Source organism: Microcebus murinus, chromosome 12, assembly GCF_040939455.1.
Source record: "Microcebus murinus isolate Inina chromosome 12, M.murinus_Inina_mat1.0, whole genome shotgun sequence".
In the NCBI taxonomy this organism is placed as follows: domain Eukaryota; kingdom Metazoa; phylum Chordata; class Mammalia; order Primates; family Cheirogaleidae; genus Microcebus; species Microcebus murinus.
This window is the reverse complement of record NC_134115.1, coordinates 36,154,979-36,227,067: the sequence shown is the minus strand read 5'-3', so window position 1 is coordinate 36,227,067 and position 72,089 is coordinate 36,154,979.

Genomic DNA, 72,089 nt, shown 5'->3' with positions numbered 1-72,089 from the left:
ACCATTATCATGAATAGATTTGATCAATGAATTTTTATATGAAAAGTTTTATGACTCTTCCTTAAAAGGAGTCTTGGAAAAGTCTAATTGTCCTTGAGATTTGAACCTTCCATAATCTTGTGCCTCCCACATTTCTTGCTTTATTGATGTTCCCCCATCCTCTTCCCTGAACCAATCTTTGCCCTAAATTCCAATTATGCCTACATTTCTCAAGTATGCTATGCCCATAACGTTTCTGTTTTTTTTCCAATCTTTATTTTTTTATATTTCTAGTCAGCCTTCATGAAACTGTGCCTAATTTCCACAACTAAAATGAATACCTAGCCCCTCTGCATAGCTTTAATACTTTTTTGAGAAGCACCCATGAACCTGTCTTGCTCCATACTGTACTGAGGTGTTTATGTCCTTACCCTACATTCCAGACTTTAAAGTCATAAAACACAGGACTGCCTTGCTCATCTTAAGGTTTCCTGCAATGCTTGTCATAGTGCCTTATACACAGATATATTTAATACATGTTTATTCTATTAAATTAAAGTCTTATTGTTGGTTCCTTTAAAATATGTATTGGATTTACTGGGCTTCCTTTTTTCCAATAATGCTACCCCCAGTGCAGGCCCAAGTCACTACCCATATTGTTTATTATCTTCATTGACTTTCCCTTTCACCCTACCTCATGTAAATCACCACTGTCATCATGTTATTCCCCACTCCTAATCCCAAAATAAACTTGATTGGCTTTTGTGCCAAATCCAGACTCCTCTGCCCATATCTCCAGGTCATCTGAGATCCCCATTCTCTCTCTCTCCAACCCAAACTTACTTTCTACCACTCCATAAACTGCATTCTTCATACCAGTCTTACCTAATCCCCTCCTAAATTTCATATGTGCCATGCTATTTCCACCTTCCTGCCTTTGCTCACCCTGTATCTTCTAACCTACAATATCCAGCTTTCAAATCATGCAAAGCCTAGCTCAAATTTCACATTGTTTTTGAGGCAATTCCTCACTACTATTCTATCGATGACTATGGTACTTAAAATCAATATCTTAGATGAACAATCGTTTTCTCATTGCCATAGGTTGGTTAGTTTTTTTTCTCTCCAACAAGATTATGGGCTCTATGAGGCTGGGTACTAGCATACATATGCTTTTATATCTCTGCCAGCACTTCTGAGCACATTGCAGGTCACATAATGCTTATTATTTGACCAAGAACATTCAGGGATGGAGGCTCAATTTCCTAATAAAATGGGACAATGTATCTCATGGGCTACCATACTGTGGACTGGGATGCCCAGCCCAAGAACTCAGGTGGTCACAATGCCGGGCCAGAAGAATGTCCAGCAGAGTCTGCCTAACTCAGTGAGATGTTGTATGTGCCAGCATTGTCTGCCAGTCCCATCATCCCTAATTATAATCAACTAATTCTATTAGCTTCTTAGACCTACTTTGAGAGAGAGTGCATTATACTGAGCAACCATCATCGAGTAATAGAGTTATGCTCTTTCTACATGAGGCTCCATTCTAGCCAGCCAAGCAGAAAGAACATTTTGCACTAATGTTCTCATAGAAGTATACAGTTTTCACTTTTTTCACTTTTTAAAACTTTGTTTTTTAGTCAATTATTTTGGTCTATTAGAGCCCTAAACCATTGTGATATTTATTAATATCTGCTGTGTGTTTTTTTTTAAAGAGAGATGGACAGAACCACATAAAAGAGGAACATTTTATTTTAAGCTGTTCAGGAAGAACTAACCTTGATTCTGCAAAGCTTATTAGCTGGAGGTAATAGAGAAAGAAAGGTGTCGAAATTCTGTAATTGCTGCCTTTATGCTGTTATGTAGAACATTGTGCCTTTGGGCTATTTAAAAATATTTCCCCAATCCAGAAAGACGCTATTATTTTCCACTCCCCAGAGCTCTGAAGCGGGCTAACACAAAACTTAATATGATTATTGGAATGAAATTAAGCTGTAGAAATAAGATAGGCAAATATACTTTCTGTTTATCTTCACCTTGGCAGGTGCAGGTGACATTGGTGACAGGGATACCTGCCAGATGTGAATCCCTAACCTGCACGCTAGAAGAAAGTGTTAAAAGATAATTTTCAAAAAAAGACAAAAACATGATTCTTGCATAGATACAAAATAAACATATGTAAAAGATTTTACTTAACTCCTTAATGAGGGAACTGGTCAGGTGTTACAACAAGTTGGAAGGAAAATCCAAAGAACAGGTACATTTGTAGATCAGGAATAGTGAAAGGAAAGTGCAAATAGGGGGGCGAAACTAGCTCTTTCTCAATGGGGGAGAAAAGTCAGTTGAACTTCCACTGGATAGAATTTGCTTGTCTATAGTCAAGACCGGTTTTTCATTTCTCTCAGCTGTCTACAGCTTGCAAAGTTGTGACATGGCTACTCTAGCATCAGCATCACACAGCCCCAAATGGCGTGATCTAGAAAACGCACAGTTTTCCGTGGAAGCACTGATTTTTCCCTATGGAAGACTTCTAGGGCAAGATGTGAAATATAATGTGCTCTTTCTGAATTGAGAAGTGGGGGTTTCTCTGATAAATTCAGCAAGGAGACAGCATTAAAAATGGTTCTGGGTGAGCATTATATGCACACCTAAATGTCCAGATCCTGGTTTGAAGTTTATCACTAAAGTTAACCCCTGGCTGTGCATCTAAACCTGAACCACATCTAAAGGAAACTTCTCAATGGATGGGGGTGACTTAAAATGCTTCCTGTGTCTCAGTTCCTTTTCTATTTTATTACTTTGGTTGATGTTTTCCTTATATTTTTCCAACTGAAAAGAAAAGAGAGGCTGCTCTCTTAGAACAATGGTTAAAATGACCAGTTACCAGCAGGCTGTTGAAGAAAGAAGTGGATGAGGACAGGAGAGAGCCCGGCTGGTAGTTCAGCTACTCTTAACCGGATAAAACAGGCTTGATTTTTGCCCATGGAATTAATCAACCTTCTGTACTTTGTTGAGATCTTAATTTCAGACAAAGACAGAACCCTCTAACAGGATTTCAACATTTGTTCCAATCTGCACTAGAAAAAGGGAACTACAGACCTGATTTTTAGAAAAATTCTTGAAATTGTGAGCTGTTTGAGAACAAAAATCCCTCTCCATATAGTACACAAACTGATCATAACACTTAATGCCTGATGTATGGACTCCACAAATGTCTCTTTGATAGTTAGCAGAATGCTTATGTTGATAGTGCATCAATAAAAACAATGGATGCATAGACTTCCTGCTTGTCTTTTTCTTTATTGCTGGTAAACTGCTTATTCAGGCCTGAAATCTGTCTCCTGTCCCTCCTTTCTCACTCCCAGCCCCTGCAGTACAAGGTCAGGCTAAGTTGTGCTGCTTACCATAGCTGCAAAGCTTCCTACCTCACAAAACTAGATGTAGCTTTACATGGGCTCTCAGACACTGACTTTGGTTCCTCACCATATGCTTTTGAAATGATGGTTCTTTCTGTCTTTCTCCTTGGGTCCCATCACTCTTTCCCAGAGTTCCTCCCTCAGAAATGGGTTATTCCCCCCTACCACCTGGTTCCTTCCTGTTCCTCAATAGTCAATTTCTGCACCTACTAGGCCCCTGTGGACAGGGAGAAAGGCTACATTAATAACAGGGAACAGTAGACAATGGCCTGAACATCAAGCACAACCCATTGCCCATTGTTGTGTGGCATCCAAGCTAACGGTTGGGGAAAAAAGTCAGAAGAAGATTATTTTATGACATGTAAAAATATGTGAAAGGCCAGTGTTGGTGTTCATAAATAAACTTTATTGGAATACAACTATGCTCATTTGTTTCTGTATTGTTGATAGATGCTTTCATACAACAAGGGCAGAGTGGAGTCACTGCACTGGCAGCAAAGCCTAAAACACACACTATCTGGTTCTTTGCAAAGAAGGCTTGCTGATCCCTAGTTTAGAATCTTGTCCCTGCCACTTTGTCATCCCAGTGTCTTTGGGCAAGTTATCCTCCCAGTGCCTCTGTTCCCTCATTTGTAGAAGGGAAATAATAACGATAATAGAACTCCCTCACGACTTTCTTGTCAAGATTAAAAAGTGAAAATGCGGAGTGCCTGGAGTGCAGCAAACACTATGTGAACTATTACCATTATTGTTATTTCTATTATTATCTTTATTACTGATGCTGCTTCCATTATCGATCTGATCCCTATTTATGGGGTGCCTTCAATGTGTCAGATACTGTGCTAATAGTTTCACATGGGATTTCTGCCCTCTCTGTTTTTGAAAATGAGGAAGCAAAGGCCTGGTGAGATTAAATAACTTGGCTCAGGGCAGGAACCCCTCTTGCTCTGGCCTAAGAGTGGTGCTATTTATCAGTATATTGAAGATAATAATGGAGTATCTATCCGCTGCTGGGAGAATTAATAAGTTAATATGTTTTAGAGTGCTTAGAACAATGTACCATATATATAATTGTTTGATATTATCATTAATTTTAACCTGACCATCAGTGACTAGAAATCTATGCTTTTGCAAATAACTAATGAAGAATGTGACTGGTCTGAAATAGGTCTAGGAGCAAATGCCAATCTGAAAAAAATCACCTAAGATGAAATGAGCTTATATAGTCAGTGTAGATGTTTGGCCAAGCCTTCTTCTTGAAACAACAATGGCTGAAAGATGATAGATACTATAGGAACAAGTGCCCAGTACTATAGAACAGGAAATATCTGCTGTGAGAGTTGAGAGTCTGGAGAGTCACCCCAGAGTGGCAATGAACCAAGGACAATCAACTGAATTGCACATCATACTTTTCCAACCAAGGAACTACAAACTGGCACATTTTGTGATTTTCTACCAATATCCCTAATAAAGAGAGAGGCCATTTCTTGATCCTTTTCTCTATTACCAATCCTGTTAGAGCAGATCTAAAAGCAAAAGGCTAACCTTTTGGAATTGTATATAGAATAAGTGACCTGAGAAATAAGCACTGTGAACAACAGAAAGTAATGCTAATAGAACCAATATATAGTCTTTTTAGAGTTGAATAATAGTGGCAATCATGACTGCCATGTATCAAGTGCTTCATATGCTGACAAATTAGTACCATTATTACTGTCATTTCACAGGCGAAGAAGCCATGGTTCATCAATGTTAAATGAATCTTCCAAGGTCATGTAGTTTGTGTGCAGCATAGTTGGGATTTGATTCCAGAACCAACTCATGCCTAAGCTGAGATAGCTCTATTTTTTGACCTCAAAATACAGCTTCTTAATGCACAAAGCACTTGAAGAGTGCGTGTTGTTGTATGTACACCATGCCGCCTAATGACTGTCACCCCTGCACTGATCTCTGTGTCGCAGTAAACTTCAATTCTGTTTTATGTGCTCTCCACATGTGGTGGTTTCCCTTTTGGTTAAGCCCCCAGATTGTCAAACTCTTGACTAATGCATCCATCATGGTCCCTGGATTAAATTGTTCCACTAAATTTTCATACAAGTGGCACTTTTATGAACATCAAAGATGCCCATTAACAAGCATCAAAAAAAAAGAAACCCTAGTAGAAACCACATTGCTGACTCTATCCATTCTACAGTGTTTCTCTGCCACTGTTCTGGCAAGCAAAGTTGGTTATTTTATTTCAGTTCTGGGAAAGGATGGCCAGACTGATGCCCTGGACTTGACAGTCTTCACACAGACCCTTTCCTCCTCAGCAAAAGCTGTGTCCTCTTTCATCCCAAGTTTGCATTGTCTCTGCCACCTGGCTGCTCGCGGAAAAGGAACAGATTCTAGAACATCACTTCCCAAGGTGAAGTATATCCATTTCAATCTCTAAATGAGGAAACTGCTGGTGCAGAAAATCACTAAACAAAAAAGCATCTCCTTCAAATGCCCTCACGAAAGGACACATTCCCTGGCAGTGGAATGAGGACACGAGCAACCATTAGAAAGGGGCACCAACACAAGGAGAACCTGCTCATTCCAAAGTTCTGTTCCAGTCTCCCAGATCTATTAGCCTTTGGGTAGGATGCCAGCAGGGAGGTGCTGGCAGAGGAGAACCATCCCGGGATTTATTACAGGGTCTCAGAATTTGCACCAAGAAAAGTCCTTGCTGTTAGCAGCCATAAACCCTGAGATTGAAAAATCACTTCTTTACAAAAACCAAAGGCCCCTCACCCACTTCACAGACACATCCCAGTCTACCCTGGCATGATTGCCCAGAGAGGACGTTTTAAAAATACAGAGCTCTGTTTTCCGGAAGGAAGCTATGCTATGATGGAAAGAGTATTCTAACTTGATGTATTATATGCATTTAATTTCCAACTTTTGCTTCTTAATATTTTCATAAATGGTGCTAAACTCTGTGAGTTCATTCCCCCATTGACCTAAGGTAATAATTATATCTTCTTTTTGGTATTCTTGTGAGAATCAAATGGGTACAGTATATGAAACGTCTTTGTAGAACTTATAATGTTACCCAAGTCTTTGCTGGCATAGTCTAGTTCCTCTTGTTTTACAAGTTTGCCCCATTTTATATTGGCCTTTCAGTTTAGAAAGGAAACAATTACCAAGAGCTGTGGAGAGTGAAGAAGTCTGGGCCTCAAATCTCATTTCTTCTCTCTTAATCTTCTAGCAGTGTTTCATAATAAAATGGTTGTCACCAACCCTTTCTTAAATGACAGAGATCCTCACGTGTAAGAGTTGTGTTAAGTGATGATGAAATACGGGTAGGGCTTGTTAAAAAGAAAGGAGAAGCTCCTTGCATATCTGACTTCTGTGGTTAAAATTATGACTTGTCTTGGGTCTTCAGTATTGTCAAGTGGTTTAGCTGTTACCCATCCACCGTTTGCTCCAGATCTGTTTTTAGGACTGCTGGCAGAGCGGTTACCGACCGGCAAGTGAGTCTGAATATTGAGGCTGGTGAGTGATTGACATTCTTAAACATGGTAAACATGAAGACTTTTCATCCAGAAGATGCTGATTTCGCTTCTGGCAGTGATGAGGGATGGGCCACGTCAAAACCAAATGAGAATCTACAGTTCTGTGAAAAAAGACAGACGCTCGAGAAAGGGAAACGGGAAACAGAATCTGACTTAATCAGCCTTCTCCCAAAATCTGTTTTCTCTCATTTTCCTCTTCCTTTGTCTTTTCCTTTAGAGGATGTCCTGTAACTGTCCCTCTCCTCCCTTCTCTCACAATCCATAGTAGAAGGTACAACATGCAGTCAGCACATCATATCCTAACTGGCTTCTCTTTAAAGTATCTCTTGAGCACTTGAGTCATTTAAATCTCAGCTCAGTCACTGATGCTAGTTGTATGTCCCTGTAAAAACTGATTTTATCATTCTCTGATATAGTGTTGGTCATGCCATAGGCTTCCCCTGCCCGATCCTCATACAACATTGGGGCAAACTTAAGAAATATCAAATTAAAAATTGATTATACTGAAGATGGAACTAGAATCTTGTGTCTTCCAAATCAACGGGAAATAGCTGACCAAATCTAATTAGCTTTGAGCTCAACAAAAGCAACAGAACTACACAAGCAAGGACAAGGATGAATGACTTTGAAAAGAAAAAGAAAATAGCTTGAATTGAAGAAATCTCTTTGGTATTTATTTGTTTGCTTTCAAATTTGCAGATTTTTGCAAATACTAAGCACATTTTATGCCAGGCACTTTCTCCCCTATTTAAATTCATTGACATTTATATGTAATAAGCTGGCTCACCAAGTTTCTTTGTCAAATATTTTATGAAAATATAGAGTTAGGAAGGGCCTTAGACATCACTGAATCCAATCCCCTGTGTTTTACAGATGAATAAATTGAGGTTTAGAGATGCAACTTGACTTACAGAAGCTCACATAGTCCATGGCAGAGAGAAACCTAGAAACCATGTCTACTGAGTTCTAATTTATGATTCTTCTGATCACACTTTATCTCACATAAAGAAGCCAAACATTTTGGTGGGAATCAGAGTGTTATGTCTTTTCCAAAGAATGAGCAGAACACGAGCCTCTTAGAAGAAAATCGCTGACACTAAGTATTCCTAAATTCCTGTGAAGCCCTGCAACATAGCACATACCTCCTTTTGTCCCAGAAGACTTGAGCTGTTAGCAAAAGGATAAATGGGTGGCTACTTAATTAAAACATCACTAGAAGAAAGGAACTTAGGAAAGTGTGGCCACAAATGCCCTTGTATTGCACAGCCGATATTCTCCATGAATCTCATACAGAAATCAGTCTTTCAGGAAGGGCCAGCTGAGCTAAACGGGTGACCTAAGAGTTTACATAAAACTCACAGCTTGCAATCCACAGTCGAGCCTTTGAATTTTAAATTCTGTGCTGTGACAATGACATAAAGAAGGTTTGTTTGTTTCCTTCTTTCTTAAAACCCTAATAAAGACATTGTACAGAACTCATTATCAAATCTTGGCTGGAGTCTCTAATTTGAGATCTGATCCCCTAAGAGTTCAACCACCATCAGATGCCCACCCCAGCTGGTAAGTTAATCTGAATGGCAAGTCACAGAACTGGCAATGCTGGCAAAAGGGCAATAGCTACACATGCACACACACACACACACACACACACACACACACACTCACAGATGTTGTATAATGTGTATATGTGTGTGTATACATGCAAGTCCTCTCCATTCTCTTTAATAATAAGAATATTTTACCCTCTGAAGAGCCGCAGAAATCTGAACTACTACTGTAGCCCTGTTAACAGCCAACTCTGTGACAAGGGCCTACTCAAAAGAGAGGAAAGTCAATAAAAGTAAAGTGTAAGTGTACTGTTAATGACAGGTTCTTGCAGGCACTTTCCCCCAAATTATACCATTCCTATTCAAATACCATCTCAAGAGTCTCAGACAGTGTCAAGTGCAATCATTGTTATTGCAGTTGCCAAGGTAATCAATTGAAATCATAATGAAGGGAACAGAAGGAAATCAATAGAGTCTGAAATTACAAATAAAGAGAAGCTATCGTTTAAGAGCATTTGGCTAAAATCTTCCATATTAATGGAGTCAGAAATGGCTGTGTCATTCAGAAGCAGTGTGGTGCATAATTCAGCTGAGTGCATTAGAATACCTAAAAGCGATTGCAACAATTAGGGCTGCCTACCAAGAATCTGTCCACCTTAGAAGGCACATTGCTGAGTTGTTTATTATAGTTCCAGTGTGTTTTTATGTCTTAAAATTTTCAATCATCTCCCAGAGTACCCTTAGGCAGGAGGCAGGATTAGCTTGTTCAGAGAAACCGAGAGCAGGTTGTTAGTCCAGTTTGATTTGGAGATTGGGAGGTAAAAGAGGTTAATTATGAATTTTGTTTTAGCAATACCTTCTTTTCCAAAAATTCTATTGATTCGTGCAGAGTGATATAGGTAGTAGGGAAAGCAAGAGATAAGTATAAAGACAGATTCTAGGAAAATTGATTATTGCCCAATCTTTAATCACATGTCTGGAAAGTTCATTGGGCTCGATTAGAGCGATGTAAAAATCTTTCAATTTCAATGTTATTTGCAAAGATGAAATGACTATTTCAGAATTGTATAATACTCATGATCAGCTAATCTCCCTAAGGAGAGACCAGGAACCAAGTGACAATAAATTGAAAAGCTATCTCGTTCTTTTACTGGAAAATAGTCCATAAAAGAGATAAAGAATTATGAAAAAATCATGTCAACTTTGTTCTATTGGCTTATTGTTAGCAGCTGAAAATGGCAGGTTTATGGATTTCAGCAGAAATATGTTTATTACATTATTTAATATTCTGTGACAGGCTTTCTGTATTATATTTCACTGCTTTGCAAGCCTTGACTCATAGGCTGTCTGAGAAATTCTGAACTTTTGATCTTAAGCTACAGATGGCAGGAATACACAAAAAGTTTACATGTGTTTGGCATTGCTATTATGAGAACACTGAAAACTGCATGTCTATAATTTATACATACTTAGCTATATTCATTCAGTCAAAAATAGGAAAATAGAGGAGTATAAGGATTAACCAAGTGTGAGTTCTGTTCACCATTCCACTCAATGAACCTATGGCTGAGAATGGACAGGAGGTGTGCAATTAAGAGGTGCTCTTCCCATAGCCATTTGAGCTCCCATGTGCCTCTCAGGATGGTGAGCATTGGAATTCCAGTATTTAAAGATATTTATTTATTTACTTATTTTTTAAAAACCATTCATTTATTTTTGTACAACATGACCTCTACATGTAAACTGATACCTTCATCTGGTGTTTGACAAAAGGATGGATTATCAATCAACACAAACACTAAAGACTCAACCTAAAGTCTCAAAGAGCTTACTGAGAGCAACTGTGTTCTTCTCCACCATGGCAGTTTCCTGCCGTACTCTTGAAAATAATTTTAACTATATGCAGTGTTGGCTCATTTTTGAACCCAAAACCTCACCTGAGATATAAATTTTTCATGTATGAATGTCCTGCTAGGCCTTAACACTCATTCATTTCATAGCAGTGGAAATACATGTTTCAATACGGTTTATAGATCATCAGTATCAGCATCTAATCAGAGGTTATTAGAAATACAAAATCTTAGGACCCACCCCAAATCTGCTACATCAGAATCTTCATGCTAACAAAATATCCAGCTAGTTTAAATGCATGTCGATATTTGAAATGCACCATGCTAGAGGTCTCATGAAAGGAAAACGTATGGTATAATAGACCTTATACTGAAGACCTTTATAGATCCTTTTCTAAATACTAACTAAGAAGAAAGAAAAAGAGAGAAAGAGAAAGCATAGGCATATTTGTGCAGGTGTAATAGTTGGGGAGAGTACTATTGTTACCTGTACTAGCATATTATAATTGACACATTAGCTTTGGCATTATGTTTATTAATGATCATAGATTCATAATGTTTTCATATTTTACAATATTGAATCATCTCCCCTCCCACCTCTAGACCAGAAAAGTGAATGTAAACAAATAATTGAGAGATACCATGATAATTACTGGAATAGAGATATAAATCAAGGGCTGGGAAAGCTCAGAAAATGGAATCATTCATTCTGCCAGGGGGGATTGGAGAAAGGCTTCCTTGAGCATATAGTGGTTGAATTGGATATTGGAAAGAAGGGCATTCTAGACAACAAGAACACAAGAGGTACTGAAAGGCTTTGCCATTTTGAAGTTGCCAAGGACTTGAGGGTACATAGAGTTTATGGTACAGGTACTTTTGTGATCACTTTGAGTCTGGGGAGGTAAGAGAGGAAGGGATGAATAGGAAGAGATGCAGCTGGAAAGATAAATGGGGAAGAAGCAGCTGGACCATAGGGCTGAGGCATCACTACATGGCCTAAGAGTAACATATTAGGGCTGTCAAGCTCAAGATTGAAGATTGAGGATTGAAGATCAAGATTGAAAAAGCAGTTTCAGTTGCATAGTGAAGAAAATCTGAAATGCAAGGGCTTACTGGGTCAATAGAGATTGAGAAACTTAAGAAAAACCATGTAAACCATGGTTTGGAAAAGTTGTGCCTCAAAAGGAAGGGGTGATTAGGATATTTCTAGAATCATATTCACTAAAGTAATTCCAGAGTGGGTGTCTGGGAAAATACATGTAGGAAATACTGTTATTAAGAAACTTTTGAATTATGTTTAACCTAGCATTTCCAAATGTATTTGACCATAGAACCCATCTTTTCCATGCAACACTGCATCTTGACAGATTGACATTCCATGGAACACATTTTGAGAAATGCTGCTTTTCAGAGTAGCAGAGTTAGTAAAAGGTTATATTTGCTAGACCTGAGCATGTTTGTGAGCATAGGGGAAGGAGATAGTGGAAAGGAAGAGATTGAAGATATAAGACAAAAGAAATATAGTTTCTTTGACCAAGTTCTAGTAAAAACATAAAGAGTTTAACTCCAAGATCTTCCTACTCAAACTTGTGTTTTCTAAACCAGTGACTTTAGGATCACTTGTTAGAATTCCATTTTAAGAAGGTTCCCAGGAGATAGGTTTGTACATTAACATTAAGAAACATTACCCTAAGAAGAAGTGAGATTGGAGGCCTGAAAAGTGTGGGAAAATCCTTTGAAACAGATGTTGTGGAGAAAGTGATGAGGAGTAGACAAGGGTTCAGCTGATACTGAATCAGTATTTTGGTTTGGTTGTTATTTAAGTTTCTCCAGTGAATCTCAGAACCCACAAGTGGAGAAATAGAACTGTGGTTGTGACTCAGGGCTGGGGATTGACAGAGGAATATGATTGAAGAGCAAAGCAACGAGAAGTTCTAAAGTGATTGAGATGATAGCATCCAAGTAGCTGAGTTAGAGTTCATTGGAGAGTTCAAATAAAGCCAGAAGGAAGTAATGCATTGGTTGGGGTTCGGGGGTCAGAAGAAACCTTGAGAGGTTGTGTGGTTGAGCAAAGTGACAGAGAAGGGAGTTGGTTTTGAGGAGTGAAGTTCTAGTATGTAGATCACAAAAGTAGAACAGCTTTGACTGATGATTTTATTCAACTTTGGGTAGCTAAATTGAAATGGAAAGGCAAATCTCATAAACCCAAAGTCACAGAGCTGAGGAATTTAGAAGTTAGAGCTCTAATTTGCTCATCAACCTGGAGGTTGAAGTAGTCAAAGATAAAGGTAGGGAATGGGGTGGGAAGGAGAAAGGGTGTTGGTTGGATGCTGAATCCAGCCAGACTTCATCTAGAAACAGAACCAAACAAAAATAATTTTTTTTCTGATCTACAGCTTTGAGGAGGATGAGCTCAAGAAAAGAGAAGACCTTGGTGAAGGAGAGAGAAGATGAGGAAAACAGTGAGAGCAGAAGAAGGAGAATAGATGATAGAAAAAATCCAAGGAGGAGAGTTTTTTCTCCTGGCTCCCAAATTGTTACATAGAATGCTGAGTGAATCTGGATCTTCTCCCCTCTGTGGTCCCAGATTGGGTCATAACATGCCATTGTAACCCTAATAAAGAGCTGTTTGTTATCTCCTAGATTTTATACGTGGCCTTAACCAGCTAACAGTAAGACACCTGGGTTACATTATGCTGGCTTTCAGGGATCAGTGTGTAGAAGTGGAATTACAGGGATGAAATCAGGTCTTATTTTAGGAGAAGCAGCAGAGAAAAAGTTTCAGTGCAGAGAGGGGTTTAGCCAAAAACAAGAAAGATAATTGAAGGAAAACATTATAACTATGCAAGATATTCCTCCTACTATTACTGCTACTACTACTAGAATATTTACTATTTGCCAAGTACATCTAAACACGTGTAGTATCTCTTTCCAGCCCCAGAAGAACTCTATAAGGTTGGTCCCATTAACACAGCTGTATTGGAGATGAGGAAACTGAAATAGAAAGACATTAAGTAATTTGTCTGATGCCATGTAGCCAGTAGAGGTACAGCCAGGATTTGGACCTATGTAGCTAATTCTAAAATCCATGCTCTTAGTCACCCAGTATCCATATTACCTGTATGCACACGCAGTAGTCATTTTTTCATCACCAGCATCATCACCATCATCCTTGATAGCTTTTATATAGTGATTTATAATTTACAAAATATTACCTTCATGTGATGAGAAGGTTCTTAGAGCTTAAATCAAATACATACGGTTTCAACATCCAGTTCCTTGTGCGCTACACTCTTGCTATTGCTCCAACTGTGCTCTGGACCAGCAACGTCAGCATCGCTTGGGAGCTAGTTACTGAATCAGAATCTGAATTTTAACCAGCTTCCCAGGAGGGACTACATTAATGTTTGAGAAGTTCTGATATACATATTGCAATGTATTACCAGTTAAGGCTATTGCTAGGACAAATTAAAGTAAAAGTTCTCATTATCAGAGATTTCCTACTTTCCCCTCTCATGACTCTACTTTTTTCTTTGGGGAACTTGTGTCAGGTTGAAAGCTTCTGGCAGCAAATATCAAAAAACCTTAACGGTAATGGGCTTCAGCGGTGAGGAAATGGATTATCTCATGTAGCAGGAAGTCAACAACTCCGAGTTGAAGTCTTATTGAGCCAGTCGTCTTATCCATGTCATCACATATCCAAGTTCCTTCCGTTAGTATTGCTCTCAGGTTGATTCCCCTTGGTCACAAGAAGGCTGGGGCAGTCCCAGGCTTTATCTTCCTTCAGGGAGCCATCAAGAAGAAGAAGAGGACACCCTCTTTGTATGATGAAGGAAATATTTATTAAAATGCTCCCAAATGATTTTCCTTTCTGTCTTACTCACCAGAACTGGCCTATTTCTTGACATCCAAACAAATTACTAGGCAGGGGAAAAGGATTTCCTGGACCACATTCTACTTCTTTTTGAAGTAGACTGGACACCAGGGAATCAATGAATGTGATCACTTCAGAATTCAAGGCACACATGCTGTCACTATCCACCAGGAGATAACTGCTCAGACCTGTCACTCTGGTGTCCTGGCCTCCTTCCCTCTTTCCCTGCCCACTCTCAGCCTGCTCTCAAGATACTCTTATGAACTAATTTATATGGTATTAATGACCAGCCAGATTATGCCAGCATAATCTAGCTGAAGAACTAATCCAATTTCAGGTGACTGGTCCCAGATATTTAGACACAGTATCTCTTAAGTAGAAAAACTGAGTTCAACAGGCAACCATAGCTAGATATAAATCAATCAATTGATCAATCAATAATAAATACATACATACATGCATACATAATGACTTCCATTGCTTTGATGAAGCATGGAGTTCCAAGAACAGGGGCTAAGGGATCAGGAATAAGGCTGCTAAGACTGAAGCCAGATGGTGCTATGCAGACGTGCACATCATTTCACCTGTCTGAGTCTCAGTTCAACCAACTGAAAGGTGATTTTACTTTGTCCTGTCCACCCCATATCATGACGATCATAACTGATACTACATAGGAAGAAATGTTAGAAAACCAGTATAGAGTGTTATCATCACTATTCCTCTGGGTCTCCTCTTCCACTCCAGTGCAAAGAGCAATGTCTTGTTCTAGATGTTGAATAAAAGGTTTTTTTGAATTAATGATTGACTGTGTTCTCACCTTTCTAGGGAGAGGAATTTGAATTTGATGTGACAAAGCATATTTTACAGTGACTATCATGCATAGGTAGCAGGTGTCCAATGGCCTCTCCAAAGCTCTCCAAATGACTCTAATTCATTCATGAAAATTTACCCCTACTCTGATCATAGAGAAGGAAAGAGACAGGTTTACATTACTTTTAATAAGGAGAAATACATATGAAATTCAAAAAGAGTTAAAGACATGCCCTTCTTTTATTTTTTGAAAAAACATTTTTTGATTATAGAAAGTAGTAAAGTAGTACTCATTATAAAAACAAGATAGGAAAAGTATAAATACATAAGTTTAAATCTCACATAATCCTATTACTGAGATTTTATTCATGATTACTAATAAAATCTTGGCACCTTCAAGGCTATTGGCTTTGAATATATATTAATTTATATTCTACTCTACCCCCCACACATATGCAATTGTATAATTAAAGCAGAATTATACTACACATGTGGTTCATTAATGACCTTTTCTACTAATCAATTGGATTATGTATATATGTTCAAATCAATAAATATAGATCTACATTACTGTATTTTATGGTGGCCCGGTATGTCGTTTTGTAGACATAGGATGGCTAATTTGGCCAATCCTCTATAAATAAAATATTAGGTTTTTCTGTACGTGCCCCTCCCGACCCTCCCTCAGAAGGCAGTACCTATGGTGGCTTTAGGAAGTATGTTTTGGAAAAGGAGGTGAGCTTCAGAAATCCTGCTTTTTTCCACCTGAATGACAGTGTATGTTGCTGTGGAGATCAGATGTTTAGGAGCTGAAGAGATGAGCTGCATCTGACCAAATAACATCTGTGTAATGGCAATTAAGCAGAAGCCATTATCTGAAGTGCTATTGTGGCTCTGAAGAGCAGTAGAGAAACAAACACACATAATGCAGCCGACCATCAGCCCATCAAGCACAGCCTGCTTATTAGAGCACTACAGAAATTAAGTCATTTCAGAAGGAAAAAAAAACTCACAATTTTTCTCCACTTTTGGCATGTTCTTTTTAAATGCAAAACTCATCACAGACAATTCCCAGATATCCTGCTTTGCCCAAAGTCACCATCATTCAGTTCCAGAGCAGGAGACTGACTGTGGAGACAGAGGCTCTAGCCTATTCAATTCTTTCTGTCCCTAAACATAGAGTGTGAGCTACCAGTTTCAGAGTTTGCAAGAATAGTTTTGTCTCGACAAGTCAATCGCTCTGGCAGTCTCAATTGTTTCCAGGCCAGAGGAGGTTCTTTTTTTGTCATGCAGGGTCTTAAGGAAGTCATACAAGCACCAAGTCACACAATAGGTACCTGCTCTCTTATCCACCAGTCTCCAAAGACCTGATGTGCACATTGTCACTTCTTGGGCCCTCTTCTTCTTTTCTCTACATGAACCATATTCTGTGACTTCTTCGCCATTTTCCTCATAAGAACACATCCAGGATCCTACTCTTTTCATTCTCTTATCTATCAAAACTTTCCTTTATAAGCAACCTCTTCTTTTTTTGAGATAGAGTCTCGCTCTGTCACCCTGGGTAGAGTGCCATGGCATCATCCTAGCTCAGTGCAACCTCAAACTCCTAGGCTCAAGTGATCATCCTGCCTCAGCCTCCTGAGCAGCTGGGACTGCAGGTGTATGCCATGAGGCACAGTTAATTTTTCTATTTTTAGTAGAGATGGGGTCTGACTCTTGCTCAGGCTGGTCTTGAACTCCTGAGCTCAATCCTAGCACTCAGCCTCCCAGAGTGCTAGGATTACAGGCGTGAGCCACCATGCCCGGCCAAAGAACCCTATTTGTTCATGTACACTGTGCTGTTTAACAATTGCAGTGACAATGTTTCATTACACCCCAAACTCATAGGCTTCCATTAAAAATCATTTATTCAGGGTCTGTGAATCAACTGACGTAGGCCAGGCTGGGATGGGCAGCCCCCCTACTTTAGGCTGCAGGTTGGGTTCAGGTCTGTTTCACATTCCTCTCATCCTCTTTGGACCAGCAGGCACTCAAGCATGGTCTCCTCAAAGTGAACAGCAGGAGCGTGACAGGGCAAGTGGGAATAGCCAATGCCTTTTGTGGCTTTAGCCTGGAGCCAGCCCACTCTCACTTCTTCTTTATTCCATTGGCCAAAGAAAGACTTATGGCCATACTTGACATCAATCCTGACTCTAAAAGGCAGAACTGCAAGGTCACAGGGCAAAGAACACAGATATATAATTGTAATACAGCACAGGTGTGAAGAATGGAGGAACAATGATCTAACCTGCCACACCTCCTGAGGCTACTAACAGATAGTTGGCGCTTCTTGTGGAAAGTTTTTTAACAAAGGGAACCAGTTTTAAGCCAAATTCTAATGAAACTCTAAATGTGTACCTTCAGGCAGCAGTGTACTCAAATTGAGAGCATTTCAGAGTCCCTTCCATGGGCATGATAGGCAACTCCCTATCTACTTCGGAAGTAGAACCACAGGGATAGTGAGTCCATAGAAGGATGAAGAGTTATCCCGCTGGGAACCTGAAAGTATTCTCAGGAATAATTTTGGGTTTGTGATTATAGATGGAGAGTTTAAATCTCACTATTGCTGGCTGCATCACTTAATATTTTTAAGCCTAGCTTCTCTCACCTGTAAAACGAAGAATTAGTAATAACTACTTTTTAGGATTGCAAAGAATACAAAAAGAAATACTGTATAAATTGCCTTGTTTTTATTATACTAAAGTGCCTGGAACATAGCAGTCATATCTGTAACTTTCTCTTTATTTATATTTCATCTTTCAAAAAAGAATTGCCATGTATACTTAACATTTTAAAAAGTGAAATAAATTATATTTGTTAAATAATTGGTCCAGAAGCACACAGCAGGCTTTCCTCCACTTTCCTTGTACATTTCCTGTTGGTTCTGATGTCCTTTTCCTTGAAAATGGCTCTAACAATGCATTCTGACCTTTATAAATGTAGCTGCTCGTAGATGACCTTTAGGTACACGCTAGAACTTTAGGTACAGGCTAGAAAGAATGGGTTAAAAATTCAGTGACACTTTATTTTACTCCTGGCAAGTAAGTTGCAAATCATTCCCCATACAATGTTTTCTCTTTCATTTCCAAAACTGCTATACATTGGCGAATACTTAAAGTAGGAAGCTGTAGCAGCTTCCGCCTCAAAAGTAGTAACTTGCTATTATTTCCACTTTCTCCAAATCCTCATAAATTATTCTACATTAATTCATTCTTTAATCTGGATGCTCAATTCAATGCAACCCTTATGGATTAAATAGAAGCTTCCTAGTGAAATTGCCTAGCATAATGCCTAACATGGAGTAGGAGCTCAACACAATCCTTTTGAATCTGGAAAAAAATCTGAAATGCCTGCTTAGAATTATTAATATAAAAGCAATAACCTACACATGTCTGATGACTTGCAGGCTAGAAGTCTGCATATTATCTCATTTTCGATAATGTTGAGAATCATGCCCTTTCAACTGGGCAAACGGACTCAGAGACGTAGGCAACTTCCCCCATGTCACATTGCTGAAGAGTGGTAGAGGCAGGACTTGAATGCAGGTCTTCATTTTAAATCCAAAAACCTCCTCTACTCAGCCACTACTTTTCAGACGACAAGTTGCTGATTCAGTCTCGATAGATCACAAAACTACAGAATGGCATAGAATGATTCATACTCTACTAACATCCATTTTAGGAAGAATCAGCTCTTTTTAAAAAGCAATGTGCTTTTTACTTATCAGCATAGCTCATTGAGCAGCTCGGGGAGTGTGACACCAATAGGGAGAGACAAGCTAGACAGGATGCTGAATTTGATAAAAATTGTTCTAGATAATTTTGCAGGTTTGGAGATCCGGGAACTACCAATGGGTGATTTGCTGAGCAAGTTTCTATTCTAGTTTTAAACTATGTACATTTTGTGGGATATTTGATTCTTGTGTTGGTATGCATGTACCTTACACCATGAATGGAGCCCTAAAAGTTGTGTAAAATAATTGTATAAGACGATTTACTATATGCATACACTGTGGTTACTTACTTCTTAATAAAATCAGAGAATCCGAAAGCTAGCAAAAGTCCTCAGAATTTTATCCAAAGCCCCATTTTACAGAAGAACACTCAAACCCAGAAAGTTAAGGAAGTACCCCAGGTACAGGTTGTTGGCAGTAGACTAGAACGCAAGTGTTCTATATTCCAGTCAAATATTTTTTCCATTGTGCTACTGAAAAGCAAGCAAATAAATGAACCCCCCCCAAAAAAAAACATCAAGAAAACAAAAAAACCAAATAAATAGATTAAAATCTTTATGGCAAATCTTTTTGCAAAGAAAATGATATTTTTGTACATATGCAATTTTACCACATCTCTTATTCTGATTCTTAATGTTATATATTGAATTGTTTTTAAGTAGAATGCATATACATTGTGTATACAAATGCCTGTATCTATATCAATTTTGGTTTCCATGGTAGCTATTTGCTTGCTTAAAATCATTAGATCTTCCCCAGCATGGGCTTATTTATTTTTTTTAATCCACAATAGTCTCCAACCCATTTATGGTATTGCCACACGCTTACTGTGTACTTGATAAATATTTGTGGTTGCTGATGAAACTGCCCCTGCTGATAAACTACTGTTGAAAAAGCCTGAGGTCTATATTACAGAGAAGCTTTTCTCTTCTAAACTATCGATTGACTCTTGCATGACATTTAATAAAACCTTTCCATTACCAGTTGCATAACAACAATTAAAACCCTCATCAAATCTATCTTAACTGCTTAGAGTCTTCCACTGGGGAGCATTTTCCTTGGCAAACATCTGCAATAAAAGGCTATTTAATCTTCATAACTGAAACAGTCAGTTATGCTAATTCGTCTCTTTTATTGTCAGTTTACATTGGAGTCACACACAGCTCTGGTCCTTTGGAGAGGTACGGAAAAGAGCACAGCTCCTCAAACAAAAACGGCTAGTAGTGAGACCCCTGTCATTGGAAGCAGTCACACCCAGCCCAAGTGATCCTTTGTCAACAATGTCATAGAAGGGATTTCTCAATGACAGTGAGGTTGGACCAATGAAGATCTATGATGCCTTCAATTAAAGATTCTCTATTTCTGTGCTCTCCCAGCCTAAGAACTATCCCCTCTCAGACACTGGGGAGAGCCATTCCACATTAACATTCTGGAACCAGGTTTCAGAGGTAGGTAAAACCAGCCTCCATTTAGACCTTATTTTCCTTTTTAAAAATACTTTGAACTTTGTTTAACTTCATAATAAGATAGGAAAATGCTTATTTTTAAGCATTTAAGTAAAAGTAAGGCAAGTGGTAAAAGTGTATATGTGATACAATGTTAAAGTAATAATAATAGTAGCAGCTCGCATATCTTGAGCCAAGCATGGGTCAGGCTCTGGTTTCTCTGCTCTCTGTTTACACATTGTGTTTATGTTCGTCACTCAATCATCACCAGCCCGGGCTTGGGAGATCCTAGGCTTCCTGGGATAAGTTACATTGAGTTTCGAAATACAACAGGAGTTGACCTATTCTAATTGGTGATTAAATTGTTGATAGATTGTGTGTGATAAAATTTAGATTGTTGAGTATATTTCCATTTTACAGAGAAGGAAACAGAGGCTCAGGGAAGTTCAACAACTCAGCCAAGATCTATAGCTAGTAATATTTCAAACTAGGCATATCTTACTCCAAAATCCACAAGAAGCATTTTTTTTCTTTTTAAAGTTTGGAAGACACTAAAATAATGGTAATGGTCATTTCATTACACTTCTTGTCTTTATGCTTTCTATATATTTTGTGTCTTCTTCTCTAACCATTCTCCAAGGAACACTATAACTTTTTAAATTAGAAAATGTGGTATATTTATACCATGGAATACTACTCAGCTTTAAGGAATAATGGTGATATAGCACCTCTTGTATATTCCTGGATACAGCTGGAACCCATTCTACTAAGTGAAGTATCTCAAGAGTGGAAAAACCAGCACCACATGTACTCACCAGCAAACTGGTATTAATGGATCATCACCTAAGTGAACATATAGGAATAACATTTATCGGGTGTCGGGAGGGTGGGAGGGGGGTATATACAACCACAACGAGTAAGATGTAAAACGTTTGGGGGATGGACATGCTTGAAGCTCTTACTCAAGGCGGGAGGGGAGCATGGGCAATATAAGTAACCTTAACACCAGTACCACCATAATACGCTAAAAAAAAAAGTTGTTTAGGAGGAAAAAAAACCATGATAAATTTGAAAAAAAAAAAAATAAATGGAATGAAAAAAAAAAGAAAAGGGATTTTAAGCATTTCTTGCAAAAATGGATTTAGCTGAAAAAGAGAATAACTAGATATTAATTATCTAACACTCGATGATATTACTATTCATGAAATCAATTATTTATGAATTATGGTAAAAATATCATTGGTTCCATTGGTGAATTTGTCATTTATTCTTTCCACATGTAATTAATGTGTATAGACCTTCTGTCACATCAAATGTATTCTCCTAAAAGAGCTCTTTGGAATATATTTTTAAACATGACGTAAGTAAATCAAAGAGTATATTTTCCCCTGATTCTTACTATATATCGATACAACTCTTTCTAAAAACACTTTATTAGTTTAGGAATAGTAAATATAATTATGTTCTTACATGCATAGCATCAGTAATTTTTATCAGTTTGCTCAATTTCCTCTATTCATTAATCCATTCACTCGTCAAATACTTATTGAGCCCCTATTCCAGGTTGGGACAACATCAGGTCCTGAAGATACAGATATAAATAAGGCAGGAAAAATCCCTGACCATATGGAGTTTATAGTCTAGTGAGGGATATAAGCAAAAGGTAATTATAAGTTAGTGTCATAATACAGTGACTAGAAAGTAGAGAAAGCAGAAGCATACAAAACCTGAGACCTAAGTGCGAGTAGGAATTAATGTAGCAAACCCCATTACTTTTGATGATTGAAGTTTAGGGTCTTTGAGAACCTTTAATTATTTAAATTATGTGCTAAAGCAATTAAAAGTGGATGAATTGTATCTCTATATATTGACGTAGACAAACCTAGAAGACAAAATATTGAGTGACAACACAAAGAGGAGCAAAGATTTATGTGTACCACCGGGGGATTGGACAAGCTTGAATCTCTGGCACATGGGGGGAGGGAGGGGGCAGGGGCAGGGGCAATATTTGTAACCCTAATAATATTTGTACCCCCATAATATGATGAAATAAAAGGAACAAAAAACCCCACAAAACAGTGTTATATTTTTAATGCATAAGTACATAAGTAGTAAACGTATATACATAGAAGGAAAAACAAATATGATATATTATTAATGATTTAAAAATATGAGTCATAAATATTGAATGACAGTTATATTATTCTCTGAACTTGACTTTAGGTTTGGAATAATTTATGATAAAAGCCTAAAAATCAATAAAGAAGCATAGTTATGCATTAGCTACATTCATATTTTCATTTTTTAAGCCATTATGCATTATGCATTGCATATAGCATGTTATGTTAAGATACAAATACTTCAAATTTTTCTTTTTCTTTTTTAAAGACTGGGTTCTTCTGGACATTTGTGTACAGAGCTAGGTTGTCTTATACCATATTGCTCAACTTTTTCTTTCTCTGTTTAGTGACATTCATTTCTAAGAATGTCTGTAGGATCATAATTTTTTCTTAAATAACATTTAATTTTTCAAATTTAGTGTTTATTTCTATTGTATATACCCACATAGTTGTATACAAATAATTCTACATCTTCTTTATGAATCAATAACTATTTCTTTTTTTTAAAAAAAGCAGTGCCCTGACCTACTTGTCAGCTTTTCCTGCTTCCCAGACTAAAACATTCAATTCTTTCAGCACATAATTTGGTATTTGCCTCCACATTCCTAAATAACATGTTGACATTGCAGCTTCTTGATTCTCAGGTATGAGTATCATCTCTTTACTTCTTTCTTTTTCCTTTCTCCTTGCAAGAGAAATTTTGTTGTAATTTGGTTACTTCGATAGTCTGTGTTTACATTATTATGATCATATTATGACTCTCTTTAGGAGTTGAATCATGTAACTTATGATTAGTTTTCCTTTCCTGATCAAGTTTTTCTTTCCCTAGTAGTGAATATTTACTTTTTGGTTGCTTAGATTTGTATGTATTTATTATCCAAGGAACTCCATTGGTGTGAACTCCTGAAACATAGTTTGCATTAATTTCATATTCCTAATGAAATCTCGTCAAGAGCTCTCAGATCTGCTCCAATATGGAGTGGCTTTTACTAGGCCTGCTGCACAGCTGTCTTCCTGAGACCTCTCTGCATCATCATCCTGGAGATTTCTCTCTCTTGTTTTTCTTTTGTTAGACCTCATGTTTCTGCATCTAATATTTTCTTTTTTATAAGTTTACTTACTTCCTTGTTTTGGTGGAGCACAAACTCCAGCAAATATCTAAAGTTGTACAAAAGAGAAATATTCATAGATCTTACATATCCTAAATATGTTTAATTCTACTCTTAAACTTCATTTGGCTCCCAAACTAGCAAGTTTGAATGACTTTGGAATTCTAGTTTAGAAATCATTTTTCTTCTAACCTTTAAATGAATTTCTTCCTAGTCTTCTAGCTTCTTTTAGGTTGGATGTTGAGAAGTTGAATGAAATTCTCATTTTCATTTTTTTAATGACATATCATCCTCTCTGTTCCTCCTTTCTGCTCTCCTTCCCTCTCCTTTTCTTTCCACTTCACCCTCCTCTTCCTCCTTTCCCCTCTTTTCTCTCTCTTTCCCTCAACTTGTAGGATATTCTGTTTATCTTGATTGCTCTCAAAGCTCATAATGTTGTACCTTGATATGAATATATTTTTATTCCATGTCATGGGTCCTTAATTACCATTTTAATATGGAAATTACTTCCTTTTTAATTAATATTATTGAATTATCTCCTTGATTTCCCGCTGCACTTCTTTCTGTTCTTTCTTCCTATACTTTCTTAATGTGTAAGTTGTACCTCCTGGAAAGTTTTTCCAATTGTTCATCTCTTGCCTTTTAATTCTAGTTTCTGGGAGATTTTTCTTAACTTTAATTTCTACCTCTTCCTCTTTTCATTTATTTATTATATTTTTAATTTCCAAGAACTTGTTTTTATATTTTTGAGTACAGTGTTTTTATTGCAACTTGTTCTTTTTTTAAATTTTGGCATTATCTTCTATTTTCTAAAGACTATTAATAATTATTTGACTCACTTATTTTATCTCTCTTTTACATGTTGTTCTCTCTGTGTAGTCTCTATTGTGGCTGGTGATTTTTTTTCACTTTGTTATTTTGGCTCCTTTTGTCCATATTAGAAGTTTTTCTAACATGGCAATTGTAATCTTCCTTTTTTTTAGTACAGCACTCTTATCCTCAACTTTACTGAGTCTTCTTGTCCAAAAATCTCTGTTTTATTATTCTAGGGTACAAAATCCTCACCTTCTGTGTGGATGGGGAAATATAGTCACCTGGTTGCTCAAAATTCGGGAAGAGATCTGAGGGCTTAATCACTTCTTAAATAGACTTTGGATAAGTGTTTCTTTGTTAACCCCATATGTGCCTCTCACTTTCACAATTGATTTGTTGCTTATTCCTTAGCTGTTGAAAATTTCAAAGACATAATTAGCTTCTCTGCTTTCCCTTTTGATGTCTTAGGATTTAGTTTTCTTAAAACTGATAAATCAGTTACCACTCTCACATCATCCTTCTTTATAGCTACAAAATTGTACTAATATGACTCCTTTCCTTTCTGTTTGTCCTTATGGATTACTGCCTTAAACAATTTCTGTATAGCTATATTACTGGAATTCAAAGACAGAGTAGATCTAAATATCAATTTTCAATCTATAATTTTTAATCCAAAGTACAGCCCAAATTAGAGAAGAAAATTGCCAAAAATTCAGGAAACATATAAATTCAAGTTGTGTAAGTATTTCCAAAATTATATTTCCCAAATTTGCCAACTAAGAAGAATCTTTGGATATTTTATCAAAATGCATATTCCTGGGTTTACTTCAGATTCACTGAATTGAAATCTTCAGGGAAAATTCTAAGGAATATGTATTTTTAACAAGTGTACAAAGTGATGGCTATGATCAGCCAATTTGTGAAGCACCATTTTAAGAAGTGAAAAGATGAAAATTTTCACAAATAATTTTATAGTTTTGATATCAAAAATAAGGAAACATTTGCATACACACAAGCTGTAGGACACTCTCAATTAGAAACATAGATTCAAATTTTTAAATAAATATTAGCAAATAAATGTAACATTATAATAAAAGAATAATAAATTATGACCAAGTCACACATCTTTAAAAAATTGTGAGGATAAGTCATTATGAGAAAGATTTTTGTTTTGGTTCTTATAAATCACATTAACCCTTTAAAGAAGAAAATCTATGTGATTATCTCAGGGCAGCCTAAAATTATCAAATAATAATCAACATACTTTTCAGATGGTAAGCAAACATTCAAAGAAAGGTTCTTCACCTCAGTGTTATCTTCCAGAGACCAGCAAACATCTTTCTCAATGAGCAAGTATTAGAATTCTTTCAATAGAAGGCACAAAAAAGACAAAAAAGTGACTATTATCTCTACTATTGAATATAGTCCTGGAAACTTCCATCAATACAATAAAGATAAGAAAAAATAATAGAGGTATAAATATTGCAAAGAACTAGTCTGTAATTTTCTACTTATAAAATCCAAGAGAATCAACTGAAAAGTAATGAGAATTCATTTAAATGTCTGGATACAAAATTAACATTAAAAAATTCAATAGAATCCATAAATTCAGTAAACTAAATAGAAAAAAGACAAATGAGAATTCAGCAACAGTACATCATATAAGTAACATTTCAAATTAGTGGAGAAATGATGGAGTATTTATAAAATTCTTTGGAGAATGTAGTTTTTTAATTTAGAAAAAAAAGCATCCAAAAAATAGATAATGTGCTAAGTAAACTGATGGTAAAAGATATAGAACTGACTAACAAGCGCATTCAAAAATTAAATCTCACTACTACTGAGGGAGATACAAATTAAAATATCAATCAGATATTTGTCCATCAGATGGGCACACATTTAAAAAAAATCGATGCGTACCTGTGTTTGTGAGAACAGTGAGCACAACACATATATTTTCGTAGTAACACAGAATTTTAAAGTCCATTTGGAGGAATTTTACACATTTTACCAAAAATTAAAATATATGAAATACTGGTTCAGGGGTTCTATCTATACTAATCACTCATATAAAAATACTCTCACATAAGAAAAATTTATATGTCCCCAAATGTTAATTGAATAATTGTTTGAATGGTCAACATATGCCTTCCCAGGTTCACCAACTGGACTTCTTTTCTGTCCAGTTTGTCCTTATTCCCATTCTTATATGTAGAGAGATCCCTACCCCCCAGTATTTTCTCTGGACCAGTTAAAGCTTTTATCAAGAGGAGAGAATTAACTTTTATATCCGTGTGACCTGTGTGTTGTCTCCCTGAGGATTTCCAGGTAAGCCATATGAGAGAGGACACTTTTACTTTATAATGGGGTGGGGGAGACGTGAGGGATCTGAAGAGGAGGCTTTCCTTGGCCTTGCCTCTTGGCATCAGGTTTGTTTTTTGCAAGCAAGCAAAGTGCCAAGTTTATTAAAACATAGTACATTCCACAGAAGGAATGAGTTAACCCCGGCAAGTGGAGGAGACTCTGAGTTTAAGAAGATTTTCCCTTTCATGCTGATTCCCTAATTTTATGTTAAGTAGGGGGTGGAATATTCATGGTTTTTCTTGGAAAGGAGTGAAGAATTCCCAGAACTGGGAACTCTCCCCATTTTTAAGCTTGTAAGGCAATTTCCGGGTATTGCCATGGTATTTGTAAACTGTCATGGCACAGGTGGGTGTGATTTTTACTATGTTAATGAGGGTTGGCCACTTGAGGATACTATCACCTTGTACCCATGCTCCAGAGACCCTCTTTTGTGGCCTTGATCACATGTCCATTTCGTGGCCTTTCTACCTCTTCCTAATTGGTCAGTCCTTGGAGATTCCTTATTGTATGCCAAACATCTGTTCAGTCCTTGGGGATCCCTTGATACATCATCTGTTCCTTCTTGGAAACCCCCCTTCTGGTCAATATGTTCCTACTGGTAGACAAAGCATCTCCTAACATCATCTATTTCTCAATAGAAACTCCCTAGACAAAGCACCGTTTCCTCTTCCTCCTTGTCTCAACCTAACAGATGGGTGTGGATCTCAGGCATTTAAAGAGACTTCAAGGATTGGGAAAGAGACAATGGAGGTGGTGGGCTGGGAGGGAAGGTCAGAGAGACCTTGAGCCTTCTGCAGGCAGACCAGGATGTCAAAATGTCATATTTTGGGTAAAATATTTCTAGTTTCCTTCAGAGCCAAAATGCTGAGTGTGTGTGTCCAGGGAAGTGTGTGTGGCCAAATAAGTATGGGGATTTCTGGGTCAAGAAAAAATTGAGATTCCTTTTTGTTTATTAGTTTGCTTTAAATCAGGACATGTCAGAGACTTTAATATGCTTGCTTGGAAACATAAAGAGATAAATGCGTTGTGTAGCTGATCACTGCTGATTTTTTTTAAAGCAAATTTAAAATTTTATTGCAGGGCGAAACAAAGCCAAGAAGAGGTTTCCTCCGTAATATAGGACAAACTTTTTTTTAAGAAACATTTTCCCCAGTGCCTCTCACATAGCCCAGGAGGCTAGCTGACCCCAACTCCCTTTTTGTTTTTTCTCCCAGACTTTATGTCGGGTTTCAGTCTGAAATGTTGGTTCTTGGCGCACTCATGGCCAAAGAATGACCAGATGCACTAAACATTAGGTTTATCCAGGAGAAAAAGATAGGATTATAGAGCAAGATATAGGTTTACAGAATGTGATACATATGCCACAGATGACGACCAGACCCCTTGTTGTAGCAAAAGGGAGAGAGTAGAAAGAGCTTGGCATCAGCTTTGAAGAACTGAGTCATCTTTACTACTTTTCACTTACTGGGCAATCTACCTGCATGGCCGTTAGCCTTTCTTTATCCTTTTTTGTCTCCTTTTCCTTTTTTATGCTTTCCATTTTCCTTTTCCTTCTTTTTTTTCTTCTTAACGCATTAACCTTAAAAGATGAAATGCAAACAACTTCATAGGCCGATCTGGGTAGTACTTATGTCAAAACATGAAAAGAAGGTAGGGGTGGGGAGGAAAACCAAATAAAATAGCAAAGCCATGTTACAAATGTTTTGATATAGGCTGAAAATAAATCAAATAGGTGTTTACATGTTAAGTATCGTGCTGAATGTTCTCTACTGTAAAGCTTTCACAGCAGATCAATACTGTTTACACCACTCACTCGCAGCAAGTAGTAAATGCCTTTCACCTCATCTGTTTCCAACCATTTAACATTGTTAAAAATATAGCTAGAAACATCAATTGGAGCGATTTCTCCTAAACTAAAAATGGGTCATTTAGTCTTGGTGACATTCATTGTGTGGAAGTAGGGTCTCAAGAAAGAGAGAAGGAAAAATCACACAATAAAATGTAGATATATTAGTTTTCCAAGTTCATGAGAGTTAAGTTGGACTTCAGGGTTCAGTAAAACATACTGGAACAAGGAAAAAAGAATTCTGTTCTTGTACTGTACTTCTAATGTGTTTGGTACATATGCACGATGGATTGGCTCAAAAATTGATTATGCTATAAGTATATCAAGTTGAACAATAACTCTGCACTTCCAGTTCTGGATATTTGTCATGTCAAATTTCCTCAGCAGCAGTGAAAATTGGTGATCAATGCCATTTAAAAAGGAATAAGATATTCATTATTAATAAACATGGCAAGGCTGAAATGAGGTAATTAAGTAGAAATAAATTAAGTTTTACTTTATTCCAAGGGGAAAACCTGCTAGGATTGATGGCTGAACTCATTTAATTAATGCTTTAGTACAATTCAGAAGTAGTAGTAAGATTGAGGAGTGGCACATACTATATAAAGTTCCAAAAAGTGAATGGGGATACATTAGAATTAGAAAAATTGCTACTCTGCCAAGCTTCACATTGCCCACATTAATTGTTTAATTCTGGCAGCATGTTTGCTTGAATAGGTTTTACTTTCTGGGGCCCCAAATCCATTTCTGCTATATGACCGGCTCAGGGAAGAATGAAACTTTAACTTTTGGCCCCAGTAAATTATGACCTAGTTTATGCCTCTTCTAGTTTGTGAATATGCTCACTTTTCCAGAGGTCCAATGGGAAGTGTTTGAACAGTCCATTGGCAAGTGGGCATGACCCCCAGCTGCTTCTAATTCACCACTGCATTGCAGTGGAGAAGCTGCAACTACATTTCCCAGAATTCCTTTCCCTTTATTGTTCCAGTTTAGAGTCAGCCAATAAGAGGCACTTATATAAGAGTTGAAGATATTAGAAAAGGATGTGTGAGATCAAAGCAGATATCCAGCTAATGCTTGAAAGCCACCATTTTACTCATGTAGACTAGCTGGTTAGCTGGTGCAAATTTCCTAGAGATTTTTAAGATTTGCAATGGCTTATAGGTAAGCTGTTGATAATCTTCTACATCAAGTTTAAGATACCCTCTGGTACTCCCTGATCTTTATTCCGCTGTACTTTTCAATGTTTGATAAACTTAGTTTCCTTTTTAGAACCCTTCACACTTGGAATAAATAGAGTTGCTTCTCTTTTCCTTACCAGACTTCTCTGATATAACATCATCGTTGGAGTCATTGTTGGATCATTGGAATGGAGTCCTTCCCTCTAATTTTGATAAATACCTTAACTAGAGCTGAGTACTCTCTTGGACACAAAGCTAGAATTACAAATACTAAAATCTTTCTAAGTCTCTTGCCTGGGTCACTCTGGGCATGATATGATACCTCTTGTTGTGATTAATAAAGAACATATGATACCAATCAACACGACTATCTAGGCTGAATATCAGAGTTGCTTCTGTCTTGAAAGTCAGAGACAGAGAGAACTTCAACGAGCAGTGGTAAACTCAGCAGAAAGTGAAGGCAAGGGAATATTCAGGAAGAAGACTGAGGATATGGAGGGGATGTTTACCATGGAAGACCCTGGGAGGGAAGTGATGAGAAAAAAATAAGAGAGAAAAGGAACAATGAGCATGTTAAAGGGTCAAAGGTAAGGAGCATAGTTAAAAGGAATGGGAGTGAGAGAGGAAAACAGGAATGTGAAGCATGAAATTTTAGCTGGCACAAAACTTCATCTCTAAAATCAGTACAGTTGAAACTCTTCTATTAGAATAGTCTGACTTAATGAAATTGTAATCAGAATTTATTCATTTAGTCAGACAGAAGGCACTTATTGAGCATCTTCCATGTTGCAGTAACTGTGGTGGATGGCAGGTTTATAAAGATAAACAAAATAAACATGACTTTATTGAAAGTGTTCTCCAAAGAGTGGGGGGTTATAAAGAAGAGTTAATATAATTTTATCTGAATTCTACCAATTCAATTGAACCTAAAAGTTATCTCCTTTTCTAAGGGAAACATCTTAGAGCATTCAGCATCCAATCAATCAGGATGCTCTCAAGGCTGCTAAACATCCTTGCTGATCATGTACGCTTCCCACTGGGTAAATATTGGAATGTCTTAATTAACACTCTCGGTTGCAAGCACAGAACCAACTCAGTTTAGGTTAAAAATATAAAATAAAATTGTTGGTCATATACTGATTGTTGCACATTGCATTCTCCAGAAGGAGATAATGAGATGGAATTTGGCATGTAAGAAATTTATTAGGGATCCACACCTGTGGAAATGAGAAGGTGGAAACAGAAATAGTCAGAGGAAGAAGTTGAATTGTGACACAGATGTGGCAAAACCTTAGTCAAACTCATGAGGAACTCTGAAGCATATAAAATCTATATAAATCATCCTGTGATGGGCCTGTTACTATATCCCTCCCCCAACTATGATCCGGGCCATACTGGAATGGGAAAGCTTTGAGGGAAGACAGCTCTTTGCAGCTGAGGCACACCCTGAACAGCTGATACATTCTCAGCAGCTAGATCAAGGGAGTCCTTTTCTGAAGAGGAATCTGGATGGCAGATCTTCATGTGCACCATGTTAAGTTATCTTAAGTGGTCCAAGAAAAAAGAGAGTAATCAGGTCTTCCAGAAGGGTGGGAGGCCGGGCAACTTTAGACTACAGCAGTAGAATTTTGTGGATTTTGTTTCTATATCTGTATCTTTAATTTTATTGACCTTTTGATCTCTACTCCTTTTGTCTTCCAATTCTAATTGCCAAAACGAGAATTTGATTGGCTCAGATTTGATTAGGTGATCAACCCTGCTTCAGTCATTTGTAGTTAAACTCATGTAGTTTGAATATGGCTACCAGGGTTCAGTGAGAAGATAAGATGATGTGGGTGGTGAATTAACTCTTAGGGCAAAGGAAATGGTTCAGGGATTGGGAAGACACTATAAAAGATGGTCATGTACTCAGTACCCATTAGAAGTCTTCAGGGTCTTTTAAGGGTCATTTTATGTCTGTGGCCTACCATCAGTCAATGCCTTAGGATACATTTTCATGATGTAATCATTGTAGACAGTCTCTAGGAACTAATATAGAGCATCCATGATAAAGGTGTCTAAATGAGGGTGGAGAGAGGGAGAGTAATGTGAACTAGAAACAGAAAGCATCTTATTCTTTCATTATTGCTTCTGACATTCATCACACAGATGTTAAGATGTGACTACTCCAAAAATAAAGCAAGAGCTATAACCCTTTTAAGAGCTACTCAGTTTCTAATATGTTTTATGTACACAAGAGACTATAATTGAAAAATTCCATGGCCTACCAGATAAAAGCAAGAGACTGCTCAGCAGAAATAGAGAATAGTGGAGGTTAAGTAGTCCTTGAAGTCTGAGTCTGTGCTAGTACATTATGATGAATAGAAATCACTGTCTTTTTTTTTTAAACATAGATACTTTATAGTGTTGAAGCTATGCTTCACCAGAAAAGGCCAGATGGCAGAGATATACCAATTGTTTACTTCTCAAAAACAATGTCATTTATAATATGAGAGCACACAAAAGCCCCATCAATCAAAAGCTATTGCCTCAAGGCAGTAATGTAGATTAAATATGCTGAGGGTCTCTCCATTATAAAACAACTAGATTTAGGTAAAGTAGAATTTTTAATGAATTGCTAGGGCAAAATAAGGAAAATCACCAAGTAACTAAAAACAGTGAACTAAAAACGTGAGAAGAAATGCATCCTTTTCAAGAGCAAATAGAACTCTTATAACAATTCACCATTTGCTATATCATAAAACAATTCTCAACACATTTTAAAGGATTAAAATCACGTGAAGTATGTTCTCTGACTACTGATTAATTATCTTATAAATAAATAACAAAAGATAACAAGAATATGCCCATAAAGTTAAAAATAAAGCAATGTATTTTTAAATAATTCATTGGTTAAAGAAGAAACAACATGGGAAATAGGAAAAAAATGTTTGAATTGAATGATAATACAAATATATTAAATCAAATGTGGAATTCACTGACAACCATGTTTAAAATGAAATTTATCTCATCAAATTTATATTTCAAAAAGAAGAAAAGCTGAAAATCAATGATCCAAGTACCTGTACCTGAAATTTAGAAAAAGAACAACATAGTGAATCTAAAGTAACAAAAGAAAGGAAATTTTAAATATAAGCACAGAAATGAATAAAATAGAAAAAAACTATAGAGAGAATCAAAAAGGGAAAATCTTGTTTTTTTTGAAAAGACTAATAAAATGGAAAAAATCTTGGCTAGATTAATCAATGAAAAAGAGAGAGATTCACATAATCAAAATTTAGAATGAAAAGGGCAACATTACTACAGATCCCACAGGCATTAAAAATATATTAAATATTATTTTTGCCCATAAATATAAATATATAGATGAAATGAATAAATTCTGAGAAAACCACAACATTAAAGCAGTACTTAAATAAAAAGGAAATCTAAATAATCTTATACATATTAAAGAAAACCTTCCCACAAAGAAAAGTTGTAGTATACATGGCTTTCCCAATAAATTCTACCAAATAATTATGGAAGAAATAACATCAATTTTGCACAAATTCTTTGGGAAAATAGAAAAAAAGGAACATTTCCAACTAATTTCATGAGACCAGTATAACCTTGTTATAAAAATTTGACAAGAATATTACATGAAAAGAAAGTTACAGGCTGATTGCAGTAATGAATAATGCAGAAATCCTAACCATGTTAGTAAATCAAATTCTGCAGTGTGTTTTAAAAATTTCAGCATGACTTACTAGGATTTATCCCAGCAATGCAAGTGTAATCTAACATTTGACAATTAATGTATTTCAGAACATTAATGGTATAAAGAAGAAAAATCTTATGATGTTTATAACAGAGCAGAAAAATATGCATTAAAAGTCGATATTTATCTGTGTTAAAACTAGAAATAGAAGAGACTATCCTCAATTGGATGAGGGATAGCTACAAATACTTTATAGCATTATTATATTTAATAGAAAAAATTTGAAAGCCTTCCCTCTGAGATCAGGAAAAAGACAAAGCTGTCTGCTCCTAGAACTTCTATTAAACACTGGACTTGAGGTGCTAGGTAGGGCAATAAGACAAGAAAAAAGAAAGAAAAGGCACATATTAGAGATAAATAAAATTTCCCTTGCTTGCAGAGGGTATGATTATGTATTAAGAAAATCCAGAAGAATGTATGGATAAAGTATAATCGTAAATAAATAAGTCCAAGGTCACTAGGTACAAGGTCAATATATAAAAACCAATCCTATTTTATATATTGGCCACCAATAAAAAATGAAATTTAAAAATAATATCATCTACAATATCAAGAAACATCAAATATATTTTTAAAAACTTTAGTGAAAGATGTGCAACATCTATATTTAGAATGCTTTGAAATACATGTTGTTTGGTCATCCAGCAAGTATCACAGGGGCTAGCAGTGCATGTTGAAGAAAGACATGGGGGTAGTGGGGTAGTGACTGTGGCTTCTTGGGGCAGGGACAAGTGGCCTGAGGCATACAGGCATCTAACAAGCAGGGAAGGAATTTTCTCTAGCATGTTTGGCCATCTCCCCTGTCTTTTCATAGTCTCCACCACTGTTTCTTCTCTCTGAGTTACAGTTGTGGGCCTCTGACTGATCTCTTCTTGTCTCCCCAAGCTATTCAACCTGAACACAACCATTAGGAAAGTTTGAGATTTGAAGAAATAGATCTGGGTTCAAATTTAAGCTCTACTGTTGGTCTTGGCAATACTTTCATGGATATTACACCAAAAGCACAGGCAACAAAAATAAAAATAAATAAATGAGACTACATCAAACTAAAAATCTTCTGCACAGCAAAAGAAACAATCAACAAAGTGAACAGGCAACCAATGGAATAGGTAAAAACATCTGCAAGCCATACATCTGATAAGGGGTTAATACCCAAAATTTATAAGCAACTCAAATAACTCAATAGCAAAAACATAGCTAATACCCTGACTTTTAAAATAGCTTAAGGACTTGAATAGACAGTTCTCTAAAGAAGATGTACAAATGGTCAAAAGTTATATGAAAAAATGTTCAACATTAATCATCATCAGAAAAATACAAATCAAAATTGCAATGAGACATCATCTCAAAACTGTCAGAATGGCTATTATATATATTAAAAAAAACAAAAAACACAATAAATATTTTGGCGGGATGGGGAGAAATCAGAACACTTTCATGCTGTTGGTGGGAATGCACAAATGGTGCTGTCACTACTAAAAACAGTATGGAGGTTTCTCAAAAATTAAAAATAGAACTACCACATAATCCAGCAGCCCCACTTCTGGATATTTATCCAAAAGAATTGAAATCAGGATCTCAAAGAGATATTAGTACTCTCATGTTTATTGCAGCACTATTCACAACAGCCAAGATGAGGAAATAAACTAAATGTCCATCGACAGATGAATGGATAAAGAAAATGTGGTCTGTACATACAATGGAATACTATTTGATATTATCAAAGAATATGCTGCAATATTAGGTAATATGGACAAACTTTGAAGACATTATGCTATGTGAAATGAGCCAGTCCCAGAAAGACAAATACTGCATGATTCCACTTATATGAGGTATAATCGGCAATTACGATTTTATAAGCTTAAGCAAGATGGATAAGTTCTAGAGATCTGCTGTACATTATACCTACAGTCACCAATAGTGTATTGCACATTTAAAAATGTGTTAAGAAGGTAGACCTCACGTTAAGTGTTCTTACCACAATAAAATAAAATTTTAAAAAGTGTTTAAGCTCTACCATTGGTCCTGGAAGATGTGCGTCATCAACCTTGTCCTGAAAGTACTTATCTCTAAACACATCACACCTTCTAGGCTTTCTTGCTAGGTCCTGTATAAAACAAGCCCAATCATTTACAGTGAATCTGTTGGATATGCCTGGGTATTCATGGAATCACTCTTGTCTACCTCCTAGGATTTTGCTAAGTCTTCTCATGTCTCTTTGGGCTTAAAAATCTCTGTCCAACCACTCAGCTCTCTTGTGGTAACATGAAAGCAGCTCAATCTTTGTCCTTCTGTCAAATCTTCAAATACTATTTTTCCTTTGGTTTTCATGCAATGATGCTCTGTTAGTTTTATCCTTATGTTTCAGACTGCTTCTTTTTTGTCTCTATTATAAGCTCTGAATTCTAACAACACTGAAGTCCCTGAAGTCCCAGTCTTGTTTTACTTCTCGTTCTATTTTCTTTCCTTAGGTAACCTCATCCATACCCACAGTTTCACCTAACATCTGTGTGCAGCTGAACCTTACATTTACATCTCAGCTGTGACCTTCTCTTCTATATCAATATATCATAAATATCTACTTCATCCCTCTCTTTGGATGTCTGAAAGGCCTCTCAAATTCAGACTTTTTTCCAGAATTGCATACTTTAGTGGATTGTGTCACCATCCACCTGGTTCTGAAAACCTAAACTACCTTAAAGTCACACTTGGTGCCTCCCTTTTCTTATCCCCCAACAAGTCTATCAAGTGATAAACTTATCCACAAATATCTTATCCTAAATATCTCATATTTATCCAACATTGTGCATCTTCATACCCTTTGGCCATACCATCATGATCTGTTGCTTGGCTCACTACAGCAGACTTCCAACTTCAACCCAGCCCTCTTTTTGCCTTTTTACCCATGTAGAGTATATATTTGACTGCAAATTAATGCTAAACTAGATTTGCACTTCAACAGGTTCAGGATCTATGAAAAACAGAGATCAGGCTTATTTGTTTCATTATGGTAACCCTAGGACCTACCACAATGTGAAGGGCATAATAAATATTCAATAAATATTTATAAAATAAATGAATGGAAGACCAAATGGAATTGAATATTTTTAAAAGTTGAATAAATAAAACATAAACTGTACATTTTTAAGTTTATATACTTGTATTTGAAGAGATTAAAGGCTTGAATTAACTTGTATTCATTCAAAAATTAAGGTAACAGAAAAAATCAATTAATTTTCCACAAGTCAAGGAAAATAGGAGTAAAATTTTTCTTAAACATTCATTTCAGTAGGCAGAATTGGTTTGCTTATTTTTTAACAGCTTTATTAAGATACAATTAATATACATTATAATGCATTCATTTAAAATGTACAATTCTAAGTTTTTAGCATATTCACAAGGTTATGACCACCTTCACCTTCAGCCCTAAGTGACCACTAATCTATACTCTGTCTCTATAGATTTACCCATTCTGGACATTTCATATGAATAGGATCATATGCAATATTTTGTGATGGGCTTCTTTTATTTAGCATAATGTTTTCAAGATCAATTCACATGTTAGCTTGTATTATTAGTATTTCATTTTTTTCTATTGCTGAATAATGTTCCAGTGTATGCATGTGCCATATTTTGTTTATACATTTGTCAGTTGGTGAACATTTGGGTTGTTTCCACTTTTTGGCTATTTTAAGTAATGTCACTGTAAACATTTGTGTACAAGTTTTTGCGTGGGCATATATTTTAATTTCTCTTGAGTATACACCTTGGTGGAATTGCTGGGTAATATGGTAACTCTATGTTTAACATTTTGAGGAACTGCCAAACTGTTTCCCAAAGCAATTGTGCTATTTTACATTCCCATCAGTAATATATAAATGTTCCAATTTCACCTCATCCTATCTTGTTACTGTCTGCCATTTTGATTGTAGTTGTGGTTTTGATTTGCATTACCTTAATGACTAATAATGCCAAGCATTTTTTGATGCAATCATGAAAAATCTGTATGTCTTATTTGGAGAAATGTTTATTTAAATCCTTCGCTCATTTTTCAATTTGCTCATTTATCTTTTTTTTTTTTATTTCGGCATATTATGGGGGTACAGATTTTAAGGTTTCAATAAATGCCCATTCCCCCCCCCAAAAGTCTGAGTCTCCATCATTATAATTGATTTATAAAAGGTTTTTTTAAAAACCTATTTTGGATATGAATCCCTTTTCAAATATATGATTTGCAATGATTTTCTCCTATTCTGTGTTTTTGTTTTTTTTTTACATTATTGAAGGCACTATTTGTAACACAAAATTCTAAAATTTTTATGTAGCCCAATTTGGTTTATTTTTTTTAAAGTTGATAAAAAATTTTTGTTTCATGATACAACAACAAATTTTTGATATACTCATTTCTGTAGTGGCAATTACAAAAATGATTTTAACTTCCCCCAAAATAGATATTATATGATCATCAATAGTAGCAAACCATTCATTTATTCATTTTTCACACAGTACTTATTACACTTCTAATATGTAAAAAATGAGGTGCATATATTGGCAAATAATTATTGGAGATATAAATATAAATAATAAAATGTTATGTCTTGTTGAGATATACAAATTGTTTTTACAATATACAAATTGTTTTTAAGGGAAGAAAAAATCTTATAAACAACAAAAATGGCAAAACTAAAGTGCTTTGGCATTTTGAAGGAGGAAAACAGTAATTTTTTTCATTTCGAGTAATAAAGAGACTTCATGGAAGAGGTGACATTTGTACCAGCCTGAAGGCTTTAAACAAGTGGATATGGAAGAATGTGAATAATAGATATTATAGGTCAAAGAAAAAAATTCCAAGCAAAGACAGAAGGGCTGCTACTAGCCAACAGCACATATTTATGTGAATAACTGAAAAGTTCCTCTCCTCTGTAGATACAGCCCTTCATAAGAGTGCATGGTTTGTGACTTCCAGTACTTCTCTTACCCCCTTGGCTGGAACACTTGCACAACTGTAAATGGCAGTCCTGTTCAGCAACAGTAAAATGCAGAGTGTATATTGGGACTTGGGGGAATATGAAGAGAACAAGAGAGGTATGAATTTAGGAAGATTAACACTAGATTTCTATAAGATAATTGGTCACTTGGCACACCACTGAGGGTTGCAGTCACCCTAACTTTTGTTTCTTTTATTTTCTGTGCCCAGAAGAATAAAGCAAACTTTATGGTTATAATCAATCACTTTACAAAGCTTTGGAGAGAAAGCAAAATGCAAGAGTGGTGGGTGTGCATATGTGAAAGGAAATACCTATAATGGGAGGAAGGTTTATGGGTTTCTGTAAAAACAAAAAAAAAAGAATAAGAAAGCAAGAAAGAGAGAGATTAAATGTGATATAGTGTTGGTTTATAATATTTTACCATTTAGTAATACTAAGCTATTGTCTTTTGGCTTCAGATCCACTCTTTTCTCCTTTGCTTTGGTGATACTGGGCTGGGACTCTGTGAGCCACATTTCTCCTTTGCCAGCTGGGTCCCTGTTAAGGTTTACTAATAAAGACTGTAGATGGAGACTAGCAGGTAGAAGAAGAAAGAAGTGACTTGCTCCTTCCTGTTTGCTTTCTCTCTGTTCCAGTAGAAACTGTTGATTCTAGTAGTGTTTCTAATACTCAAAAGCCAGTCTTATTATGCTTGTCAGAGGTGTCAACACTAGGGAGTTACATGACTGGCTTAGGGTTCTGGGTCTTAGCTAGGACCTCCTCCTGCAGGCTCAGAATCTCTGCCACCATCTAAGAAGCTACGTGGGACTGTTCTTCTAACCTTCTAATTATTCCAACCTATGCCCTTTGTGCCTCCAGCCCTAAGGGGTGACAGCTGCTTCCTGCACTTGCCATCCTCAGGATACTGTATTATTCCATTTTTACCTTTTGAATTCTTCAATACCTAATTAATAATTTAATTTTACATTAAATTCTCCCAATTAAAATAACTGGTGTGGTTTCCGTCTCCTGAATGGATCCTGACAGATACACATATGGAGCTTAATTTTTAAACCAACTGTTTTCACCTTTATTTTGATCATAAGAAAAGTGGACAGACACCTCAAAGATCAAGGCAATCCAGGGAGAGAAATGATAGCGAGGAAAGTCCTGGCCTTCTCTGCTTGCTGGGCTGTCAGGTACGAAGGAACAAGATATCATTTACCTTAGCCCTTGCTCTACCAGCAACATGAAATAACAATTGGGATCTCGATTTTAATGAGCTCACCACTGAAAATCAATCAGCAGTTGAGATCAAATGTTGAAACTGGAAGAAAAAAACAAATACACACTATCAGCACTCATAAAAATTCTGCCTTCTTTAGAGTTGATGTTCCCATTTTCCAACTATTTAAAAATGAGAGTGCAGTGAGAAATGGCTTTATAGCCAGTGTATCTAGATGAATGTTTGATATAAAGGAAGATGAACTTCATAGACTCTTTTTCTCCAAGTTGTATTAAGCATGAGGTTTTCGGTTCTGCAGCACATAGTAAGGCAAAGACACATACAGAACATGAGGGCGAACAATGACTATTCCATTCTCAAGGACCATGCACGATGACATGGCTTGATTCTGCTCTATATCAAGAAAGAGATGTGTGCTTATGGGGAGGAGCAGGCTTCGAAGAGGTGTCAATCCGACTCTCTCGAAACCCTGATACATCGAGCTAGTCATTGCTGCGGTATACTACAAAGGATGGGTACAGCAGACTGCACACCAAGATGAGAGGTTACAAGAACATTTGACATATTTTCAGGGCCTAATTGATGGCATAGCTGAGAATGCCTCAGGATAATTCTTGTGTGCTGAAGTAGGATTTCCAAAGTTGGGGAAATTATATATATATATATATATATATATATATATATATATATATATATTTCATATATATATATACACACATATATATTTTTTCCATACATAGTTGGTTTGTATCATTGATAAAGATTTCTTTATCCTGTGTTTTTGTCTTCATATTCTGCCAATTGTTCTGTAAAATTTAGAAGGCATTCAACTTGAGAAAATAGAAAGGAGTTTTCAGTTCATAGGTGAAATGAAGTTGGGGAGAGAGAAAGAGAGTAGAGTAATTTTAATAATAATGAAAATAAGTGTATATTGCTATGGATACCGTTGAGACTCTGAAAATTATTATTTAAATTTTTGAGCACAAAAAATATGAAACATAAAATGCAAATGTTAGGGCACTAGTTATTGTTGTTCAGTTGGTTTTTAAGGAACTCCTGGGCAGGAGTTCAGGCTGTCGTGGAAGAGGGTCAATATTGGCCTCTATCCTATCACTACACAACATAGTGATGGCACCATCCCTTGTGCAGGAGCCAGTGACACATTGTCTGACTCTAGAGAAAACCATTTGCATCTTAACGTGTAAACACAGTTGTCTTTCAAAACAGTGAACCTACTGGGAAGAAAGTTATCCACCCACTTGAATCATGGAGAAGGTCAGATTTGCTTTGACAGAAACAGTTATAGTGAAAGAAAAAGAAAAAAATAACTTGATAGACATTTTAAGAAGTGTGCGGATCTATGATGGTCATGTTGTTTCATATGATGGTCTCTGTCAATTTCTATTCTTTTAAATCGTTTAGCCAAACTTAATAGAAGCTTGTGGGGTGTATTTTTGTGATATTAGAAAATAATCAAAATAAGTGGAATACATTGATGTCATTTAAGGTTTGGGGGGTACAGGTAAGGATACTCATATGATGCTCTGATGATGTTAATGTTTAGGTCTATGGCTCTTCCATTCATATCTTGACATATATTGAGCACCTACTATATACCAGACTGTGCTTAGTGCTGGACATACAGAAATGAAAAATGCTTCGATGAATTTTAGTTTAGTGCTGAGAATTTTTTTTTTTAAACTAATTCTAACAATGATATCATGTGATGAAATCACAGTGTGAGGTATGAGCACAAGAATCAGACATATGGGTTAGGGGAAAAGACAGGTTAATCATTAAAGAGTTCCTGGTGGGGGTGGAGAGAAAGATGTTTGAACCAAAGGATAGACAATGAAAGATGAGACAGAAGAGGTAAGTAAGCAGCAAGTGAAATCTAGAATCTGTTCTTGGTTTAGCTCCGCCTGGTTTCCTGCTTTTGTACTTTGCTGCAACTGAGCTATGAATTCTTAGCTTCTATCTGCTCCTTTCCATCTTACTATTAGGCTTGCTGTCCCCTGAATTGAGACACCCATTTCAGGTTGACTGGAGAGCCACATGCATCCCTGGCCCCTTTTCCAGACAAGTAAACATCCACAGAGCATGGCAAGAGGCTATGTAATGTTTGTAGGAATAATTCAAAACATCTTACAGAAGTTTCTTGAGTTTTTTTTTTTTTTTTGAGAAAAAATCTATTATAAATAAAGGCATATTCTTAAACACAGAGATCCCACTTCTATGAATATATCTACATAAATTAGTATACATAAATTTTACACACACACACACACAACATACTACATACACATGGTATATGCTTGCTCTGACTTTTCTGTGTCTTCTCTATCCCCACCCTCCAATCAGGATCATCTTTTTTTAGAAAGGTTCTTTGGTTTTTAGTGGCACAGAATATGGAGGTTGAGGGAATGGGGGAAGGATAAGAAATATATGTTAAGGCATGTTCTTCTTGAAGAACTCCTATTTTTATAATAAAAAAGAAACTATACATATTTACTTGTGTATATTTAAAGAAATGTCTACTCATACATTATTTTATTATTGTTTCTCTAAAAATATTTATTTGTAAAATGCATTCATACACATATATAACTAAGACTAGAATGTTACCCTCAATACTGTTAACATTTACTTTGAGGAATGAAATTGGGCTGGAGGGGGCCGATTTTCACATTTTATTTTGTACTCATTTAGCAAACAAACATGTATTAACTTTGCAATTTAATAAAAACCAATAACTATTTTTAAAAGAAAGGCACAGATTCACAGTACTAAAAAAAGGTCCATGGCATTCCTTTTGCCTCCACAGAAAATCATAGATGCCTAGAGCTAAAAGGAAGCCCAAGAGACCACCCAGCCCAGAGAGGGCTGTGTCTAGTCCATCCAGCAGATGGTTGCATGTTCTTTTCTTTATGTTCTCCAGGAATGGAGAGATTCCCATGGTAGTCTATTCTTGGGCTCAATTATCCTTCCTCTCTTGAAATTTCTGCTTCTGAAGAAATCGATTCCCAAAGCTAAGAGATATTGTTAGTAAAGAATTATTTTTAGTTATCATTCTGAAGCATATAGGTTGAATGATGAAGGGTAAAACATTCAAATACCTGATATGTTTGCCAAGCAGAAATTATCTGTTGAAGAACTTCCAAGTGACCCAGTATAAGTCACAGCATCTGAGACCTTAGCAAGTCCTAGAGGGAGGAATCTTGACAGTGAACTGGACGGGTTTCTAACTATGACTTAAAGCAGAGCTCTCCAGAGTCTTGACTTAGTTCTATTGTATTGTGGATGCCTGCAAATTCTAGCATCTATCATTGCACAGTGAAATTACAGGCAGCCACTAGTTCTAATCTAAGAAATCTTCACAGATAAGTAACGAAATTTCAGAATTTTCACAATTCAGGAAACAAACCAGAAAACTGATCAAATTTCCTGAATGTCTTCCTAAAAACTAGCTTCTAAAATCATCTTCTACTTCCTCCCGTATATAGAAAATATTCTTGGGGCATTTTCTGACCAGCACATAAATACTCCAATAAAGCCATTTCTAGCAAATGTATTATCAATTCCAAGGAAGAAATGATGGATGGTTTAAAGATAAAAGGAGATCCCAAACCATTGAGATCACTTTATAAAGTTGATTTTGATAAAGTTATGCCCATTGAAATGCAAGCCCTCTTTCTGGTTATCTTCACTAAAATGGCAGCATCAGAGATGTCTTATGAAATTATTCATGTTGCAGCAGGGAAAAACACTTCCCAATCTGTGGCCTCAGGAATTGTAAGTCACTTTACTCTAGAGAATAAATTATTTGCTAATATTTTATACAGATTGGGAAGTATTTCAGGAAGATTACTATGGATATATGTTATTACTAGCACTCCCTCATCCTTGTAACCTAATTTAAATCTACACATTGTAGATAAATATTCCAAATCCAAGCTGCATGCAAACATTTCATCATTGGAGACACAAAAGAGACAGTCATTTTCAATTCAATTGCCAGGTGCTATAAATATAAGGCTTACTTAATGAAATACATCGTGTGTTAACTTTTATGAGTTTAAAGAAACACTGTTTGACTTTCATCCCAAATAATTATTATCCTGTTAGGATTATAGTCCATGGTTACACATTTCACCTGGCAAAGCACAAGCTACATAATATTGCTTCATATTCCAAGTAGAGAAATAAAGATATAAGCCTGAGGCTTAGAAAAGGAATCCTAATTGACACTAGAGGTTGGAAGCCTTGGAAGTTGGACCTTTATTTTATTCCCACAAATCCAGATGTTATATTTTTGTCAGGAGGTGGATGGTGAGGTCAAATGATTATCCAATAAAACCTTAGGAACATTATTTAGGAAAAACCACAAAGATCTTCCCAATATTTTTATTCCATAGAAAACTATTCTCCTCCTTGCATACTCACTGGTCCAGCGGTTCCCAGCAGGGGACAATTTTGCTTTGTAGGAGATATTTGGCACTATCTGGAGACGTATTTTGTTGTCACAGTTGAGGAGGGGTGTGCCTGGCATCTGGTGGGTAGAGGACAGGGATGCTGTTGAACATTCTACAAGTGCAGGACAGCACTCGACCTCCCCCCACGACAAACCAAAGAATTAATTATCTAGCCCCTAATGTCAATGGTGCTCCTGTTGAAAAGCCTGAAACTACCACACTATTCTTTTTTATTCCTTAGAAAATTCAATCCCTTTTTTGCTTGTTGTTTCATATCCAGGAAAGACGCATGGCCTGGCTCTCCATGTAGCCAGTAGCCTCTCTTCTTCTCTGCTCAAATGTCATCCCTGAATCTCTACCCCAGATTCCACACTCCGAACTCCCAGTCCAGGCATTCTCTACCTCACTGCGCTTTGTTTTCTTCATGGTATATAGTATTTATCACTTGTCTGTCTTGTTTATCTCTGTATCTGTTGTGAACAGATCCTTGCCACAGAATAAGCTCTCAATAAACATGTGCAGCAAGAATGAATGTATACATGTTTATATTCATTCACATTTGAAATTAGTTAGCTAAGGCTTTATCCAGGAGCAATACTTATAGCTAATATTTATTGTGCACTTGGTATGCACTCTTCTGAGAGCTTTGCATGGATGACCTCAATTAACCCTCACAAAAACTCAATGAGGTAAGCTATCATAACAATTCCCATTTCACCAATGAGGAAACTGAGAGTGAGAAAACTTACTAAGGCCAAACAGTTAGTCCATGAATGGACAGATTGCACCTAGCAAAGTGTGTGCTATTAACCAGGAAGCCTGTTCAAGGTCCTTCCTTATGAAATGTCAGCCAACCTTTGTTTAAAGGACACTTTCCATGGAAGTGACCAACGCCATAGTCATATGAATTTTATTCAGTTCATTTCAATTCAAAAGAAATTTATTGACTGTCTTCTCAATGCCAATGCTATACTTGGTGCTACTGAGCACTCAAGATAAATGATCCCTCCTGATAATAAACAGACCCTAATCATTCTCTGGCAAATGACAATCCATAACCCTGGGTGGTCCAAGAGTGCTCTCGCAATATAAAAAGTTGACCAAATAGAAGTCTCCTGCTCTCTCATTTTATTTTAAATGTCATTAACATCCACACAATATACATAGTGTATATGGGTTGGTAAAACAATTTATATATAATGGAACAACCTAAAATGCTGAAGGAGCCGAGTTTACACTAAAAATTGCTGCCCATATCCTGGGTCCCTCACATACTTTTTAAATTAAGAAACTTTTCTCTTTCAGCCTCTTATAAATACAGTGCACAATTATATTGAATAAAGCCACAGGCTGTTATTTGGAAACATAAAACAGGCACACGAACAAATTCACAGCAGGCTAACAATTTTCTTTTTCTTTTAACCTCTTGCAAATGCCAACTCGCCATTCCCCAAATTGCTCTTTGGAGAAAATAAAGGCGATATAGTTAAAACACACCGTCTGAACTCCTAAGTGTGCTGTCAGGAGCAGAGCACTGAAATACATGCAGCCATCTCGGGTGTTTTCTTTTCTCATTACAGAACAGAACAGCTTTGAGGGTCTTTGCCTTCACCCAGAGAACCCAGTTGTGCAGGAAAGATCAAACTATTTTCCTGACTACATGAAAAATATTCCCCCCAAAATGCATATGACCAACACCTCTTATACAAGGACTCCTGGCAGTTAGGAAGTTGGTATTTGAAAAAAGTATTACCAAGATTTCTTTCTCTTTTTCATTTCAAACAAAAGAAACTGATGAACCACAGCCTTTGAATTTCATACACACACATTGTCACTATTGGATCTTCCTTATCAGAGATCATCTATTCCTTCTTCCTGTTTCAAGGGACAAACTATACTATATATGTTTATCTTCTTAAAATTCAGCTTAAAAGCTGTCTTCAGCTTAAAAGCTGAAATACTGCTTTAAAATACCTTTATTACTCACCCACTAGCATCTAAGAATCCTTATTATGAGAAAGTTGATTCTTTTGTTAAGATGAAATTCTTCTCCTATTTAATGCAGTTTTTCTGTCCTGGAAGAAGATAGAAAAGCACAAAAATTTCTCCTAGAAAAGCACCTTCATTTAATAATAATGAACATTTTTGTAGTGCTTCAGTTGTTTACAGAGGACTTTCACATACATTGTCTTATTTGATAGTCAAACATCTCATCTCATTCTAGACATGAGGAAAATGACACTCACAGGGGACAAGGCCATGTGACTATACCAGCAGAACTGGAATTCAACTTCAGTTATTCCAGCTCTTTCTCTTGAGAAAAAAAGAAAAAAGAACTAAAGAGGAAAGAAACTGTCCTTCATTTGTTTTTATAGGTAATATTAAAGTGATAGGACCATTTTCTCATTTGCTGAGGTTCTTTTAAACATTTTGCCAAATATTCCACATCTTAATTTATGCTGAATTATTCTGGATATTGCTGAGGATGATAGATGATAAATTTTTATATTTTACATTCTTCAATGTGTGTGTGGTTTTTGGCTAACGATACATTAGTGGTATACAATGCAGTTTGCAATAATGATCTGTTTCCTGCTATGAATTTAGTGATGTGACTTTGGCAAAGCTCTTTGCTCTTGGGTCATCCAGAAAGCCTGGAGTCATTGGTTGTGAGTTACAGCAGCAGATTTGGAGACTATATGAGCCAGTCTCTGGGCCTGACTGCCACTCAATAAAGACTTGTTGAATTTCACTGAATTTGCATTGTGCATCTTAGGAAGCAGAGGCCTGGAGAGAGTGAAAATCTTGACCAAAGTCACATAGCAAGAAGACTACAGGACTCTGGCTCCTGGTACCTGGTTTCTACCTCACAGTCAGACCTTCTGATATCTAAGAACGCATTAAAAAAAAAAAACCAACTATGATTATTAAATGTTTTCTGTCTAGCTAGCCGCCATTCTCCAAATTGTATTCTGCTCATTATTTCTCTTTTTAAAATGTCTTGCCCATTACTTGTCTATAATGAGCTCTCCAATGTTTACTCAGACTACAGTCTGGTAAACATGCTGGTATTTTCTCTCTTTTTTTTTTATTTTTAAGGTGCAAGTCATTTATTCCTACTTAGAACAGTAAATTCCAGAATGATTTCTTCTTTCCCAGAGAGAAGACAAACGTATTTTAAAGCCCTTCCTAAATTATTTTGGAAGTTTATGAAGAGGACACCTAACAAAACACTAAAGAGAGTAGATTTATCACAATTTCTAGCATAGCCAGAAATTTGAACAGGCTGCCTTTTCCATTTCTTTCATCTATTTATTCAACAATATAGTGTATTGGTTAGGAGACCAGTTCAGATCTGCTGCTTTCCTCCAGTTGAACCTTGGGCAAGCCGTTTATCGAACCTACGCCTCAATCTCCTAATCTATAAAATTGGGAATATTAGCAGTACCTAACTGTGGGGTAGGTTGTGAGGAAAAACAGAAATAATGCATATAAAGCACTCATCATAATAGAAACTCTCATAGCAATTGCTCAGGAAATATTGGCTGTTTTACGAATAAATGAAAAATATTCTATCAGCCTGGTGCTATGCTAGGCACTTGGGGTACAACTGTGTTCAATGTGGACAAAATTTATTCTTTGCCATGGAAGAATTCACAGTCTGGTAGCAAAGGCATTTATGGAGTCCTATGATAAAGGTGGTACCAGGCCCCAAGGTGACATAAAGAAAGATGTGACCATCTTGGCTCTAAGAGAGACAGAGAAGAGGCATGAAGGGAAGGTAGTGTTGGTCAGGCAGAGAGGAAGGGCCAGAGTGTGGGAATGTGGAAGGAAAGATTAGGACGTCAAGCTGGAACTGGCATGTTGAGGGCCTCGAAGACAGGCTCTGAAGGAGTTTGGACTCTTATTTTGCATAACAAGAATCCCATTAAACAGAGGAGTGACATAAACATGTGTTTAGAAAGATGAGTCTAGCTGGGTGGAAAGTACACTGGAAAGGAACAAGACAGAGGATAGGACACTGAGTTCAGAGGCTATTGTCATGGCTCAGGCAGAAGATGTCACATCCTGGACAGTGGCATTGGCTGTGGGTGTGGAGGGAAGAACGTGTGGACTAGGGCATAACGGTGGCAGTGATCACAGCATACGCTGCAGGCTAGAGACCTCTTCAAATATATGCAAAGTATCAGAGCTCCCCAAAAGATGCACTAGGAGGCTTAAAGACTACTTTGATGGTGTTAAGAGCAAAAAGTTTAGATTATGTGCAATGTTTTTTTTAGTTTTTTGTTTTTTAGTGAAAAGCCTAAATTAAGTACTTCCACTTCCTTAACCACTGCCACTACAATTCTACAAGACAAAATTATGTGGGTCTACTCATTTCTTGATGACTTGACTCTCTCACCACTTTCCCAGGCTAGGTTAGTTAGGTTCTTCTTCCTATTGTTTCTGTAGGGCCCTAAGCATATCTCATTGCATTAGAATCATCTTTTCACTCACACCCAAGCCATGTGAGGGTGAGGGCAGGGATTCCTTGTTGCTTATCATTATAGACCCAGTGCCTGGCACATACAGGTGCTCTATAAATGAACATAAAATAAATAAAAGAATGAATGGGGCCGGGCGCTGTGGCTCACGCCTGTAATCCTAGCTCTTGGGAGGCCGAGGCGGGCGGATTGCTCAAGGTCAGGAGTTCAAAACCAGCCTGAGCAAGAGCGAGACCCCGTCTCTACTATAAACAGAAAGAAATTAATTGGCCAACTGATATATATATATATAAAAAAAAAATTAGCCGGGCATAGTGGCACATGCCTGTAGTCCCAGCTACTCGGGAGGCTGAGGCAGAAGGATCACTGGAGCCCAGGAGTTTGAGGTTGCTGTTAGCTAGGCTGACGCCACGGCACTCACTCTAGCCTGGACAACAAAGTGAGACTCTGTCTCAAAAAAAAAAAAAAAAAAAAAGAAAGAAACAATGTATGGGTTAGAAAAATGTGAGGAAAGATCATACCTGATACAGGCCCCTAATACAATAATATATTTTCTCCTCTTTTGCATAAATATACACCTTTTACATCATTATATGAACAGCAGAGATATACTAGATTTAAACTGCAAGGTCGGAGGGGGAGGAGGGGATGGATATATACAACCACAACAAGTAAGATATACAATGGACACTCTTGAAGCTCTTACGCGAGGGGAGAGGGGGGCATGGGCAAAATATTTAACCTTAACACTTGTACCCCCATAATATGCTAAAATAAAAGAAATCATAAAAATAAACTGCAAGGTCAAGCAAGTCTCAAATTTTCCTTTCAATACAGTGACAAAAACATGGTTTCTGGAGTCAGACATCTGTGTTCAGATTCTGCCTTGCCAGATAGTATTAGTTAATTAGCTCTGAGACTCAGTTTTCTCATCCATAGTGTGTTGATAAGTAGTGATTATATCCCAGGGATAATAAAAGATTGATATACAATATGTTAGACAATATAGTATGTGGTATAAGATCTACATATAGTAACTGTTATTATTAGGCACTTTTTAATGGCTTCTAATAAGAAGAAAAGTTTAAAAACCTTAAAAGCAACTAGGAGGTAATATCTGATGATGCTATTCTGAGCAATGAGGAAACCTCACCACTGAGAACAAAAGTTTTCATGAAAGAGTACAGTTAATTTTTTCCTCTTAAAATTGCTCCATGTAGTCACCTAATAAACCAAATAAATAAAAAAAGAATATACTTCTTAGCAAGGCACTAGCTACCTGAAACTTACAAGTTGGAAATATACTAAATATAATTTTATGCTTGAGGAGGTAAAATTTTGAGAAATGGTAAAAGAATACCCTATAGCCAGAATTTGGATTAAATTTAACATTTTATACATAGAAGTTATAAAATTAATTCCATTGACTCCAAAAAAATTTATACAAAGACAAGGGACTACTATAGATTCAATAATTCTTGTTAATGGATTAGCAATCCATTAATTATATCAGCTTGAAAAATAACAGGACATTTATTCAGCCTGTAAGCAATGTTAGTTAGGCATAGGGAACTGCATAGTATCTAAGAATCTCTTAGGCTCTTCTGCTGACAAGTTGGGATCACTGATGTGGATTAAATAAATAGTGAAGAAATTTAGGACACATTTAAAATATAAATTGCTACTTTTTGTATACGCTTTTGTACATTTGAATCAAGGGGCCTTTTGTTAAATAATCTGGAGTAGGACAAAATAGTAATAAGACCCTGCAAGCATCTTTCTTTTCTTGAACTGCTCTTATTCTTAGTCTACTCTGTACATTTTACAATGTCTAATTTTTTATGACCTGCCCCATATAATTTTGTATATATTCATACATATATTTCATACTTTGTACAGAATATTGTATTCATTATAGGCTTATCTCAACAACTAGGTTGAAAGATCTCTGTGGGTGTAAATACACACACACAACTTTGTGGGTAGTAGCTTTCCTTTCTTTTATATCTCCAACAACTTTTGGTACAGTGCGGGAATAATAATTGTTAGGTGATAGGCTAGGTAGCTTTTTAATGTTGTTAATGATTTTATGAGAGTTTTAGATCAAAATGCAGTTCTACTTTGGAATAAAAGGTGAGTAATGGGCAAGGACAGGGAGAGACTTTATTCCTGAGCTGTAGCTGAGCTTTGGGATGTGGGAGAGACAAACAACAGCTGATGGGGGTATGGGGCACTGGGTCCACGTGGCCTGTAGTCAGCATGGTATCCCTACCTTCTATGCTGACAGCTGCCAAATTAGTCTCCTCCAGTAAAGATCCCCAAGTTAGCTTTAGTTAATGAACTGAGAGGAACTGTAGGTACCTCTGGCCATTAACTGCCTTTCTTTGTAGCTCTGTGAGCTTGCAAACCTTCTCTCGGCCCAGAATTCGATGGCAGCCACCAAGGGGCCTGCTGTGAGGCAGATTGCAGTGACAGGCAGCTTCTCATTGCACAGCCCTTGCCAGAGCTGAGAAGCTCATGCTTTAAGTTTTAATTAAAGACAAACTGAGCCATTTTGGTGAAAAGTTTGGGCACTCTTGGCCAGGAAGACAGCCATATACTCTGTGTAGCTGGGGTTCTCATGGGCTTGTCTCCATCTGCCTGGTGGGAAGCTAAGGGCAATACAACCATCAGGCATCAGGAGCTAAGATGTCGCTTCAATCTGAAAATAAAATTAATACAGTAGCTAAAAATGGACAAAGACAAAGAAAACATGTAGATAAATGCAGGTATATTTCCCATACAAATATACACAAATACCAAAATAAAAGACTTCAGAGAAGGGAGAAAAGATATCATAAAACATGCCAATAAAAATTTTTCCATTTTAATAAGACTTATTGTGTTGCCTGAAGATGTAAGTTGGAATTTATAAACTGCCTGGGTTAGCAGTGTCCATGGTATAACCAGATCCTCACCTTCTAGAAGAATCCTCTTTTCTTCACACTTCTAAAGTCAATACTTAGTGTCTGATATATAATAAGCCTTCAATATATATTAGTTGAATGAATGAATGAATGAAAATAGTATAATGTCTATGGGTCATGGTAGAAGGAGCTCCCACCAGCACACCCCAAGAGAATGGAGAATGAAGAATGGAGAGAGCCAACATCAGGCTAAGTGCAATGACAAACTAGTTATATCTGCTCTTGGCTAAGGAAGGGGTAAACAGTTCAGCTGAATTCATCCAAATTATAGAAAATCGCTTATTGCAAAGGTTGGACGCTTTTATCCAGGCAAGACAGCTTCCAAACCAGCCTGGACATAAAGTTTTCTACTCTATTTGCAATATTTTCAACGAAGAAGATTCAATGAGCTCCCTCAATAACTAAGTGTAATATCTGGCCAACTTATCTGATTACCTCCTTTTCTTTGAAGCTATTTCTCCTTGTTCTGTTCTTTGTGGTAATAGGAAATAGCTGATAATCACCATCTACACGTCCAAAGACCTTTCAAGGTAAATTATAGAAGACACAGTTCCCACTTCTAAAGAGCATACAATCTACCAAAGGAAAAGAACAAATGTATTAGCTATGCTTGAGTTAGAGAGAGCTATTTGGGGTAAGGCAGATTAAATGACTCTTTATATATGGCAGCAGACATACTGTGGTATATTGTGAAGAGTTCATTGATTATCAGTAAACCAACACTACTCAGGTGCTTACAGGAGAGAGGATCATGCAAGCATAGTAGTTAATAACTGGGAAGGACAGGAAATGTGCATAATCTCCAGATTCAGTTTTTGAAAGAGGAAAACTTCTATCTTACACTGTTATTGGGTCTCTGCTATAGTAGCTACAGCTATATGCAAACTAATTCACATATATATGTCACATGTATTTGAATATATACCAATATATTTACATAGTCATCCCTCATTATCCATGGGGGGATTGGTTGCAGGACCTCCCATAGACCCCAAAATCTGCAGATTCTCAAATCTCTGATATAAAATTAAACAATATTTGCATATAACCTATTCACATCTTCCTGCATACTTTAAATCATTTCTAGATTACTTACAATATCCAATAAAATGTAAATGTTACACATGTAAATGTAAATGCTGCATTATTTAGAGAATAACAACAAGAAAAAAATCTGTACATGTTCAGTTCAGACGTAGTTTTTTAAAAATATTTTCAATGTGTGGTTGGTTGAATCCACTAGGTGGAACCTAGCAATACAGAGGGCCAATTGTATATTTATTCATGTATAGATGTAAACATATAAATTTAAATGAGGGAAGGAATCCAGGAATCTGAATATGTAAAAGTCTCTAGCAGAATGTTTTGCACGTAGCTGATACCTAATATTATTAAACTTTTCCTCCCTTTTCAGTTTGTGTCTTGATAAACATAAAGTCATGGAAGTTTCCAGAGCCTATCCACTCTTGAGGTTGCCATATTCGACTCACAAAATTTATATTGGGTGGGTGGAGCTGCTGGTTTCATTTCTAAGCCTGTGTCCACAAGTTAGGGCCAGTGGTCTTAGTTTGGCAGGAGCAAAGTCAGGAACTCTGCTAAAATGAGGTATTGCTAAGTTCCTCATTAGGCTCACAGCAGGGAAAGTGGGTAGTCACACATTAGGGACCGGGAGCCATGCCCAGAATCCAGAGGGCATTCCTTCAAGGGAAAACCTGAGAGCTGAGCCTAGAAACTGATGATAGAGACCAAGGTGACAAAGGAGGCCACAAAACCGTGCTCCTAAAAAAGCTTCAACAGAAAGGCCAGTTTGCATCAACATTCAGAAGAGGCAGGTGGATAGCAGAGATGCTGAGACCATCAAAATTTCTAAACAAGTGTAGACAGGACCCTGGTGAAGTCTGGAGCCAGCTACAAAGCCTCAGTGCATGCAAGGCTGAGTTTGATATTGAACCTAGTCTTTGCTTTGGGCAGGAAAACTTTCCTAAGTTTCATGTTTGGCCAGGAGGCTAATGTTAGGCCAGTAGAAACCCCTGGATGCAGAGGAAAGGATTGAAACAGAACAGGAACAGGGTTGACAGCCCTCCTGACCCAGCCAGAGTTGGCATCCAATCTTGCCATGTTCATTAGTTTCAATCTTTCTTCCTCTAGATAAGATCTAATAAGGGATTTGAGTTTTCCATCATCTTTTCCCTTTACTAGACCTCTGATGGAGCTATTAATGAGTGTAAAATAGCCACAGGGCAGGCAGCCTAAGAGAAGAATAGATGAAACAGATGGCAAGACTAATCCACAAACTGGATAAGGCCATTAAGAATCCACTCATCATCACTATTAAACATTCAAGAGGTGGTTTTTCTGCACATTAACTTGACAGTATAATATGACTCACAGCCTTTCTGGGGCTCAGTTTCAATATCTGTAGAATGTGGAAAGCTTGGACTAGCTCAGCAGTGATTAAAAGTGCTCTGAGGAGCCTTAGGATTCTAAGATGGTCTTTCAGGTCATCTCAAGAAACATGAGAAACTCTCAAGTCTCTACTTTAAATAGGCCACGCTACATTTATATGTTTTATGTGTGACACTGTAGTCAGAGCTCTTCTGGGGGGTGGGAAAGTCCCTCTGCTAAAATAAAGTTTGTGTATCATTGGACAAGGCAAATCCTAAGGACATCCCTGATGAACAATCCGGACTCTGTGCTGAACAAGCATTGCGTCTCTTGTCTACAGCTTCTTTTCTGTCCAGGTGGCACAAATAAAGATAAGGATAAAAGAGGTTTTGGCCCATTCAGAGGCAATACTTATCACATAAACAGTATTCATCATACAAACAAAAATCTGGTGCCCGAATTCCTACTTTGCAAGGACAAAGGAAATAAATAATGAATTAACATTTTTAAGAGAAATGTATCTTGAAATTATGCCCAAATCAACCATGTTTACATTTTTCACTTACACCTGATTTTCAGAGCTATACTTTAAAATCGGCTAGTATCAAATGGTGGTGGACAGTTCACTTGGACATGGGGCAGTGGATATTTTAGGAAATCAACACGGACTTGAATTTTGGGGAAAAACATGGGAAGACAATTGAGCATGTTCACGGCCTGCATCATCTCTACCTCTTACCCCTTTCTCTACCCACTCCCTCCATCCTAACATCTGAGAGAGTTGGTTGCTTTGAACATAAGGTTAAAAATAAGAAGATTTTCACTGAACTCTGGTATATGCTTGTGCTTATAATGCATTTTAACACAAAGTTGTTGTTTGAGTTTATAACTTGTGTCTCTTTCATTCATTCATTCTTTTTACGTATATTTACCAGGCACTTATATTAATAATATGTAAAGTCCCCTCCTATATATATATAAATGACTAAGACAAAATCCTGCTCTGTCCAATATGAGAAAAATTCTGAATTCTAAAAGTAACATAAGCTCATTTCTAAAAACTCTCATACAGTGGTGACAGCAATGAAGAAGAAAGGTCAGCCAGTCATAATTCTGCCTTTCAGAGATAAGTACTTCAACATTTGGTATACCCTTCCAGATGGGTGTATCTATCTAATAGGATACTTATATGGAATATTATTAAAAATGAGATTCTACTGCACATTGCACTTTTGCAATCTGATTTTATACATTAGGGGTAAATCAAAGGTACTACCAAGATATGCAACATTTCAATGGAGCCAATTTTTTCAGTGACTTCAAAGTCAAAAAGGCAGCAAAAAAGCAGAAACCTGGGCTTGAAACCCAAGTCAAACTGAATTGAGAAGATGGAGCAGGGACAGCAGAGGACAGAGGCATAGTCCTAAGGGAAGACCAAGTGGCAATATCCCAGTGTTGCCTTATTCTATGAAGAGTCTAGAGTTGGCCTCCATCCACATCCACGTTTGTTCCTTTTAAAGTTGTGGTATTTTTGCCCTGAACCCTGTAACTTTGACACATAGGAATATTCTTATCTGTTGGGCGATCTATGAATTCATGCCATTAGCTCAGAAGCTACTAGAAATTAGTAGCCTATAGTCTAGATCTGGTCCAGAGGTAGTTTCATTGGCCTATAGCATTTAAAAAGAAAGAAAAGACTTAATATTTACAAAGTCAGAGATTTCAAAGAAGAAAAAAAATAAAGGTGGATTGCTGACCATTCCTGAAAATTTCAGAAGAGTGGAGGCTGTAATTCTTCAATTCTGCATGGCAATAATTAGCTGAAACCTAGGGCAAAGCCTCCCGAATTCTACTACACATTATATTTATAGTCACCTGGAGAGATCTATTCCTGATGCTCACCTCCCATCCCAAGCTAATCAAATCAAAATGTCTGAGAGTTGGATCAAGGTATTGGTGATTTTTAAAGATGCCAAGGTGATTCCAATGTTCAGCAAAATCTGGGAACCACTGCCTTGGGGCCTTTGAATTCACTATTTTCTCTGCCTGAGAGATTTGCTCTTTCCTCCTAAATATCCATGTGACTTGATGGTTTATGTTCTACAGGTAATTCACCTCGTGTCAAGTATTATTTGTTGCAAACGTGTTGAATGATGCTTAAAAGCAGTTGCTTTCTTTAGATGGGGTTTGTGTTCTGTTTGCAACTGACCATTTCACTACTCTGAGTTTCCTGCCTCACTCCTGCATAAATCTGTGACCTCGGTTTTTAACTATTACCCTTAATTCAAATGGAAATAAAAGTCATAGAAAATATTCAGTTAAGCTCACTGTTGATTTAAGAAAAGATGCTAGAATGCTGAGGGAAAAAAACACATGAGTAAAGAAGAACTTTCACAGTCATGATGTATTTGCCCGTTTCTTCTTTATTTCAGAGTTACAAAAATGAATCATGACATTATCACTCTCTGTAGTATCAGCTCAGTTTGGTACTCTACATACAACAAATGTGGTGTAATCCATTTAATAAGTTTTTTCTTTTCTCATCAAGGGTCTGAACAAGTTCTATAGCAGAGCACTGATCAAAAGTGGCAAACGTCATTATCCTTGGCAGATTACCAGGAGTTCTGCAATTAACAGCAACATGAATAAAACTATTTTATGGACTTCAGAATAAATGTGGCTTGATGAAGGGAAAACATATTCATCTTGCCACAAATTAACCTAGTGTTAGAATTCACATTGAATACATTTTAAGGTTACTGAGAACTGCTGTGGAAAGAAAAGCAAATGGAAACAAGAAATAAAATAAACTGTCACCTTGCAAGCTCCACTTCTATGAGTTAATTATCAAACAGTACTTATTCGGTACTCTCTTGAACAGAGCTTTGAGCAGGGTGTTTAGGGGTGCAAGTAAATAGAGAGAACACTCGTTCCTCAGCACTTATATAATACAGGAAATGAGCGCATATGGCAATTTAGACTAGGAGGACTATGTGGATAAAAACTGGATTAAATTATGAAGAAAATAAAACCATTAATCACTGATTGACCAAATGCAGACTATGAAATGCACAAGGATCAATTTATAAAATATTTTTAATTTTCAAATTCTGATCCACTTCTGAATTTGTGTAGTAGATAAATATGACGAATTATGAATAAAATATTTACATTTGCATAGAGAAGTACAAACAGTAAGGGCAGAAAGGGTCATGGCTCACACGCTATAACAAAAAAACAAGTTAACATGGGGAAAATGTGACAAATTTATTACTATTACATGCACACATGTGCACAGTGATCATATAAAATATGAATTAAAATAGGGGCCAAATGGTTGAGGCTTAAATGCTCTCTTCGTTAGGAAGAGGGAAACAAAGGAATGAATAGGACCAGTGCTCAGAAAATGGTTATTAAATGATTCTCGTTGCTTGTTATTTAGATAAAGTCCCCGAGGTTCTCCCAAAACTGCCCTCAGAAGAATAGATGTAAAGTCTGTCTGGGCTTGGTGAGGAATTAACAGTCTCTTCTTAGGTGGCTGATCTTCCCTAATTATTTGATGAGATGCCTAGAAAGGGAGTCTTGACACTATTGCATTTCTTTTGGAAAGGAGCTTTCTTAGGTAAAAACATCCCAAATAGAGTCCACCTGGGTGCTTGAGGCAAGAGGACCAGAGTGACAGGGAGGCAGGGAAAAGGTCAGAGAAAGACTTTGGCTCTAAGGCTTATTTCTGAAGCTTTTTAATTTCCAAAGCACTCAGTATGCCAAAGCGCCATATTTGGGGGAATCTTTGTCTGCACCCTAACAATACCCTATACCTGAGATCATATAATCTGTAAGTCTGTTTTTGTACATAATGTATCCCTTTCCTAAGGGTAAACACACACACATATATATATATATGTGTCAGTCAGTTATCTATTTGCTTCCAGAGAGATAGATCTCTTGACCTCTTCTTCTTAGCTCCATATTGCAGGGGGCTGATATTTCCTAGGTTCCCTCCCAACCAGTTTTCAGGTAGTTAGTTTCAGAAGGAGGCACTGGCAGAAAATGAGAAGCTGGAGAAAAAGGGAGTATCCAAGATGTTTCTTCCTCTCTCTCTTTGCTTTGGGTGGCTATGAAGACATGGTGGCTATGATGACAGCAGTGGCTTCCTGTCCTCCCTCATGCCTGCTCCAAAAGTACTCGATCTCTTCAGAAGGCACAGCCTCACCATAGTCTCCTTCTGAGGAGGCAGATTAACCCATTCCTTCCTTCACCCTGCTGAGTAGTAGTGACATGCTGTTATTGTGAATATTCTCTTTGCTCATCTAAAACTTGTGTAACTACTGACCTATTGAATTTTCTGGCTTTTTTCTTCAGTAACTCTAACTAATAAATATATACTATGTTTGTGTATATTGATTGTAAAATTAGCCTGGTATGACCGAAATGAGCATGTAGTGGTGATAAAGAGTTACCCTGTTTTTCTGCTTCTTTATATGGAAGTAGAGAAGTGCTAACCAAAAAGGTAGAATTCAAGATGAGATGGAAAAGTGAAAGCCAAAAATCACATACCAGCTCTTTTAGAAAAATATACCTTTAGAGATAGATTTAAAAGTTGTTTCTCTATGTTTGTTTAAGTTAAAAAATAACCCTATTAAAAAGTGGGCAAAGGACATGAACAGAAACTTTTCTAAAGAAGACAGAAGAATGGCCAACAAACATATGAAAAAATGCTCAACATCCCTAATCATCAGGGAAATGCAAATCAAAACTACAATGAGATATCACTTAACTCCAGTGAGAATGGCCTTTATCAAAAAGTCTCCAAATAACAAATGCTGGCGTGGATGTGGAGAGAGAGGAACACTCCTACACTGCTGGTGGGACTGCAAACTAGTTCAACCTCTGTGGAAAGCAATATGGAGATACCTTAAAGCGATACAAGTGAATCTACCATTTGATCCAGCAATCCCATTGCTGGGCATCTACCCAAATGATCCAATGACACTCTACAAAAAAGACACCTGCACTCGAATGTTCATAGCAGCACAATTCATAATCGCAAGGCTGTGGAAACAGCCCAAGTGCCCATCAATTCAAGAATGGATTAATAAAATGTGGTATATGTATACCATGGAGTACTATTCAGCTCTAAGAAACAATGGTGATATAGCACATCTTATATTTTCCTGGTTAGAGCTGGAACCCATATTACTAAGTGAAGTATCCCAAGAATGGAAAAACAAGCACCAGATATACTCTCCAGCAAACTGGTATTAACTGAGTAGCACCTAAGTGGACACATAGGTACTACAGTAATAGAGTATTGGGGAAGGGGGGGAGGGGGGGCAGGTATATACATACATAACGAGTGATAGGCGCACCATCTGAGGGATGGTCATGCTGGAGACTCAGACTTGTGGTGGGAGGGGGGAAGGGCATTTATTGAAACTTTAAAATCTGTACCCCCATAATATGCTGAAATAAAAAAAAAAAAAAAAGATGGGTCATTCTAAACTTCTTGTTCTTCCAACTTCCCCCACCACCTAATTAGTCCTTGAGTTCTATCTATTTAAACTCTCAACTGTTTCCTGAATTTGTCCCTTTCTCTATTTCCTCTGATAAGCCATTGTTTTTCACTTAGACTTATTTCCCTAACGTGATGTCTTCAACCCATCCTCCACAAGGTTGCCAGTGTGTTTTCTAAAAGTTAGCTATGATTAGGAAAAAGATAAGGATGCCCACTCGTGCCACCTCTATTCAACATGATACTGGAAGTCCCATCTAAAATGATTAGGCAAGAAAGAGAAATAAAAGGCATCCAAATAAAAAAGGGATAAGTTAAATTGTCTCTGTTTGCGGACAACATGATCTTATAGATAGAAAACCCTAAAGACTCTACAAAAAATTGTTAAAACTAATAAACAAATTCAGTAAAGTTGCAGAATACAAAATCAGCATGTAAAAATCAGTAGCATTTCTATACACTACAAATAAACTATCTGAAAAAGAAAGTAAGAAAACAATTTTGCATATGATAGCTACAAAAAATACTAAAGGAATAAATTTAACCAGTAAGGTGAATGATCTCTATACTGAAAACTGTAAAACATTGATGAAAGAAATTGTAGAAGACACAAAAATGAAAAAAATGTCTCATGTTCAGACATTGGAATAATTAATATTGTTAAAATGTCCCTACTGTCCAAAGTAGTTTACAGATCCAATGCAATGTTAATCAAAATTCCAATGATATTTTTCACAGAAATAGAAAAAACTCCTAAAATTTTAACAGAATTACAAAAGACCCCGAATATCCAAAGCAATCTTAATCAAAAAGAATAAATCTAGAGGCATCATAATATTTGATTTCAAAGTATAATATGAAGATATAGTATCCAAACAGCATGGTACTTACATGAAAGCAGGCACATAGACCAATGGAACAAAGTAAACAGCCCAGAAATAAATCCCTTCATTTATGCTCAATTGATTTTTGACAAATATGCCAAGAATATACAATGGGGAAAGGACAGTCTCTTCGATAAATTGTGCTGGAAAAACTGAATATCCACATGTAGAAGAATGAAACTGAACTCTTATCTCATTCCATATAAAAATCATCTCAAAATGGACTAAACACTTAAATGTAAGAACCCAAATTGTAAAACTACTAGAAGAAAACAGAGGAAAAGCTCCATGACATTGATCTGCACAACAATATTTTTTGTACAACTCCAAAAGTATCAATAACAAAAGTAAAAAATAGACAAGTAGGATTACCTCAAACTAAAAAGTTTCTTTCTAGTAAAGAAAACAATCGGCAGGGTGATGAGACAACATATGGAATGGGAGAGAATATTTATTTATTTATTTATTTTTAAGACACAGTCTCGTTCTGTCACCCTGGCTAGAGTGCAGTGGTATCATCATAGCTCAGCAATCTCAAACTTCTGGGCTCAAGTGTTGCTTCTGCCTCAGCCTTCCAAGTAGCTGGAACTGCAGGTGCATGCCACCATGCTCTGCTAATTTTTCTATTTTTTGTAGAAACAAGGGCTCAGCTCACTCTTGCTCAGGCTGGGTCTTGAACTCCTAACCTCAAGAAATATTCCCAGCTTGGCCTCCCAGAGTGCTAGGATTGCAGGCATGAGCAATTGTGCCTGGCCAGAGAATACTTAAAAATCACACATCTGATAAGCATTTTATATCTAAAATATAAAAAATACTCAGCTCAAAAGCAAGAAAACAAACAACCTAATTAAAAAATGGGCAAAGGACCTGAATTGACATTTTTCAAAAGAAGACATAAAAATAGCCAAGAGTTACACAAAAAACTGCTCAACATCACTAATCACCAGGGAAATGCAAATTACAATCGCAATGAGATATCACCTCGCACATGTTAGGATGGCTATTATCCAAAGACAAAAGGTAACAAGTGGTGACAAGGATGTAAAGAAAAGGGAATTCTGGCCGGGCGCTGTGGCTCACGCCTGTAATCCTAGCTCTTGGGAGGCCGAGGCGGGCGGATTGCTCAAGGTCAGGAGTTCAAAACCAGCCTGAGCAAGAGCGAGACCCCCGTCTCTACTATAAATAGAAAGAAATTAATTGGCCAACTGATATATATATAAAAAAAAAAATTAGCCGGGCATGGTGGCGCATGCCTGTAGTCCCAGCTACCCAGGAGGCTGAGGCAGAAGGATCACTTGAGCCCAGGAGATTGAGGTTGCTGTGAGCTAGGCTGACGCCACGGCACTCACTCTAGCCTGGGCAACAAAGCGAGACTCTGTCTCAAAAAAAAAAAAAAAAAAAAAAAAGAAAAGGGAATTCTTACACACTTTCACAAAGTGTAAATTAGTATAGCTATTATAGAAAACAATATGGAGATTCCTCAAAATCAAAAATCAAAAATAAAACTACCATATAATCCAGAAATTTCACTGCTGGGTATATATACAAAGAAAATGAAATGAGTATGTCAAAGAGATACCTGCACCCCAATGTTAACCATGGTATTACAATAGTCGAGATATTAGTAATCAACTTTAGGATGCTTAGGAATCAACCTAAGTGTCCATCGGTGGATCAATAGAGAAATAAAACATGGTACACACACGCACACACACACAATGGAATAATATTCAGCCTTTTACAAAAAGGAAATCTTGTCATTTGCAACAACATGGATGAACCTGGAGGACATTATGCTAAGTAAGATAAGCCAGGCAGAGAAAGACAAATGCCTCATGATTTCACTCATATGTGGGATTTTAAAAAGTGGAACTCGTAGAAGTATAGAATAGTAGTTACCAGGGGCTGGAGGTGGAGTGGGTGGATTTGGGAGACATTGGTCAAAGTATGCAAAATTTCAGTTAGGAGAAATAAGTTAAAGCGATCTATTGTACAATATGGTGACTATAGTTATTAACAATGTATTGTATACTTGAAAATTACTGAGAATAGATTTTAAGTATTTTCACTACAAAAAATGATAAACATGTAAATATGTGAGGTAATATATATGTTGATCAGATTTGAATTTGCCATTCCACAATGTATACATATTTCAAAACATTATGTTATATACCATAACATGTATGATTCTTGTCAATTAAAATATTAAAGAATTAAATTAAATATTAATTCTGCTCAAATATTTAAAACTTTCAATGAAACCCATTTTCAATATAACAAAATTTAAATTCCTTCACATGTTATATAAGATTCTTCAAAATTTGGCCCCTACTCATCTCTCATCCTTATTTTTCTCTCCTCACTGCTCTATTGTCTTATCACTTCAATTCTCCTGAACTACTTCAGATAAGCCTACAGTTGCTACCTTTGCATGTGTGGATTGTCCTCTCCTTCTTCCTGGTCATGAGAAAGGCTTACTTATTCTTCAAATCTCAGTTTGCCTTTCGGCTCTTCTAGGTAGTCTTTCCTGGTCTGCGTAAGCAGGATGAAACACTCTTTGGCCTTGTGGAGTACATTTCATTTTTACTAATGCCCTCACGCAACTACTGTTGTGATTGGTTTGTATATGTTTCTCTCTACATGACTGTAGGCCCTATTCTACTTGCCATTCTATCTCCAGCATTAAGCCCAATGGCTAGTACTTAGGTGGCCAGTGGTATATTTTTACTAACTGACTGAAAGACAGGGTAGTAACATCTACTTTGATGTGCATTTCCCCAGAGCCTCTCTAAGGCCCCCCTCAGAGAGGGAAGGAAAGTTTTCCAGGCCTTTGATTTAGTCACTTCCCACCCCCGCCTCTCTGTATCACCTTGAGGCCCCAATTGTGATTCTACTCTAGGCTACCTTTGCCACCGACCCATTTTTCTGTCCTCTCTAATTCTAGAAGTTCAAAAGATGAAGGGAAATAACTGCTGTGGCATAGAAAGTTGTAAGAAAAGAAGACAATCCTTTGTGTGTGTGTGTGTCTGTGTGTGTGTTTGTGTATGCACATGCATGCATGTTGCTCTGTAACTTATTTTTTGTAATATATATATATTGTGTTATTTCATAGTCAAATGCCTAACACACAGAACACTCACAACAATTTTCGATTGAATGAATGATCTCTCCCACTGCATTCTTCCATATACCCAGACATGAAGCTACACCAGATAAGAGATAAAAGTTTTCTTTTCTTTTCTTTCCTTTTCTTTTCTTTTCTTTTCTTTTCTTTTCTTTTCTTTTCTTTTCTTTTCTTTTCTTTTCTTTTCTTTCTCTCTCTCTCTCTCTCTCTTTCTTTCTCTCTCTCTCTCTCTCTCTCTCTCTCTCTCTTTCTTTCTTTCTTTCTCTCTCTCTCTCTCTCTCTCTCTCTCTCTCTTTCTTTCTCTCTCTCTCTCTCTCTCTCTCTCTCTTCTTTCTTTCTTTCTTTCTTTCTCTCTCTCTCTCTCTCTCTCTCTCTCTCTCTCTCTCTCTTTCTTTCTCTCTCTCTCTCTCTCTCTCTCTCTCTCTCTCTCTCTCTCTCTCTCTCTCTTTCTTTCTTTCTTTCTGTTAGAAACAAAGGTCATAGTAAACAGAGGATTCTTGAAAGAACCATAGCCTTTAAATCCTGTAATCCTTTAGCCCTATACATTGTTGTCTCTGCCTGGAACATCCTTCCCCCTATTTCCTATCCACTCATCAATTGGAGCTAAAATCAAATGCCATCGCTTCTATAAATGTCTTTCTGATCTGTCAAACAGGATAAACAACTTTTTCTTTGCCCTCCCCATAGCTTGCTGTCACTTTTTTTTTGGCAATGACTTTGGTCTGCCTTGTCTATTATTAATATTAGGTTCTTTTGAGTCTCTGCCTATTTTATTTGTGATTTTTCGGGAGGGCAGGGCACCTGTCTTCGTTATTGCATCTTTCCGGAACTTGGCATGCTGGTTGGCACGTAGAATATACCTAACAAATGTTTCTAGAATTAAATTAAATTGAAATATATGACTTGATAAAAGAATTTGGAAATGGATTATTTTTGAACAAGTAGATATTTCAGATTGTGTGAAACTCCTGAGAAGCTAGATGGGCTCTCAGCAAATTTGTGAGGTGTCAAAACTTGAGTTTGGCACCTTTGAGCTTCTGTTCCCACCACTCCTCCCCTGCTCACCCCAAACATCCTATGACATGATAGGTTTCAACCCCTCAAAGCCTTGCTACGATCCTTGATAATAAAAGCATAATGTATAATCCTTCCAAGAGTAGTTACATTTTAATTGGAAACTCTTGAAGGACATTTAGCCAGAAGAATACCGAAGGAATAAATAATGGTAGAACTACAGACATCTTGATGATTGGTAGGGGAGGGAGAGTGAATCAGAGGTGAGCTTCCAGAGTGTCTCTCAAAGCATAAAACCCCAGCAGCTGTTGCCTTGCTTTTTGTCTGAGATGACTGTATTTGGACTTGAGTGTGAATAAAGCAAAGATTTCTAAAAACAAAGGATGATGCAATAGTTAAATTTTAATCCCTGTCAAAAATCACTAGTGTTTTCTTCAGAATAGAAAGTAATTCTTAGCATAATTTAAGCATCCGAACATAGACTCCTATTATTTTAATCCATCACAATTTATGGGGAAATAAAGGAAAGCCAGGATGTCCCCTCAACATGGGGAAAGCTATCAGGTGAGCATTATTAGTTTCTAACTGACTTTGGTCCATTACACACCTGCTTTGCTAGTTCCCCAGAGGAGCACTAAAGCCGAGGCGTGAGGAGGGAATTGCTGGTATTTATCAGGCAGGAGCCAGTGAAAATGGAAAGAAGGCAAAGTCAAAACAGTAAAACATATGCGGCTTTCACCAGACATCTTTCTTCCAGGAAATATAACATACGACACCTTTTAAAAATCTCATCTCATTAACCTCTACCAGGTTGTGTGTGTGTGTGTGTTTTGTAAATACCCATAGTTTTAAATAGCTGTGCGTGTCAGAATATATTAGTGACCGTATTCAACAATTAGTGCCAAAGACTTGATTCTTTAGCATTCACCTTAGGAAATAGCCAATGGCCAAGTCAAGGCTTACAGAAGCCTGTGCAAAGCAGATAGGGAAAGTGGATGAAATGAGCGGGGGACAGGTTCAATTATTCTGCTTCTATAGGTTGTCAGGTAAGATTACATCCTCTGATCTTTTATGTTCAACAAGCAATTTCTTTGTAGACACTTGCTTTGTAGTTACCTTATCAGGGTTTTTTTTTCTTCTTCTTCTTCTTTATATTCTATGTATACAGATCAGAGAGATCACACAGAAGATTTACAAGTCTGTTACTCCAATCATCATCTAATTTGGGCAAAATAATGAAGAAATTAACATTTCTCTTTGGGGGTATCCAATCTTCCCGTTAAGCATTGCCTCCCACATCTGAGGTCTCCTTTAAAGACTTGTGTGGCATGCTTTCCTACTCTACGTAGATGACCTGAAGAAAAGACTAGAAACACGGGAGAGTATCACCCTCTCTCAGAGTAATGAGGCTAAAAGTCCGTAAGAGAAGAAATGAATGTATTAGAGGGAGATTTCAGACAGCAGAAAGGATGTGGGCAGATATTACAGGAGCAACATAATTAGCACCTAGATCTTCGGTGAGTGAGATGGTCCAGCTGCTAGGACTAGATTAATCAAAATATAAATTTGGAAAGCCATTATGACTTACAAACCACAGCATGTGTGTGACACCAAAAATACTTGCTTGGTCATTGGTTTTATTGTCAGCAAACCTCAGGACTCTTTTCCTTTTGATGTGTTTTCAGCCAAAGCTTGGATAGAAAATAGCACTCACACTAAGTCTGTTAATTATATAAGTGGATTCTGTCTATTAAAACAAATTTTTTAAAAACCTCGAACAGGGAAAACAGGAATATTGGCAAGTAATTATTTATAATGCTAAAGGGAAAAATAAAATAATAAAATGACTACTCCTATGTGACTGTAGCATCTAATCCACCATCTCTGAACATGAGACACTTACTATTGTCGTCTGAGCAAATAGTTGAATGGTCTAGTCAAGATTTAGATTTTATGATCAGTACTTGTTTTACATAACAGAAAAAAATAAAAGCTTTCTAAATTCAAGAGAAGTTCCTGCTACTTTCCTTAGATGTCTTCTTGAAGAATATTAAACATATTCATACTGATGACTAGAATTTCTGAATGTCATTGTTCATTTTTTTAAAATATGCATTGAGTTATAATCTCCTGGTGGGAAGGTAAGCATTCATCCAATATCATGCCTAGACAACAGTTCATAAGGAGTTTGAAGATTGTCAAAGTTGTAAAAAAGTATTTTTCCAAGTTATTGGGATGGCTCAATTATTCAATTTCAATCTGAACTAAATCACCAGTTATTTTTTAATGAAAAGAAAAAGTTGTTCTGATTTTGTTTGCTGTCCTCTGAATTCTTGTGCTTGCTGCCTGGCTAGTTTATGAGTGAAAATATGGACTAGTATAAGCGAGAAGAACTTAAGTGGGCATGGAATTGCTGCCCAGCAAACCTCAGCAAGGCGGAATGAGGCACACTTCTAATGCCATCCAACAGCTGCATGGGAGCAATGTGCGTATGTGTGGTAGGGCCAGGGGTAGGATGAGGGACCAGGGAACTACACAAACTAAAATAAATAAATAAATAAATTAAGAAAGTACTTAGAGAGTCTTCTAGGCTATGTGGATCCTAAAATATATCCTTTGGATATCTGAAGACAAGGTCGACAAACGCGCTTGGTGCTGAGGCTGCAGTGGGCATGCTACAAAAGACTTCACAACAGACATTAGCAAGGCATGTCTACATGAAGCAGCATTTTGTAGGTTGGGGATAGAGCTGGCAGGAGCAGGGCAGTAGACACACAGATGATTAATCCTCTCTTTAGGAAGCTCAAAACTCAACTTCAAGCAACTGAAGACAAATGGAGTGAGAACTTTAAATTCTCATTGTTCATATGAGAAAAATGAAGTACGTTGTAGTGTTGGAGGTGGAAGCAGAGGAATCCCCAGGGTCCATGCATACAAAAACATATACTATATTGTGAATGCTTATGATGCTATTAAGTGTTGTCAGAATTGGCGGCTAAGGCACACCGTGGGAACCAGAAAGCACTAAGTCGTGAACATATAAGTTAGTTTAGAGACCATCCCTTTCACGGGGCCAGCCCCACCCTCGCCTGCCACCAGGGTGTGCAGAGATGCCAGTTCAGCAGGTCTGCCTCTGCTGCCACTGCCACCCCTCACCTCTGCTGCCATTTTACTCTGGTAGATATAAGACGGTGGGTAAGAGAAGGGTGCAGAGGTCCCCTTTGGGTAGGGAGAGGGCAGTTCAGTGTTAATGAAGAAAAGAAACTCCTTTGCCTAAGTTCCCTGAGGATGGTGGGGAGGAACCACCCAAGAAAGGCCCCAAAAGAATCACTTCTCCAGACCCAGAAAGACTGACGTTTATCCCACAGCCTACATGTCTGTCTAGCCCCTGGAGCTTGCTTAGAGCCCGCTTCCCATCTGAGGCCGGGAGAGGGAGTGGCAGGCTGGGATGGCTACGTGTGGAGAGGGCCAGGGCTCTCTAAGTCCCCCGTGCTCCAGAGCTATAGAAGATGGGTGAGGGTCACCCCTATGTTTGCAGGCTCCAGGGCTGGGGGTTTGCTGAAGATGCATGTGATGGAAAAACACCACAAAGAATGGCAAAGAGGCAGGGAGAATAGAGGAATGAGGCATGATGCTGCCACTTGGGGTTTAGCTAGTGGATGCGAGCAAACTTCTTCAGGGGCTGCCAATACCCAGAAACACTGCTAAGTGCAGGACTGACTGGCAGTGCCAAGGCTACCTTTTCTGTACAAAGCCCATGGACTGCAGGCAGGAGAAGGGCATAAGGAGAGGAAGAGAAAAGTCTTTAAGCTGCATATATATATTTAATATAGCATTAAAATGAACAGGACAGAGTTTTGAAGAACCAAAATGAGACTGTTCTACTAATTGAAAGAGACAAAAAAAGAAATAGAATTGGATGAAAGGTTGTTAAGGGAATCTTCCACCAGCTGGAAAGAAGGCTTTGACTGAACACAGTCAGTAGCAGTTATTAGAATAAAATCATTTTATTCCCATACAACTAACAAATTGAGACTCCTCGCTAAATTAGTCACACTGAAGTTAACTGTTTATTAAGTAGAAGATCCCAGTAGGTAGATTCAGGCCTTTTTAGCTAAACTTCTTTTGTTTTATAAACTTCTGACTTGAAAGGAACGAATGAAAGGAACACTTGGGAAGACATAGCTCATTAAAAGACACACAACTGATTTTTGTGAGATCCTAATCAAATAATCAAGTTCACACTTTATAAAGTCGCATAAGAGTAAACTCTGGTTCTATTTGGGAATATTATGTATTTTATATGTAACAGACAAAACATTATTGCCAGCTCATCTCTTTCCCCAAACTAACTTTGGGGGATCTGTTCCCACCAATCTCCTCATTCGACAAGTCCAACATATTGTTTAACTATGTAGTATTCAATCATTTCCAACTGTGATCCTACCATACTTTTGCACATCCTTCTTCAAAGAAGTGGATACTCTCTTTCGAGTCTAAACTCCTACTCAATAAGAAGTCGCTTTCCAACTTTTAGATCTGCTCTAGTTAATTACAGACAGCCCCAGGAGCCCTGTGCTTGTCATGCAGCCCGCAAAAACTTTAGACACTTCTAATATTCAAAAGTAGAAATAAACTTATCTGACCTAGAATAGTTGAGATTTCCGATATTTGACTCCACAAACATTTTATAGAGTTTCATGTATGTGCAGACACGGTGGCATGTGTTTGGGACACACACAGGAAGAAGGTGCAGTCTGTCCTTGAGAAACTCAAAATTTAGCTCTGAATATCCTAATAGTAGCATAAGCTAATATCCACAACACGTTGTGATAATTACCATGATGAAAATATTTATATAGGGCTATGGAAACACAATTAAGTGAATAACTACTACACTGTGTAAAAGGCATTGTTTATTTATGAAGGAAAAAATCAATTCGATGAGCTGATCAAAGTCTCAAAGTCAGTAAAATTCTTCTCTGTGTTGGAGAGAGCAGTGTGTCCTTCTGGGCATGAAAGGAAGAAAGCCATTCCTTACACACTCAAGAGAGGATTCACAGCCCAGGTGCTGGCTGCCTCTGCAGAAACCTGCAGAGAAACTTTCTTATCCTGCATCAGGTACAGCAGAAGGAAACAGCTGGAAGCTGAGGGGCAAATATCAGAAGCCCCGGTGTGATTGAAAAGAATTGCCAAGTGCAGTAGGTACATTTCTCCTCTGCCCAGCAGTGTCTCTTTGCATGGCTACGTGCTAAGTCTTAAAATAATAAATAATAATAGTTATCGTTTAGTGAGTGCCCACATGTCACTTGTATAAGTCTGGCACTGTAAAATGAAATTGACATATATTATTTCCAAATTTCATAACAGTTCCAACATAAAGTAGACAATATTACCTTCATTTTACAGATGAGAAAATCATAAAATAGAGAGAAAATTACCCACAAGTGGAGGATTCAGGAATTGAATTTAGTTTTGTCTGACTTCAGTGCCTATACTCTTCCCACTGTGCCAGGGAGAAGAGTGAGCCATTACTGAGACCTCAATTTAAGGTGCAAAGAAAGGCATTCTTTTCTGTGCCTTTTTGTAGCTATTCATCAGAAATTTAAATGAAGGGTCCCTCCCCTCTTGTTACTTGAATTGGGATGTCCTAGGCCAGAGGTAAAACCAATGGCACTGTTCAAAAACTGTTCTAGATTAGAAAATACTCTTCTTTTCACTGCTGCCAATTGATTTTTCCCCTCTCAAGTCTGATTTTGATTTTGCTAGTAAATATTGTTTCCATCTCCACCCTCACCAGCAAACACAGCTGGTTTTGGCTGTCAGAAATTCAAAGAACCTTCTGCAATAATTTAAAGTATATGAAAACAATCAGAATGAAGAGGGGAAAGAATGTTTAAATAGATAACATCTTAAAATACAGGTTTGACTTTGCTTGCATTTTTTTGGAAGCCAATGAGAGTTAAAAAAGAGTAGGTATTTTTAGTGTGATTCTCACGCAGTTCTTCTAAATAGAAATGTCCCAAGTGAATGATAAAGTCAGCAAAGTGAATATTCAGTTCCTGTGTTTTCCGGTATTATACAACAAAGAAGCATGTCTTCAGGTCATTACTTGGCTGCCAATTGATCTCAATCAGGCCCCTTTCTCTAAGATTCGAATATAATATGAAAAGCTAGTCTAGATGATTGAATTCTAGTTCTAACAACCCATTTTTTACATTTATAAATCATGGAATCATTATTTTTTTTAAGAGCAATGATTCTGTTTCCTTTAAACCTGTGCTTCTTATAGCTTTTTTGTACCCCTGGAGGGTTTAAAGCTTTGTACCAACGAGTAAATGTAGACACAGACAGATTTGGGGGAGAATCAATCTAACTCAATAATTTTGAAGGTAAGGAATTTTAAAAACATCTTTATTAAGGTATAATTGACATCCAATAAATTGCACTTGTTTTAAGTGTATAATTTTTTAAATTAAAAAAATATATATATATATGAAAGGATCACCACAAGACAGCTACCATATCCATTACACAAGGTTTCTTATGCCCCTTGTAAACCCTCCCTCATCCTTTAGTCCTCATCCCAACTGAACTTCCTGTCACTGTAGATTAGCTTACATTTCCTAGGATTTCATGTAAATAGAATCATGTAGTTTGCCCATTTTTTTTTTTTTGGCCTAGCATTTTTCACCTAGAAAAAATATTTTGAGGTCTATTCATGTTTCTACATGTGTCAATAAATCATTCCTTTTTATTGCTGAGTAGTGTTCCATTATATGGATGTACTGCCATGTGTTTACTCATCTATTGATAACGTCGAATTGTTTCTGGGCCTTGGAGTTTTTCCACGCTTTACTCCAAGTGATGTTAAACTCCTCTGGCGGGAAAGTTGTTGCCTTTTACAGATTTCCCAGTCATAGCAGAACTGTCATGGTTATAGAGCTGGAGTTGGGGGTGGTTGGGGTGGGAGAAGCCTACGTTATAACATCACAGACTCCCGTTATTCTTACCTGTGGTTCAGTAGCTTTTCCTGAATAAATGCATCTCCATATGTTGTATGCCTAAAAACCTAAAATGGTTGTTTTTTAAGTCTTTTCCAGTTTTATCAGTGCTTCTTCAGGAGAGGACTTGCCAAGCTGTTTATTTTGCTATTCCAGGAATCTGCTGATTTTCATTCTAGCATAATTTGTCTGACAAAGTGCAGGACAGTCTCTACTTTTCATAAAAGTCCCACCTAATAAGCAAAATGGAATGTGTGTCCACATAACTAAAATATAAGAGAAAGACAAAGGCACTGCATATGTAAGCAACCACTGAGTTCTGTAAGTGTCTAGAGGAGGGACCTATCATTCCTTCTGGAAAGAATTGGGAAGAGCATCAAAGGAGGGGCAGAATCGGAGTGAGCCTTAGAGGGTTAATAAGATTTCAATAGGGTTTGAAAGACTAAGTATAGCAGTTGCAGGAAATAGTTAGACTGACCTGGGATTTCTTTATTATATTTTTCTTTCTATTTTTAAATTTTAAAAGTAGTACATGAAAGCATTCTTACTGTGAAAATATTTAAATAATACAGTTGATAATGTTAAAGGATTACTGTTTCCCTC